This window comes from Hippocampus zosterae, chromosome 6, assembly GCF_025434085.1.
Source record: "Hippocampus zosterae strain Florida chromosome 6, ASM2543408v3, whole genome shotgun sequence".
Taxonomy (NCBI): Eukaryota; Metazoa; Chordata; class Actinopteri; order Syngnathiformes; family Syngnathidae; genus Hippocampus; species Hippocampus zosterae.
This window is the reverse complement of record NC_067456.1, coordinates 14,719,102-14,777,709: the sequence shown is the minus strand read 5'-3', so window position 1 is coordinate 14,777,709 and position 58,608 is coordinate 14,719,102. Positions and strand designations below refer to the sequence as shown.

Here is a 58,608-nt window from a genome sequence, read left to right as displayed (position 1 = left end):
GAGGACCCATTCCACTGGTACTTGTGATACAACACGTTTCATGTATCACAATAACAAAAAATTGAGAACAAGGACCTTTCTTTCTGACAGAGATGATGACTTGCCAATGTGTCAAACTGTAGTATACCGCCAACGACTGCCTAAGAAGGACTTACTCAATATCAGATTTTTACCCCCCTTAAATATCGAAGGTTGGTATCAACGGCCTCCGTGAGTGACCGATACCTTTAAAATAAGGCCGGTATCGGCCCGACACGAATACCTGGTACTCACCCACCCATATAAGTAAAGGGTGAGGACTGATACACTACTGTACTCACAATACAGAACTGTATTGTTGATACACTAGCTTATAGTATAGTCAAAGCTCCTTACAATGCATTTTGAGAGACATCACAAATCTGTATGCTATAACGGTAGTTTGAAGTGAGAGACAATTCAAGCCTTCACAGACAGCGAGATACCAGATCCGTTTACCGAGATCCGTTTACCAGACGTGTTTTTGATGTGCTGAGGACCGCACCATGCCTCCAGAAGTACAACAATGTACCGAGTCGATCAGTCGCGTTGCTCTGCAACAGAGGGGAATTCTCCGCTGTACAGTTTGTTCTTAAGGAAGGTGGCGGCGGCAGTTAGCTTCCCACAGTTCTTTGTAACAAAGGCTTTTTCACTATTATGTGGGGAAAATCTGGTCGTTATAAGAAAATTTACGTTATAAAGGTGAATATACTACTTTGGTACTTCACAATAGTTTCATACCAAAAGTAGTTTCATGAATGACTACAAAAAAACTGCGCTGTAACTATATTACACCTTAGCTGTGCAATATAACACATATATCACTCAACACAGTCAGAAGTGCGAATTATAACTGCGGCAAAGCATGCTGGGAATGGTGCTTCTTTAATGGCTTGTTGTGAGGGCCCCCCTGGCACAAAAACTATTAATCTTGTAGAAAAGGCCAAAACGTGACTATTGAAAAAAAAGATGTTCCTTTTTTTTATGTTTTGAGAATCAAACTAACGTGCATGCATTTATATACATTATATTTATATACTGCATGACTTTAGTTCGCTAATTTGCTCATGCATGTGATGCATTCAGCTTCAGTTTGTTCGAACGGTGTGCGTCATTCATGGGGGGCCGCTTCACCGGGTTTTTCTATAGCCCAATCAGAAACCTGTGTAGCCGTAGATAAAACCCTCCAGAAATTTATATTTACATATTATTTTCTCAGCTCCCCTATGTATCTGTCAAACCTCACTTTAGGCAATGGAGAGAAAAAAAATTAACCAATGTATATTCTCTTTGGAACATTCCACGGAAGTTAAAGGGGAAGTCAAGTTCAAACGTTCTTCCAAATATGTTCTATGCGCCCCCACTAGTCTAAACACGGTATTCTGATAAATGCTGCATTAGTAGAACATGATTTAAACAGAAAATTGCACCCGTTTTCACCCATCTTGTCGACATCACAGTGCCTAACAGTTCAGGTACAGACCAACCATAGCTCATCTGTTTTCTGGGTTTGGTCAAGTGACACTTGCAAGCTGAGCCCTGAGGCACGGTGCTGTCATTTTTAGTCAATGGCAAGTCGCAAAATGAACACCCCGAGGTGAATGAAAACGGTTGGATTTTGCTACTTCATTCATATTCCACAAACACTACATGTATACAAACCAGAATACCATGTTTAGACTAGTGAGGGCACATAGAAAATATCGTGCAGAAAATGTTTGACTCGACTTCCCCCTTAACAGTATCTGATGAATCTGCCTTGATGGCTGTTTGAACGTGCTCTATAAATACTGTTGACTTAACTTGATGAATGTGATGTGTCTCCTCAGTAATCGCATGAGTAAAGTTAGAAATGTGGAAATGCAGACAAACTGTTCTGGAATTGGATTTGTTTTTCAACTTTTTTAAAAACTTTATTGTATTTCTAAACCTCTGCGCGTTTCTTCCACTGTCTAAAAGTGGCCATGGACGTACAATTTGTAGTGGTTCAGAATCAACTGCTAGCACTCTTGTCATGGAACCAAACATTGCCCAGTGTGAGCCGAGGACGAAGAGATGGGTATGTCGTGCCAGGAAAAAGCGTTGAACAAAGAGGAAAAGTTAGCGGTATTTAAGTTAAAAACCTCAGAATAATAATTTGTAAAATGCATAAAAACGTAATAAAAAACATTGTTGATAAAAAATATAAAACCAATCACTGTCAGGTATCAAATCCAACCGTAAATTCCGTGCGGGGGACACCCTGAACCAGTTGCCAGGCAATCGCAGGGCACACACAGATGAGCAACCAAAAAACACATTTTCAATTTGTTCTCATGTACTTTAAATCGGGTCCTCTACCAGAGGCCAGGAAGCTTGAGGGTTCTGCGCAGTATCCTTGCTGTTCCCAGCACTGCACATTTCTGGACTGAGATGTCCGATGTTGTTCCCGGGATCTGTTGCAACCACTCATCTAGTTTGGGGGTCACTGCCCCGAGTGCTCCGACCACCACCTTTACCTTCCAGGCTCTCTCCAGCTCCTCTCTGAGCCCTTGGTATTTCTCGAGTTTCTCATGTTCCTTCTTCCTGATGTTTCCATCACTTGGGACCGCTACATCTACTACAACGGCTTTCCTCTGCCCTTTATCTATGATCACGATATCTGGTTGGTTCGCCATTACCATCTTGTCAGTCTGGATCTGGAAGTCCCACAGGATCTTCGCTCTGTCATTCTCCACCACCTTCGGAGGTGTTTCCCATTTTGACCTTGGGGTTTCCAGTCCATACTCCGCACAGATGTTTCGGTAGATTATGCCAGGCACCTGGTTATAGCGTTCCATGTAGGCTTTCCCTGCCAGCATCTTACACCCTGCAGTTATGTGTTGGATCGTCTCAGATGCCTCTTTGCACAACCTACACCTTGGGTCTTGTCTGGTGTGGTATATCTGGGCCTCGATGGCTCTGGTGCTCAAGGCCTGCTCCTGAGCAGCCAGGATGAGTGCCTCTGTGCTGTCCTTCAGGCCAGCCCTCTCTAGCCACTGATAGGACTTCTTGAGATCGACCACTTCAGTTATGGTCCGGTGGTACATCCCGTGTAGGGGCTTGTCCTCCCATGATGGTCCCTCTTCCAGCACCTCATCTTCTGTTCCCCATTGTCTGAGACATTCTCTGAGTACGTCATTCGTCGGAGCCTTCTCCTTGATGTATTCATGGAGCTTGGATGTTTCATCCTGGACAGTGGCTCTCACACTCACTAGTCCCCGGCCTTCTTCCTTTCGGCTTGCATACAGTCCCAGGGTGCTGGATCTGGGATGGAACCCTCCATGCATGGTTAGGAGCGTTCGGGTCTTAACGTCCGTGGTCTGAATCTCTTCCTTTGGCCACCTTATTATTCCTGCAGGGTATCTGATCACTGGCAGGGCATAGCTGTTTATTGCCCGGGTCTTATTCTTGCCATTGAGCTGGCTTCTTAGGACTTGCCTCACTCGCTGGAGGTATTTGGCTTGTGGTCTACCAAGGTACTTGTAGCTGTCCTCAATGTCTGCTATTGTTCCTTCAGGGAGTGAGACCCCTTCAGTGCGGACTACCTTTCCTCTCTTAGTCACCATCCGACTACATTTCTCAAGCCCGAATGTCGCTGCTGTAGATCCTGGTTGTGTGGATCAGGGAATCTATGTCCCTTTCGCTCTTAGCATACAGCTTTATGTCATCCATGTAGAGGAGGTGACTGATTGTAGCTCCATTTCTGAGGCGGTATCCATAGCCTGTCTTGGTGATTACTTGGCTTAGGGGGTTCAGTCCTACCAATGACCTTCTGCGCTTCGTTCATGTATTGATCCATGTGTCCACTTATTTTAGCCGCAATGATGCCTGACATGAGCTTCCATGTTGTGGAGAGACAGGTTATTGGCCGATAGTTGGATGGGGCTGCACCCTTCGAGGGATCCTTCATGATCAGGATCGTTCGCCCTTCGGTTAGCCATTCTGGGTGAGTCCCATCCCTGAGCAGCTGGTTCATTTGTACTGCTAGGCGCTCATGGAGTGCTGTGAGTTTCTTTAGCCAGTAGGTGTGGACCATGTCCGGGCCTGGTGCTGTCTAGTTCTTCATATCTGAGACTCTTTCCTGTATGTCTGCCACTGTTATGGTAACTGGGTTCTGTTCAGGGAGGTGTCTGTGCTCCTCTCTCAGGGTCACCAGCCATTGTGCACTGCTGTTATGTGCAACCTCCTTCTCCCATATGCCTTTCCAGTACCTTTCAGTTTCCAGTCTTGGTGGGTCAGCTCTGTTGCTAGGACCCTGCCACTGAGCGTACACTTTCGCAGGTTGTGTTGCGAACAGCCTGTTTATTCGTCTGGCCTCATTCTCTTTCGTGTACCGCTTTAGGCGACTGGACAAGGCTTGGAGCCTTTGTTTGGCAGTTTCGAGTGCTTCAGGTATGGTCATCTGGATGTACCTCTTGGGTATCGGCCTTTTCATCACACCTTTCCGGGCCGCCTTGATCTTAGCCTCCAACCGTCTTTTCCATGGTGGGTAACGTATCTCATGGCTTCCATGGTTGCTCTTATAGCCCAGAGTCTCCAGGATCACTGATGCTGAAGCTTATATCAGCTCATTGGTTTCTGTGATCGTTACGGTAGGGATCACCCTCAGTGCTGCATTCACACTTTCTATGAGACTTTCAGATGGTACTTCACATAGCCGTTGTAATCGATTTCTAGGTTGCCCAGCTTTCATTCTCGCCATGATCTTAGCTTTCAGGTCAGTTGCTGCCTCTCTCAGCATTTCATTCATTGGGGCTGGCCACCCAATCTCATCATCTGCATTCATTGGGGCTTGCCTCCCAATCTCTTGTATGACCTCCTCCTCTGATCTGGCAGCCTGGGGCCCTTCACCATGGAACCTGCGTTGTACCTCATCAATCTCAAATTGTGACAGCAGTTGTCGTTTGTGGATGTTGGAACACTGAGCTACTCGTTGTTTCGCGGTCAACCGTGACTGTGGGTTTCGAAGTAACCATTTAGCCCACATTCTCTGCATGTAACCCCTCTGACTCGGGTTGCTTGAGTAGTAGCATTCCAACAGAGCCATGTTATCGCATCTCGCCCATCTCCGCTTTGTTCCAGTAGCCCATTTTTCATCAAGGTGCTCTGGTTCCCCAGCACCTGACGCAGACCTTGTTTGGCCGGGCGACGTCTGAGCCAGCATGCCATTCATTTTATTGTCTCTCATCATTGTATGAGGTAGACATTAGCGTGAAGGATCTTGCCCAAGGACCCACACTGGATGGTGTTATGTGCTCATTTTTGCCCCAAGTGGGATTCGAACCACCATCTCCCGTATGCCAAACCGATGCCTTACCAACTGAGCTATATATATATATATATAAAAGAGAATACTCCATACATGTGTATATATATATATGTGTGTGTGTGTGTGTGTGTGTGTGTAGTAAAAAAAAAGTAATTTAAGACAGAAAAAAAATATTGACATTCATGGCAATTATGTTTGTTAGCACATCAAAGCAAGCAAGTAGTTTGCTGCAAAAGTATTTGTTGAGTAGCTATTCCTTATACAGTATCTTTAAGTTGGAGGGTACCGGGGGAATACAAGGGCCAAATTGCCAAATGCAGAAAAGACCATTTTCACAACACAAAACTTTATGTACTCAGTTGAATTGCCCAATTTACCAAAGTTTGTTGCCTTGAAATTTTAATTTCACCCCACTTTTTTGTCTTCTTGGTACAGTGTTCCTTTTACATTAGTCACTTATGTCCAATTAAAATAATACAGTTCCAAAACCCTAGCTGGAATCAGTGAGGGAATGGCAACAGGAAGTGATGAGCAATTCCACAATATATTTATGTACGCTGCGCTGCCCAAGCTCCTTACATTACTATTGGGACAAAAGGTGGATCAGCTCTGTCCGTGTCATAGTGAGGTAACAGAGCGAGGCCTTGGGACAAAACTGGCAAACGGACCCGAGTGAAAGAAGGCCACTTGAATATTTCGAACCAAGCTAAACTCACTTTTCTCCCCGTTACCTGTCGCTCACTTGCAGGGAGAGATCTAGGGCACAGATCGCCTTGGCCACTGGATGTTCCACCTCCCTGGTGTCAGCCTTTCTGCCATTTGCTTTCACTGCACAGATCCCCCTGTGCTCCACTGTTAACAGCTGCCAATATACAGCCCGGGCCGAGGATCAGACGGCTCTGTTGCAGCCCAATAAAGAGCCCCCGGAGTGGATTGACGAGAAATCTCACACCTTGCGTTCACATTAGCCATGCAGCATGCCCTTTTGATGCCTAAGTGGCCACTATGAGAAGGTGGTCGAGAGAAAAGCTCAAACCTGGCATGGAACAACTCCAAGTGTGTGGCGGATTTTAAAATCAGAACGTTGTCGAATTTAGGACACGGTGGAGAATCCAACATAACGGCAACCTTAGCTGCAGTGTTTTCTTATTTGTTATCAAGTTCAAAGTAAATCCCCCAATACGATAGTGTCCCATGTTGCAAGCGGGGGCCGGCGATGCTCACATTTGGCCATCCACATAAGAAAACAAAGGCCACATCTCACTCGAGCAAAGGGGCAAATGACAACTTCGCAGCACTTCATAAGAAACTGCTTGAAGTTGCTAATGAAGACTAATGACTTCCCTCGTGTCACAGACTTCACACCCGAGGGTACGAGCCCTTTCAGCATCAAAGTGGTACGCAGGGTGGTCTGTTCAAGAAAAACATTTTCACTGCAAAATGTGCTGCTCATTGTGTTTTCAGAAAAATGTCATACCTGGAGAAATAAGAGGACAGACAATTATGCCATAGGATAGGATAGGGTAATTATAGAGGTCCCACACAGAACATATGAGAGTTACTACTTTGTGCAGGTACGCAACACAGGTAGTGTATAACTAACTAAACACAGTGCAGCTCAGACTCTGGCGAGTGGACGTCTTGGCTAGCATACTTCAGGCGGTACGTCATTGTATTTGTTATAGCAGGAGTATCAAACTCATTTTCATCTGGAGTTACATCTTCCGTCGGATTTGAGGGAATTGACATTTCGGTTCAGATTTTGGCAAGGGTCATCCAAGTTGACACACGATTGCTTTCATAGGCCACATAAAATAATGTGGCAGGCTGGATCTGGCCCCCGGGCCTAGAGTTTGACACCTGTGTGTTAGAGCATACTCATTCAGACCAAGGGAGCTGGTGCCCACACTCTCAATGACCCCTTGATTAATTAGCCCTCTTACCCCTCAAATTGTTTATTTTTTCAGGGGGGGGGGGAGTATTATTAACAGGTTTCCTCTACTACAGTTGCCCCTGCTTATACACATGGCTCAGCACCGATGAATCCACTTATTCGTTTTTTTCCCCCCAGTATTTTCATGTATTTATTTTTTTTTTTTTTGTGATAGTCGAAGCTTATCACACAGAGTGTATCATGCAATTTGTGGGTTTTCTTTGGGCGGGGGGGAATTACAGAAAACGAAATCTTATTTTCAAATGAATTTCAACGGGTCTCAATTATGTGCGGATTTTCCCTGTTCGGTAGGCCGACCCAGTCTCTATCCAACGGGTGTCAAACCCAAGGCCCCCCAGCCCCCGAAAGAAAATCATATGTGTCATCTTGCATGATCCTTGCTAAAAAAAAAAGTTCCGAAATGTCAAATTGTCATGTGTAATAAATGTAGTTGGGATTTTAACGTAATGTTGTTACCCTTAGAAGTAATAATGCGATAATGAGATTAAACATCATAACAGCCCTCTGAAGGAAGATGCAATTCAAAAGTGGCCCGCGAAAAACTGAGTTTGACACCCCTGCACTATCCCATGCGAATAGTGAGGATCCACTGTATAGATTTAAGATGTAATATCATTTTTGACCACTACATGGCACACACAGCATAGTTGTACTTGCACTGGGACTTATACTGCCCTATACTGTTAAAAAGTGATTAGGTTTAATTCATTGTGCATTTGGAAAGACTTGGAGGACAAATATTGTACCTGAATAACATTAAAATGTTGATTGTGTTGATATTGTGACAAAATACACTTCACAGTTGGTTTGTGGATTAGTGCCGTTTCTGCACGAGGGCATGTTTTTTTGCATGTATGCAAAAAAATCTAATAAAATCACAGTATGTATTTTTTTTTTTGAACATTCAAATCCTCACGTACATGATCCTACGTAGCCCCCAGTAGCATGAATGAAAAATTGTGGCTACCTCCAGCTTTTAAGTTGCGCATCCATGATTCAGACTATTCAAACTGTTACTCATGCGTTTCTGCATCGATCTACTAAAAAGCAGAAACAAGGTTTTCAGCCCGTTTCATTTTGAATACCACACAAAGTGCAGCTGTAACTGCTTATTTTGGAGTGGCCTTTTATTGTGGGCAGCCTGTGGCACACCTATGCAATATGCATGCCTTCGAACCAGTATCTTAATATGCCACACCTGTGAGGTGAATAGATTGATACTAGCAAAAGAGATGCCCTCTGTGTACACCTGAAAAAGGAAAAATTGCAGCCAAACCAAGAGTTGCATTTAAATTTTTGTTCACGGTATGATGTGCAATGACAAGTTTGACAACTCTGCCCTCACATAACTTCGCTCAAGTATATTGCCACTTGCAGTCATTTCCAGCTCGAATATACCAATTAAACAAAAACCAAATGGACTATCCCATACCGTGATTGAATCAGTTTTATCTTAACTGTTAAATAGGTATGAAAGGTGCTCAAAATTTTTATTTCAGTTATTCAAAAAGTGAAACTTGTGCCATGCTGACAATCGTTTGACACAGACTGATACGTTTCAAGTCTTAATTCATGTTAATTTGGGGGCGGCCCGGTGGTCAACTGGAACGCATCGGCCTCACAGTGCAGAGGTGCAGGGTTCCATTGCAGCTTTCTTGTGTTTGAATGTTCTCCCGTGCCTTCTGATGGTATTCTCCGGGTACTGCGGTTTCCTCCAAGATTCCAAAACATGCATGGCAAGCTTATTGAACACTCTAAATTGCCCCTAGGTGTGAGTGTGAGCGCGGATGGTTGTTTGTCTCTATGTGCCGGGTGATTTGCTGACAACCGGTTCAGGGTGCCCGAAGACAGATGGGATTGGCCCCAGCACACCCCGCGACCTTTTTGAGGATAAGCAGATCAGAAAATGGATGGATATACTCATCTAACTTAAAATGAATGAACACTTGATATGTATCAACTGTGTGGAATGAATACTGCATTACACAAGTTTCACTTTTTGAATAGTATTACTGAAATCAACTTTTTCATGATATTCTACTTTTTTTGACGAGCACCCGTATACGGCATGAATGAACCCAAACAAGACAACATGACAAATCTGATTAAGTAATTTAAGAGAAAGTGTGACTTGTACAGCCGGTGGACCCCAATATGACCACTTGTATTGACGTAAAGATGTAAACAGCCACAAACTATTTGTAGTTGAGGCTTTGTCTTTTATTGAACATGCCTTAAAAAAAGATAATGCTTGATTCATAATTTCTAGGGTTAATGTAATTCAAGTTGAAGTGTAAACACATCCCATTGTAGTTTTGGTCAAATACCTAAATTAGGAGTTAAGAGGTATCTTGGGCTGAACAGTAGCAATTTTTTAATACTGTGGAATGGAAGATTTGTTTCTACATGTGAAAATGTCAAGATACAAAGGAAGTGTTTAGACATGCATTAAGAAGTGATTTAGTTAATTCCATGACAGATCACTATACTTGACAAAGATGTCACACGTCAGCATGCGTTGTTGTGGTGTCGCTGGTGCTCAGCATTGGTCTTCCCAACTCTCCCGCAGACCTCAAACTCACCATAGATATAAACACGGTGTGATTTGCCACATTGCTCCATGTCATGAGACATTGGGATGCATTTAAAATAGCCAATAGCAGAACAAAGTCTTGACATTTTCAAAGATATTTTTGGTTAGCCATCCATGATAGACTGAGGCAAGCTCTCAGCTGGGGTACATTTCCAAAAGCTCAGCAGAAAAAAAACAAAAACAAAAACAGAACAATATCACACACCTTAATGCAACAACCATGTAACGAAATAAAAATATAAAAAGGTTTTGATGTCAAGACTAATCATCTAGTTTTTGCATTTACAGTTTGATTCCACGTTTAAAAAAACAACAACAACAACTCAGTAGATAGCATTATTTTGATAGAAAACAATTACCGGTAGTAAAAAAACATTCTGTTGTCTTCCACTGAGTAACGTGACAAATTGACCAATGAAAAGGCATCGGAATTTCGAGACACCACTTCAGCATGCATGAATTCGAGTGAATTCAGTTATGGGTTTAGAATTAAAGCCAATCTCAATTTCTTGCGTGCGCACCCACACCCACACCCACACACACACACACTACTGCTGCCAAAGACATTTGGATTCCGATATGTACAAAACTTCCTCTTTCAACATCATTCACATCAGTGCTGGTGACGGGCGTCTCCCTGGTGAGAACCTCACAGCTACAGATGCACTACCGAGAAAGAAACAATATATCCTTGCAGGAACACGGTGAGTACAAAAGTTCAGCTGACCCAAGGTTGAGTGTAAACATTTCCCATGTGTGCTACAGGTTACAGCGTTGTGCGGTGACTGTCCTTTTGTCACCTGTACTGTCCGTTGAAATGTACCACAACCGGCATCGGTCCTCATCCCATGTTACAAAGGTGCAGCTCGGGGCAGACCGCAGAAATGGTGAGGCATAAATGGGTGACGGGCTTCTGGGCGTGCCGCTGTAATATGCATAAATGGCACGCTAGAGTCATGCTGAGACTAAAGCTCTGCTAATTCACGCAAGCTGGGCCACACTGTGACATGGCCAGAGCCCATGAGAATACTGCATTCTCTCAGTTGACGGGGAGGGGCAACAATGGCATCAATCAAATCCAAAGCGTAAGCGACGTGTTCTCCAGCAACAAGAACCCCGCAGTGCTTGATAAAGTCAGTCGAGTGCGGTCCGCTAGCACAGGAGTACGGAAAGCTGTTTGAGGATTTATTCGATGTCCTGGACATTCAACTTAAGGTCCATGTACTAGCACACTTTCTGTCCTGAGACAATTCAGCGCACTTGTCGGACAACCATATTTTACTCGTGAGCTTAAAACTCTACACTTGGATCAGTGATTTTCAAAGTACCACTAGAGGTACTCTGGCTCACTCTTGTGGTACTTGAAGGTATACCGCACAAAAACAGGTCAGTTGTTTGGAACTTTTTTGTACAATTTGTCTATACTGTACTCGTAATGTGCATAATGTTTGAGTGACTTGCACGATTATTATTTTAGACGTACTACATCACTGGATTTTAATGTTGGTCATCATGATGACATGTGTGGCACTCTATATTGTTTTTTAGGTGATACTTGGCATAAAAAGTTTGACAACAACTCCGCTGGTTGACATTCACTACTGCAAGTACTCCTCGTGAAGGGCAAGATGATAGCTAGTAGAATTTCATAATGTCACTCGTAAGACGCTCAGCGCTCTGTGATCAATGTGTGCAGTTTTCAACATTAGTAACGTGTAGTTGTCCAACTAGTATGTCAAAGTAGTTCTAATGGTGCGTTTAATAAACCTTACGCAGTTTCCAATGTCGATATGTTTCAAGTAAATGGAACCCCAACTAAGTGAAAAATAACCCCTACGGTAGAACGTGTGTTAACCTGTGGTGGTGTGAAAGGTACACTGAATATTTGTATGCTCGTATTGATTACGATTGAAATGGCATCAGATGTTTGTACTTTTTAAAGATGCGAGCGCTCAAACTAATACAATTCAAATGTGTACTAGTAGTTGAAAACCATGACTAGTCAGACAAAGTTCTACTAGTGTGCTGACTTGACTTGCTAGTGAGGATAAGGAGCATACGGATACGTGAACCTTAAGTTGGTTAGCCGATAAATGCTCAAGCAGCTTTATGGAAAGCCGTTTGAACGTTTATTGGCGATCCTTGATCAGGTTACTAGCGTGTGACAGATGCCTATTAGTCGGGCCAATGGTGTTACTAGTGAAGCACAATAGTTACTAGTAAGGTATAATTGCGGGACACTACTACGCTGAATTGCAGTGAGGACATTGAGAGTGCTAGTAATGGACCTTCGGTTCGATTTGAAGGATTGGGAATAAACGCTCAAAGGTCTTTCCACACAGGAGGCCTGGAGAGTCTCAGATGTCCATGTAATCGTCCTCCTCGTCCGACTCGCTCTCCAGTGAAGACTCCTGGCTGGATGTCTCCTGCACCTCCAGGCAAGGCTGGCTCAGAGTGTCCTTCTTGACCGTGGCGGCAGACTGCGACGATAGGATGACATTCTACGTGGGGAGCAGACAGTAGAGGTCAGCGATGAGCGCTGTGGCATGCGCACAGAATCAAAAGTGCCGTTCGGAATTCCCCACCTTTAGCCTTTGTTTGGTTTCCTCCGAGATACTGCCTTTGGGGGAGAGAAGCGTGGGCGTCGGGGGAGTCACTGTGATTTCCGGGGGGAACTTAGTGACAGTGGAGGGGATGAAGAGCTTTGGCATGTTAGGCGGGACACGGGAGCGGATTCGACTGGGGTCTGGAAGCTTTGACAGATCAGTGCTGGCATAGTGCTGCTGGTCTGGGGAGAAACATGGATACACCGCACGAGTCATTGTTTTTACTTTAATGGCCTCTATACAGTACAGTGGAGCTTCTCAAGGCTAATAACTTGAGTTGTGGTCAATGATTTTCTTTGCTGAAATATGTTTTGTCATGTAAAAGAAGGAGTAGGCTTGATAAGCTGTCGCTTCACCCAACACCTTTTCGATTGGTTATCGTGGAAAAACTGTATTGACTTTGAAATCAGACGTCATGGAAAATAGTGGCATGCAAATATTTTGGTGGAGAACAATAATTCAATTTATGTTCAACCGTGACGTGAAACGGGAACCCTAATGAAGAGTGACGACAATTGCTGTCAAATTAAATTTTTAATGGAATGGGTAAGAGAAATGATTTGGGCATCTCTGATTTCGCCAGCCAGGTGGCAGCATTGAGTCTCTTTTGGATGAGATCGCCATGTCTCAATGGAATGTTAGGTGGATTCTTGAAACCCATGAACATGGCAGATCTTTGCAAATACAGTATGTTACAAGCACTCAGTGTTTATTGAGTTCAATCGACTGCAGAGATTGTCAGAAAAGAGAACTGATGACAGAGATTATTTACATTTACAAGTAGAAGCGATAATGGAATATATGTAAATAGACACACAAACATGCACACACACTAATAAATACTACTGCTAAATAAATAGGTGATAAAGTTCATCAAAAGTCACGTTATTATAAAATTTCATAAATACACTATTTTCCCATCAAAAGCACATTTTAATCGCCGTCGTGGGTATTTTATAGAAAAAAAGGACTGCTCCGATGTTAAAGGCATCACAGAAGCAAAAATTATTAGTATAAAAGTCACTCCTGCTAGAAAATATATCTTCACAAAAAGCTTGTTTTCTGCACCTTTTGGTCCAATGTACTGTAGGTGATTTGGGTGAATCCAACCCATGTTTCACTGCTGATTACTAAAAAAACGGAATAAGGTCGAGATTGTGTTCGATACCACTTTTTTCAGTACTTGACTCCAGTACTCTCCGATACAATACCAAGTAACCGATACCAATAATATTTATGAACCATACAATTTCTATTCCCAAATACAGATCATTTTAAAATACCTTTTGTTTGTTTCATACAAAAGGCAGATGGGTCAATCTGCAATTGAGAATTCAAGTCCCAAATTAAACACATACTAATTACTCTGGATTTTGTAAAAAATAATCAAAAGTGCGAAATAAAATTGACAACTCCATGAGTATTAGTCTTTGTTCAAAATAAATGGAAGTGCAAAATAATACATGTTCAACTGTTAACTGTGAAGCATGACACTACGAAGTTGGCAACTGTATAATGCATACGTGTAAGTAAAAGCTCTATGTTGCCATACACCAAATTCCGTAATGGAAATTGAGAAAGTCATCATACCATCCAAAACATAACTTCTTTTGCAGGTATCATTAAGGTTGAGCACACTTTTTTGAAGCCACCTGCGGTGTTGCTGACCTGTACACTGCTGCGTGCTGCTGCCGCTGCTGCTACATGTGGCCGTTTCCTCCCGGTACCAGCCGGCTGCTGCTGCTGCTTCCCGCGCCTGGGACACGGTGGCCAGTTTCATCTGCTGACAGAGGTGCGATTCCTGCTGTCGGTACAAGAGCCCCTCTGTGAGCTCTTCACGCTCCTCTAGGGTGGGGGTGAGGAACAATAAAAACATGTTACAGTCCATTAGCAGATCAAACAGATCATTTCTGTTTATTTATAATAAATCAAAAGACATAATTAAAAAAACATAATTCTATTCAAATGTCACCCCAGCTGCAACCTTGTGTATCTGTAGCCACAACCTTTGTCTTTGTTCAGACATTTTTAATTGATTGGATCATTGTGCTGATTAGATGCAAGAGACACAGAATGCAATGTTTTCACAGACGCAGAACGTAATGTTTCTTAGTTAGAGCAAGCATTGAAAAGGCAATTTGAAAAAAAAAATCCTTTGCAGCTAAGATGGATCAAATTAGAAAGGAAGGAATATATTTTTAAGCTTCTGCAACAATGGTGTCTAGATGTAGGAGAAAAAATATATACACTATGCTGATGCTTTTAAGTGTTATGGACAGTATTTGCATGCAAAGACTGTATCCCTTATGCAGATTTAAAAAGATATCCAACTGCTCATTCCAAATAGTGAAAATAAAAATAAAAAAAGTTGGGAATTTCCCCATTGTGAGACAAATAAAGATTTTATCTTATCTTATCTTAGTCTCTGTTTGGCCAACAGTTAATTTTATTGTTTCATTGGGGGGAAAAACTCAAGAATCTTGAATTATGAAGTGACGTATGATTAATAGCCATTACCATCACACCCATAGTTGGATTTATTAATGCCGCAAAGTGTAAAATCATTTTAAGGAATAAACTTGCCTTGAGTGCTCTCTACAAGCATTGCCATCTAGTGGCTACTTTCACGGGTGATTTATATCATAAAAACAAAATCCATGTCATGCTTTTATTTCTCAAGATTTTATTTAGGAGCATGATAGACCAGTGGTTCGCATGACTGCTTGACAGTTCAGAGGTTTGAGGTTCAAATTTCTGCTCCGCCCTTCCTGTGTTGAGTTTGCATGTTCTCCCTGTGCTTGCATAAGTTTTCTCTAGGTACTCCGGGTTGGTCCCGTCTTCCAAAAAGACGCATCGGGTAATTGGAGATTTTAAATTGTCCATTGGTGTGAATGGCCCCACGAGTGGTTGTTTGTCTATATGTGCCCTGTGATTGCCTGGTGACCAATCGATTATTGGTCGGTCACCAGGCAATTATCCTTCAGCAGAGGTGTCAAATCAATGCCCAGAGAGTAAAAACACAACAAGCTCCCAAACTGTGGCAGGGGTTTCACTTTCTGGACTTAGATATTTATAATTTCCCATGAAACTGTCCATAAATATAAATGGATAAAACCTATGTCCAATTGGCCCCTCATAGACATGTCAAAAGGCTGTTTGTGACTAAAAACGCAAAACTCTCCAATGAAGCACTTACTGAGACCAGGAGTGACACATTTGTGACACAACGGAAGGGCGAGTGCACTGCTAACTATTACATCAAGCTGACTCACAGATGCTCTGCTGAACATGTACATAAGTGAAATAATTACACCAAAACCTTGTGTCACAGAGTCTAAAATGAACCATGGGCGTAATGCAGCTTGACAGGCTATTATGTAATACAACTACAGAAGTCGACAGGCGCCCTCTGTTGGTCCAGCCGAGGTCTATCTTAGAGCTGCTAAAAGACGCCAACCTTTCATGGACTGTGGCGAAGTGTCTCTCACTCTACCTGTGTGTTGTAAGAAGGACAAAGCTGCTGCTGCTGCCGCAGGGTGGCAAGCCATTCTCCTCTGTGGTTGCTGATCATGGAAGCCCGACGTTTGAGGTCTGGGTAACTTGCTCAGGGGCTCAAACATCACTTTGGCTTGGCCGTCCTGGTTGGACAATGGGTGGCAGGTGGCGTGGCCGAGCAGAATCGGCGTTGGCAGAGAGGCAGGGAAGAAGAGATCTCTGTGCTCCTTGTATTTAGGCGTGGTAGGCGCGTCGCATATGGGCTGCGGGAGACACAGAAAGGGGGAGTTGTTATGAGCAGCTCTCACTGACTGGGGGTGCACTAGCCGAACACAGCTCAGGTAGGTTAAGATTACATCCTCTGATCTTGAGTGACAACCTGATCAAAAACTCTCAGTAGTGAAAGAAGCCAAACGAGCAAAAGTTCTGAGTGCACAAATCTTATCACTTCCCTAAATTGCGGTCTCTGAATCCCTCTTCTGCTGCATTCCTGAATGTCTTTTAGAGGACCACTTACAAAACACAAGAGTTGCACAAACAACCTGTGACAACAGTGGGCTGGCTCCCACAGCTGCTGCCATGGCAACAGTGGAGCACAGTTAGCAGAAATGAATACTTTCTCTCATCCTCCTTTTTGAATGGATGAACATTGAATAAGAGAATGAAAGGACTTTGATGGCCAGGTTCTTCATGGCTGTCTCAAGTTGTTCAAATTCTGGGATACAATGTTGAAGACCCCGCCCCCTGACAACATGCGTTTTTACAAAGGAATCATAAAAGCACAAAATGTTCAGCAATGGTGAAACTCTTGTGCAAAAGCCTTTTCGAATCTCAGCTGGCATGTAAAGTAGGAGCTTGCCAAGGGATCATATTGCAGCGAGGAGGCAAATTGAATGAAGAAGAAAGCAACCTTCCCAATACATAGACAACACTTACACAGTTGTGCCAGCTTTGATGATTCACTTAGTAATGAAACATCGGCACAACAGACACCATTGGGATAGCTCATCTTATGAAAACCCCAATTCCAAAGCAGTTGGAACATTGTGTAAAACAAAAATAACAGAACACAATAATGTGCAAGTGCTTTTCAACAAACAGTATATTCAAATGCTTACACTACAAAGACAAGATATTTCATGTTTAAACTGATCAACTTCATTGCTTTTGTTTTGTGGAAGTATTCACTCATTTTGAATTTGAATGTCTGTAACTCAGTACCAAAAATTTGGAGCAGGGGAAATAAAAGACTGAGAAAGCTGTGGGATACTTAGAGAAAAAAAATTGAACATTCCACAGGTAAACAGGTTAAATGGAAACAGATAATTGCAATGATTGGGTATAAAAGGTGTATCCAAAAAGGCAGCATCTGTAATGGTGTGTGTGTATGTGTGTGTGCGCGTGTGCGTAACCTGCAGATCTTGTGAAGGCACTATGAAAGCTTCTACAATTAGTGTCCACGGTTGCCAAACGCTTGTTGAGTGTTGTTAAAAGTTTATCTGTTTTAACAAGAAATATATTTTCTGTGTACTGAATTCAATTTAGGTTGAAAAGGATTCACTTATTATTATATTCCATTTTTTTTCTTTTGTTTTACGTTTTACACAACATCCCAACTTCTGTAAAAATTGAGTTTCTGTTAGCAAATCTCAGCCTTCGAAACCTGCGACACACCACATGGAACCAGTCTGAGTGTGACAGAAGCCAGATTCTTAGAAATGTGTGTGAATAATCAATTGTTGATTAAGTCAGACTTGATTGAATTAAGGCGGAAGAGATTTTGCTAGTTGGTGGGGCAGCAGTTTCACTTAAATTGGTTGCATTGTAGTTCAATTTTTGCACCGTGATTGGTTGGCAACCAGTCAACGTTGCACTACGCACGCTTCTCACCCGAAATCAGCTGATAAAGGCGTCAGCCCACCCTTGATCCTAATAAAGGCTAAGCCATTTCAAAATGAGGAGATGAATGGGTGGTTTAACTTTTAAATGTGAAGGTGTTTTGCGCTTCAACCGTTTTTTGTTAAACTGTGAAAGGAATTGCTGAAAAATGATTTATTGCACGGCTATTCATTTTATAGGTTAAAGATTTAAAAAAGTAACCCAACACCTCACTAGTTTTACCAATCATTGGGACAGTGGAGTTTAAGAACTGAACAAGGTGCGAGACTGGCCTAAATCAGATGAGCGCAGACGTGGATGTAGTTCCGATGGAGGAAATTTAAAATATATAAAGAAATGCAACCACCCAGCCAATGTTCATTCTCAGTGCCACACAGGCACCTTGGCACTCTGTACTTGTGTGGGCTTGAAAGAATGTGTGGACGTAGAAGCAGGCAGAGAATTTTCACGTTGGGGCCTGGAGCACGGAGGTGTCTCCTCACATTTGCTACTCTGCGATGTGAGCAATGATTCCACATAGCCAGCTGTTAGATTCGGCTGCAGAAATAGGAGGCCGCCAGATGCACCCTCTACTCTTTTATTAGGATGTGATGAAGTCGAGTCACGGGCAATGGGGAGAACAGATAGGGTACTGAATATAATATGGTGGTGATTTTTGTTTTGTTTTGTTTTAATTAGAATGGTCTTGCGCAAATCAATTAGAAACATTCAGTTTGTATGACACTTTTTACGAGAAGACATTCATGTGCCAATTAGAAACATTCAGTTTGTATGACACTTTTTACGAGAAGACATTCATATGCCAGTGTTTCATTTCCATCTTTGACCAAATTGGTTGCATAATGACAGCGCTTCTGTACAGGCGAGTGACAGGCAAACTACAGCTGTGCTGAGATCAATGATATAATGGGAACTAGCGGAAAAGCCACAAGTGCCAATAGGGAGGTTGACTGGGTTATATTTAGCGCTGGCATCGACTTGAATAAGTCTGGGGATCACCAAATTATTCATCAATTTGGCACAATTTACCTCCTGATGAACAAGATGAAATGCACGCTGAATATCGCAAATATTTTTCGTCAATACGCTAAACGTGAAAATGGGAAAAAATTCATGTGCTCGGCACTATTCACTAGTCTGGGAGAACTTTTGACAAGATTTTGGAGTGTGTCTGTGGAGAGTTTTCAATGATTAATGACATGTCAATGTGTTGGACCCCAGCGCCTCACGCACGATTCTGTATTCTCGCTGCTTGGTGCAGTTCAGCCACATCACAAGCACACAAACGTGCCTTGATTGTCCTCACGAAGGTTTGACATTTTCTGATTGGCTTCAAGGAATTATTGTTAAAACCCTTTTCAAAATACACAATTAGGGAAACCCTTTTTGGGGGAGGGAGTAGAAACAGCACCAATGAAAACATGAGTGATATTTTACACTTTTAACTCATTCAGTACCAACCAATTCTGGAACGAGTCTGAAAAGACGTTTGAAAATGTCTCTGGGAGTGAACGAGTTAAGTAGTCTCAATGGCACTAAGCTCTTAAGCGCTGCACTGCCGTCTGTTGCCGTTTGTGGTACATTCGTTGTTCAATCAAATATACAATACTGTTGCTGTAACTCTTCAAAACGTTCAACGTCACTTGTCATCACAGGGTATGATAACTTTTTGGTGTGAATTCGAGTCAGACTGAAGAGAGTGTGACTGTGTGGCTCCGAATGAATGTTCACCCTGCGGGAGTGCGAATACGTGGTGAGTAACAAAGATGAGCTGGATGTACCTGTCGCTGGGCAGAAGTAGCCAACTGTATCTGGCAAAACTTCATAGCCTGGTCCAGAGCCACATCCTCATCAACCTGAAGCAAGAAGAGGAACAATAATCATATAAGAACAGTGTGAGAATCACAGAGGCTTACGCTTCATAAATCTCTTTTGATGTGCTCTTTTGTGCATGTGTCAAATGGATAAAATACAAAACTACGATGGATTCCCAGCTCTGTATCAGAATCACAATAGTGGATCGATCAGCGAACCAGCGGAGTTAAGCACTGTTTGCAGCGGTTGCTATGCTTAGCATGTGAGCGTAGTCGAGCTCGGCTATAGCCAAACATGGTGCAATTAGTGGTAATAGTCATTAAACTGTTGTATTGTTCCTTGCAGCAGGCTGCTGGATGGAGCAAATGAGCCATTCCTCCAAGCGGTGGGATTCTGTACGCTAGTTTGGGGTTGTTTAATGTTGCCAATACTTTCACTGAGGATATAGCTCGTCTTTCAATAGTTTGAAAATGTGTTTAAAATATTAGTGCCAACATTTGTACAATAGTAGTTTGTATCTTACATATAAAAGAACAAATAGCTTCAAACAAATCCGATTTTATTGTGTGGTCAATCACTTCAAAAAGAATTTATACTTTAATTTAAGACCAGTGCCGCACCAACTGGTGTAAATCGGCCATTTCGAAGATGGAGCAACAGTCTGATCACTACGAAGGATAAGCTGTCCAAAGAGGGGAGAAAAAACGAAACACTCAAAATCAGTCCATTAAATAGAGCCACGCAAAGAAGAAAGTCTTTTTGTAGGTGTCGTGATGATGGAGCACTATAGAACTATACGGTAGAATAAAATCAAATGTGGCTTTTGTAAATAGTGGACTCATGTGGAACTACTGTATTGTGGTTCCTGCTGTGCCCACTTGCGTTTGTGAGACATTGAAAATCTTGCTGAAGTTAGTTCTCATCATCGTCTCTCTCCCACTCTCTCCCTTCTGGCTACTGCCTTCCCTCTCCAGTGCTGTGGCAATAATTTCTGTGGGGCCGACATTGATCTGCAGCTCAATAAGCTTGTTCGGGGTTGTTTTGCAGCCAAAGAATTGTACAGTCAGACAAGTGTAACATTCAAACACGATACAGTTCATCCTTGCTGGATGGGTCCAGTTGTGATACGGCAGAATTTATATTTTGTTGTTCTATATTAAACACTTTCTCTCCATGACTTCCATCCATCAATGATGTATGCTGCTTGCCCTCCAGAGTCACAGAACCAACAATACTGTCGATATAAATTAGTCCTCTCCCAAAGTCACAAGCCCGTTGACTGGCAGGAACAACAACAAATGCAAAAGAATTACATTGGGTAAGAGAGAACCAATCAGCATGTTTCATCCAAATCTGTTATATAGCTCAAAAACGTTAAGTTGGAAAGTGTTTTATAGCGGTTGTCTACAAGAAGCGGTGTTTGTGAGGGGTAATTTAATCTAAAAGGAGGGCATAAAAGCTTGCATGCAGAATCAGAAAGAATTATAGTAAATGGCAACACACTATGAATGTGTGCGCAATTGATACATGTTGTGTGGCACAAGCGAAGGACATTTACCTGTTTTATGAGCATGTACGTCTCTGACATGATCTTTTCAATACGACCTAGGTCATAGGTCATAACCTTCTGGCCTTGTTGCCAAACTCTGTAGGCATCAAGTAGGAGGGTTTTTCCAGACTCTACATCCTCTAAAAGTTTCCTTTTTCTGCTGGGCCTTCGAAGTAAAACTTGATCAGGGCTGCTAGCTGTCAAAGTGGCCTTGCTTGCCGAAGACTGAAGCTGTTGCTGCCTGGAACTAATACTTAGCTCTTCAAGAGACAGCTCCGATGTCCGGCTGCTGTCAGAGACTTTTTGCTGGGGCTCTATTGTACCCAGAGAGACCGGTGCCTCTGCTTCCCTGTCTTGAGTATCTGTGGTTGTTGATGGTCTCCTCCAATGGCCAGATTCCAAATCCATTGGCTCCTCTGGCCCTGTTCTGTGCCCTTCACTCGTAACAGGTTCCACCTTTCCAGGTTGATTCTCAAATTTGCCATCTTTATCTGCAGATGGTGCGAGTGGAGGACGTTGTGGTAGGGAGCCTTCCTTGCGTCCAGTGTCAGTGGTACAGGTCCCTTCTGTGAGCACCCCCTTCTTGGGCAGCGCATGTTTGCTGTCCTCTGAACTTGGCCTGCTGGATGCGGCCGCCGTGGTCATCTCCCCCATGGAGGTGGTCGCTGCTTTGGGAAGCTGCACCTGAAAAACAACCAACACAATCAGCAAAATAGTGTGTGGTTTTTAGGAAATGCAGTAAGTAACCCGATCTGTGCTTTCTTACCCCACTGAGACTGTTCAGATTGTCCTCCAGGACTTTTACATTGAGGAAAAATGCCCTCTTGGCCAAAACCTGGCGATCAACATCGCGTAAATATTTTCTTGATGGATTTAAGGAGAGAAGGAAGTGAGTGAGACAGAGCGATGACAGCAAAAATGCATATGCATAAGTCAAAAGCAAACACGGTAGTGCTACAGGAAATTGGCCCTTACTTTCCCTGGTCAGGGGTTCTCTGCAGCATGAAAGACACTTTCAGCAAGGTGTCGTGATCCTTGAGTTGTGATAGCACCTCCAACAAGAGAACAATGGATCGGTTCATATGAGATGCAAAGCTTCCTGGGCGATCAATTTCATCTACTGGAATACGCCAGATGCCCTGGGGGTGGAAAGGAAATTGAAACAAGGAGCAGAAAGAGCAGTCATTTGTGACTGCTCCACAAAAAAAATTAAAAAACCCAAAATATTTTGTATGACAAACTACAGCTTTATTTGAAAACACAATGGACATAAACAAAGAGAAATGGCAATTTGAGGGAGCTTTCTTGGGTGCAACTAGTGGCTTTACAACTCTGAAAAAACAAATAGACTTTGCGTGTCGGAAAACAATTAGCAATGAGGATATTTGAAAGGAAAGACGCAACGGAGCAGAAAGTAACACAATTAAGTGCGAGGGGAAAAACACGGCATTCGAAGAAGCACTAACGAGGGATGGAAAGGCTGCAGCGGAGATCTTACAGACTGCCTGGACATGTAAGAGGCAGGAGGGTGGCACAGAAAGTGTTTTCTCTGGGCACACATGATAGGAAGCCTCATTAGTTCTCAGTTGTGGCCAAGCAGTGCAGCACAGCCTACAGAATGGCGGCCAACAAACATGGGCCATTTTCTGCAGAAGGCGTGATGTGTCCACTGATTGCCAAATGCACCTTTTCAGTAAGCATGTGCCTGCTTGGCTGGCAAAAAAATGGGCCTACTTCTATTTAGCCTACCATGTTTTTAATCAATACAAGTGCAGATGGCGGCCTAGGTTACATTCAGGATGCATGCTGCGCAGAGTGCATATTCTGGCGGCCAAAAATGTGTGTGAGACAAAACAAAGATGATCAGGATGGAACACAACAAATGAGATGGCTCTATCAGCTCATGGAGCACTTTTGGGAGCCTGGTGGTCCTCTGAACAGACAGCTCCAGATGGTCAGATGGCATATTCCAAGGCTCTGGAAGGAAACTAAGCGGGAAAGCACGACGCGGGAAACTGAACAAACGATAATAGATATCTACAGACAAAGTTCCCAACTACTGACAAAGTAACAAAGCCACCACCAAAAAATGCACAACATATGATTGTATTTTGGACCCCAAAATGTAGCAGCTGCCCAGTAGGTATGATTTTTATCCCAAATGTTTTCTTCACATATTCTTTGGTGCATAACCTCATTATAAAATTGAATCTGCAGTGCCAACAATGTTTCCCAAGGCTAAACTCACTCAATGCAGCCTTACATAAGGAAGCAAGATGGCATAGTAAAGTTTTCCCTGCTCAGATTCCATGCACGCAGGGTAAGTATGCTAAAGATATTTTGAACAGCCTCTCATGGACGAGGATTGTTCATAGAACCATCAAACCATCATCAATGTAAATCTGTTTTGGGGAAAGCAAAGCCATGGCTTTACGCAGATTATTCTGGAGCACAACAGCTAAAGCAGATTTGTAAAACTGAAATGGTTTTAAGTATCCTTTTCAGGAGAAAATATAACCAGTTCCAGTGGAGGCGCAGCTCCGTTGTGGTGAATATATCACACAACAACGAAACAGGCAGAGACTTAAGAAAACAAGCACTATGTAGAAATTAAGAAAAGTATACATTAAGAGCAACAGCATTGGTAGCGTGACAAAAGTGAGAAGTACGGCAAGCTGCGCTCAAGCTTTGAACGTGTGAGTCAAAGGCAGGAGTTATGCTTTCACAAACTTTGAACGCCTTGTCACGTCTTGCTGGATACATGTCTCAACACACACAACACTGACTCAAAGCGGTACAACGAGAGAAAAGTTGGGTCACGTAACTAGTAGCAAACAGTGACAATTGCTGCAGTTTAGCAATCATGACATCAGCATTCTGACAGCCAGCTCTGTGTAACTTGAGGAAGGAACTACGTCTTTAAATCAAGCTGGCTGTGACCTGCCATTGTTACAAACAAGTGGCAGGTGCGTGGTACCATTTGTCATCTTGAGCCTTACCAGAAAGAATTACAATCTGCATTTGCTGACACTAATCACAACTCAAAAGTCTCCCCAAAAAAACACAACCAAGACTCGACGTTTCCAAAAGTCTGACAGAAAACAACTCACCATCACCAAAGAAGGCTATTCCTCATTTCCTATGCTGGTATTTTTTGGAAGGATTGCTGCAGGCGGTAGCAGCGACAGCATCCCTGGCAACGCCTCCACTCTAATAGAATCTCATGTTCAGAGAGCAAGGTGTGGGCTGCGTTTGGGTGCGAGGGCAGCAGGAGCTGCAGTGGAGAAAACGCGGGAAGCTCAGCTGCACACGGCAGAAGAAGAAAGGTAGAACGGTAGATGCCTTGGCAAGAGGAGAGTCAGCACTGAAGTCAGGGTCCAAGAGCTCAGGAGACCGCTGACAGAGCAGTAGACTCGCTCCTCCCCTGCCAGCCATCTCAAAACAAAAACACCCACGCACTCCATCTCCACTCTCCCCTGACCCCAGCCTGCCGGATATCCCCCCACCCTCACTCCTTCTCCTGTGCTTTCTCTTGCACTGTACACAGTGCACAGCCAGCCCTTGTAGGCCTGCGCCAGCCAATCACATGCCAGCAGCGCAAAGTCCCACCTATTAATGCACACCCACACAAACAGAGGAGTGAGAGAGTAATGAGGAAGCCGAACAAGAGCAACACAGAGAGGAGATAAGTGGAGTGAATAACAGCCAGGGGGAGGGGTAGAGCATGATCATGCTGAAGTCAGAGCAACAGGAAAAGAACATGAGAACATCAACTGGCTGAAAAAGGAATTGAGTGCTACGAAAGCAATGCACAAGTGCACACGGCAAAGCTTGGCACACCATGAAAGGCAAAGAACAGGTATGTATAAACACATCCCTTATTAACCAAGTGAAACAAAACATGTGGAACCGCCTTGCCTGACGAGGCAGGAATTCACAGCATACATAATATTTCCTCAGCCAACAGCCCTCACCTGCTTCCTTTCAACACTGGCTGTCTCTCTCCAGATGGCCACCGTAAACATACTACACATGCATAACCTTGTTTATCCTGTTTCCTGTGTGAGCAGAGAGAGAAAAAGTGCTGAAAAAGGTCAAGTTGAACTGAAGAAAGCCAAGCGAGGCAGCAGAATCCCGACTGACAGAGGGCAAATCCGCTAGCATGCAAATAAAAACCTTAGAAAAATGTTTTCACTGCTCAATACCGCTCTTACAAACACCCCCCCCCCCTGCCAAAACAAAAAACAAAAAAAACAAGGTTCTCGTGAGTGGAGCTCCACCTACGAACACCACACTGCGCAACTGAACACACAAATGTTTTGAGTCATATGTCAAACTGAGGGAAGTAATTCAAGAGTATGGACCATTTTTATAGTGAGTTTCTCCTCTTAGATGCTATCAGATTGACAGTTGTGTTTGAAACGGGCGCGGAAAGGCACAGTTTAGTTAGTGTTGCCGAAAATGCAAATGCTATTTTCCCCAAATAAACTGAGCTACTTGCAAATGTTCGATGCGGATTAAACACAAAACTAATCACTACTCGCGTCTTTACATAGAGTCTTGTATTCCAATTACAGTGAAACCATACTACAAAATGAAATGGTTCAAAGGCGTGAAATAGAACGCAATCCTGTTGCCAATCCTGCTCATTATAAAATTAATAATTGAATCAGAAATTTCAGACGTGTCTGTGTTTGTTGAGACTGTTAAAAGCATAAATAAAGTGTAGGTTTTAAAAAACAATACCACAGCTCTCCTTTTTCGGACCTGCAACATGTATCTATATCTATTTGAGCTACAGTATATTAGCCTACTATCAAAATCTTTTTCCATTTTCAAACATCTATATATATATTGCGCGTCGTCCCGCACGTGGTCTGTCCTTCCGTCTGTCCCTTTTCAAAACGTACCTACTTCACCGCGCCGCTGCGCGCCGCCACTGTGCCGCCCAGGCAGTGGCTCACTACGATCGCGCGGGCATCTTAGCGAAAAAATGTTGTCTACCCACAAGCATTGCAATGAAATTGTTAGTTATTTAGTAGAGCTAAACATCTCTTTATTTTCACGATAAGCAATGAAGATGAACAAAAAGTTGAACCAAGCAACAACACTTTTGTGGGCCGAAGGCCCACCTTACCAGCCTTCCGCAGGAACTAGCTGATGAGCCGCCCGGAGGGCGGCGAACCAGCTAGTTTTTTATAAAGCTCCAGGAAGCCACTGGTGTCGCTAAAGAGCCGCATGCGGCTCTCGAGCCGCGTGTTGCCGACCCCGGCCTACACTGTAAATACTTGAGTAAATGATTACTGCAGCGATCAAACTTGAATGTCAACAAGTCCAGACAGCAACCACCGCTCATTCTGACACTCTTTGCAACCATCAAATGTTTGTATGAGCGCAAAGAAGTGAGATGGTAATGATGCTTGGCCTCTGCCAGAGATGACGCTCGTTCCTATTGAAGGCAGTGCGCCAAAGCATGTGCATTAAAAATAAGCCGTAATTTGCTCAGTGTGCAAATGCTTCCATGACGCAGATATGTTTTTATTTTTAATTTTTGTCAATGTCAAAACTTTTCCTATCATATACATAGTATACATTTCCTTGACTTTTTTTCTTTGGTTTTGTGATGCCGAGGAACAGAATGCAGGCGTGTCAAATGATCGAGCCACTCAGTTCCCAGAGCGCGTTGCGTGATGCAATACCTTTAATTGATGAAGTTATAAGGACATGAACACTTGTCTTAAATGTGTGCTCCTGTTACGAGCAGCTGAATCTGTCACATTTAAATGGTAACATTTCTCTTTTTTGTTGTTGTTTGTTTTTAAACAAACCGCAAAATTAATCTACGAGTGAAATTGTGACATCCATTTCAACTCCTCAAAATCATTGGCGATGTGTGATAAATGATTGGTAAAAGTAATGGGAAAGTAGTTAGTAACTTGGCTATGCTTAAATTGATAGTAAGATTTCTATTCAATAAACACTTTAAGGAAAAATGTTACTCGGAGACCAGAACGATCACATACCGTACTTAGGGGGATCGTGCACTTTTTGATGAATATCAGCGATAACTATCGACCGCCGATCCATTGGAATATCTGAGGTGGAGATGGGTAAAATCTGTAACACTGAATCAAATGCAAGTAGACAGGGCCGATGGCTCAATATAACCACACAGTGAGCACCAAAAACATTTCAACGATGCCGTTAGAATAAATTCCAAAAACACAACGGGTATGACAAAGCCAGTAACGAGAAGTTAGAGGGCCCACCACCCAGCAATGCACTGTATTTCAAATCCACTTGCCTGTCAAATTTTGATTAATTTGGTAGAAGCCGAGCAACAAACTCTTTGGTGAACATGGTGGGAACTTTTTACAATTACAAACACACCTATGTATATTTCGCCACCAATATACTTTCTAAACAGAACTAGTGCAGCACAGTCATAGCAAATGGCAAAAGTAGGGCATCCAGACCTAAATTGGGAACTCAACAGACATGTCACCTCACCTTGACGACGTTTCGCGTTGTGCACCATGCTGGGTTTGTAAATTTGTGGCAGTTGTGCATTAGCATAACATTTCTGTCACCAGAGAGATGACTATCAAAATGTTGTATTCTTAAAACATCGACGTGAGGACTCGTCCGCATGTCAGTAAACCATCAGGCCATGCTGACTTAAGTATCGATTTAAGAGAAGCTTGGCGCTCCACAATGTTGATGACTCCCATATCAACAAAGCAAAAAGTCAGTGCTGGGGAAGGGCTTGTAATCTTAACACGTGCCAAGATAAAGGTGAGGTTCCTCATACCAGCTCAATTTAGTGACTCAGGAAAAATCTTTGCAATCATTTAGTAAAAGGTTGTCGCATGATCATGCATGATTTGAAATACACCCTAAAGCTTTGACAGTTGGCAGACCAGGACGACAGGTTTCATTCCAAAAGGGGCTCTGTGAGAACCCAATGGGAGCCTGTTCAGCCGTGGCCCACATCGCCTCTGCAATCTGTTACCAGAAGAGGTTTGAGATCTACAGCGCATACTGCAATAACCGGGATTGTATAAACTGCTGAAAAGAGCAGAAACAGCTGATTGGTATGAGACACAGACTTAGGATCTTGCATTCTCGGTTCTATGAGGAACTAAATAAGCAGGAACAAATCAAAACCTAAGTTGCTTCTGCACTTCTTTTAATTCGGTGGAAGAGCTATAAGAACATATAATAGAGGCAAACTCCATGGGAAGCAAATGTCTTGTAAAGACAGATCATTCACCCACTGAGAAATGACATTTATAGAGCTGCTTATGATCCGTTTTCAAGTCAGATTTCCGAGCAGCCAAGTGAATTATGTGAGCCACGGGTGTAAAAAAAGGTAACCCTTATGATATGCCAATATTGTACTCTACTCACAGCAAACAAGTGAGCACATCATGAGCAACAAATCATGAGGACACACATCAGTGCTTCACAAGCTTGTCCCTTGAGATTGTGACTTAGCCGCGAACATGAGGGGTATGTTACACTCATCTGAGGCTGCATTCGACACACTTGCACAATCGAATGAGATCCAATACAAGAGAGCTGAGAAGAAAATTTGACATGCCATCCAGATAACTACAATGGTGTTCAGTCCGCCTGCCTTGTTTGATTGGGAAAAAAAATCTGTTGGGAAAATCATCACAATGCCATCTGCTCGATCTGGTGTGAACCCGCTTGGCTGCAATGCAAGTGCAGTGTAATGGTGAAAATCAATCTCTTGAGTTGAACCTCTTCCAGAACATCCTTTCACAAGGTTTCAAAGAAACAGTCGTGTAGTTTTTTTGTGTGACACTTGCTCATGAACATACAAAACTTCTTAACCAACAAAGATGTGGAAAAATGTGACCAAGATCAAATCAAATAAAATGTTTCCACGTGTAATATGTCCTAAAACCAATGAAATATTTTTTGAGAGGGCAAATAAAAATAAAGAACTGGGATAATGTGGATGCACCATCTTAAAACTGGAGATGTGGCTTTGATCAGAATTAAACAATCAGATTCAAACTCGTGTTAAATAGCAGTCAGGACACAATTTAAAGGTCAAGAGTCAAGTGAACTTGGCCAACTATCTTTTGCGTAATAGTCATTATAATTGCGTAATTGAGTTACAACTATTTCAAGCATAGTTTTGAAAAATTGTTTTGTTCAGCAATCTCCAACGAATGACATTATTGACAGAATGCAGAGTGCCAGGCAGCCGTTGTACTGCATTGTTGATTGTCCCTTTAACTGCTCTTTGACATTGTTAGAGTTATTCGGCGAAACTCCTCGGCGCTGTGTGGTGATGCACTGTTCACGTTCAGGCCAAGAGTTGTTTGAGTGGCCAAAAGAAAAGAATAGGGCATGTACTGTACATATGCACCAGAAATTTGGAATGATAGTTTCATCGTGTATAGGGAATGAATTTCATGTCAGTGTCAACGAGTATTCGTGTTATAGATATTTAAAATTGTGTCTGTAGCTTGTATGAGATTGATAGGCGTTAATAATATTTGTCCACTTTCATGTACCAACATAATGTAACCAAAATAGAAAAAACATGTCTTATGAAGATTCAGTGCACTTAAATCACTCTCACTGTATCCGTGCAAAAGTGTTTATGACCCACATATTATATAAAGCCTGCCATTTGAATATATAGATGAATGTTTAATGATTCAGTGATAACTGGTATCTACAAAAAGCTGATAAGAAATGTGCGGTGATGAAGTGACACAGGAAAAACAACATAAAAGGAACTGTGGACTGAACTTACATTGAACAGGTTTGTCTTGTTTCTTTCACAGAAGAGTCCTTGTGCAGGCATGTGCTTCTGTTGTTGCCATGGGACACTGCTTCCTAGCAACACATCTCGGGCCCACTGTAGGTTCTGTGGTAATAAATAAATTAATAAAAAAACACGTCTACATTTTAATAAACACAACATTAAACTATCATCATGCAGATGGCCTTCTATCATCACAGTAAGTTTGTTTGCATGTTGTGTAAACATCTGCTAAAGTCTAAACGGTGCTCATTGGCAATCAGGAAAACCCTAAGATGCAAAGAGCTAGGTAAAGGTAAGCTAAAATGTATACTTAAAAACATAGTAACAACAAGTACAATAAATAGTAAATAACGAAAAACGTGAATTCATGGAGACATTACAATGGATCAGAAAACTGACAGAAGGATGCCCCCACAGTATAGCTGAGCACAGCATCTCTGTGCCAAACTGGCTGAAAAAGCATGGCTCTCAACCCACACATACCTCAACCCACAGAGTATTGGAACTCACATAGCCTTCGTCAGAAACTAATGTGCAGTGAAAGAAATCGAATGCAAACAAGAGACGTTGGGGGGAAATTGAGGCAGCCATTATAGACGATATTATTTCTAATTCTGATTATACCTGTAGTCTGTAGATAGCGTAGTCATTAGTTTATACTGTGCTGACATTACACAAATGGGTGCCATGTTATTAGTTAAGAAGAGTTGACTGAGGTGGACTGACCTGGTGGGTTTTGCTGTTGGTGTAAAAGAAAGCCAGGCGGTAGAGACTCTTATAATGTTGAGGAAACCGCCCAAGGCAGAGGAAAAGAGAGCGGACGCACATTTCCACCAGCATTTTTTTCTGGTCCGCATGTTCTGCAGGCAGAGCCTTGGGTACCTCAATCACCTCGGCGGGTGGCTCTGGCTTCTTTTTGCCTTCGCTGGCTGGGGTTTGAGAAGCAGGCTGTTGAGAGGTAGCTGCTTTCGGAGGAGTGGCTGGTACAAGCACAGGCGGGAGGCAGACATTTGCAGAGATTTGGGGAATCGAAGCCTCAGGGAGGGTCACCACCACCATTTCCACGATTTCCTCAACCAGGTTTTCCTCTGTCTGTTGGACAGTCTGATCGCCATGCGACTCTAAAGGAGGACGCAGGAGATGCAACACTGAAGACTGGTGAAGTCAAAACTGGGAGAGGTGGTAAAAAAGACAAAGACCTGTTTGGAACACCTCACAAGTGAATAGGCTAACTGGGAACAGATGACTGCCATAATTTGAAAATCATCATATTCCGTTTTTATCCATGTTTAAAACAACATCCCAACTTTATTGGAATTGTGTTTGTGTTGATACATCCATCCACCCATTTTCTGATCCGCTTATGCTCACAAGGGCCACGGGGAGGCTGGAGCCTGTCCCGGCTGTCTTCCGGCAGTAGGCAGGGTACACTCTGAACTGGTTGCCAAACAATCGCAGGGCACACGTAGACAAACAAACATCCGCACTCACAATCACACCTACAGACAATTTCGAGTGCCCAATCAACCTGCCATGCATGTTTTTGGAATGTCGGAGGAAACCGGAGTCAACCCACGCAGACATAAGAGAACATGCAAACTCCACACAGGATGGCGGGGGCCGGAATCGAACCCTGCACTTCTGTATTGCATTGCTGACATGCTAACCAGTTGTCCACCGTGCTGCCCTGTTTGTATTTATGAAACTTTTTTAAAAATGCATGAACGTAATGTATACATACAATACAGGTACATGCATAGTGAGATCGTACTGTAAATGTGCAGACATCTCTTTCAGGCAAAGAATAGTATAGTCTGATGTCAGTATGCGAGTCCTGGTATACCCGTATTGTCGGACGCAGGCTGCCCTTCCTTCACAGGCGTTGTGCTCTCCGATGATGATGATGTACTGACTTTCCCGCAGGCAGGTTTGTGACTACTGTCTTGTGAGCTTGTTGGATCTGTGAAAGCATCCTGGGTGGAGTTGGAGTCAGAAAGCATTACCACCTCGCTGTCCTGACTGCGCTCTGCCAAAACAAGAAACAACACAAAAAGTTATTTCACCAGTTGAATGGCTATAGATCTATTGAAAATCATGAAAATGCATTTCAAATTCATTTTGCCTAAAAAATGTCTATATGTGGGTCTTTCATTCCAGTGTACTTATATTATACATCGTTTTAAGATATTGATGACCTTAAGTCCAAAGTGAGTCACACAGACTTTAAGTAAGAACAATACAAGGAGGTTGTAACACAAAAGGGGTATGGGGGGGAGGTGGGTGTAAGTAGGACGGGCAGGGTTGGACAGTTTGGAAAGCCGACCAAACTATGTCAGTTCCGCTAAATTGTTACTAGAGATATGGAGGATCATTGGCAGAGAACTGTATATAACCAAATGAGGAGTGGAGGAAAGCACACAGGAATTTTCACAGTCATAGTGAACAGCAAACATCTTATGGCACTGGAGATCAGTAATTAAAGTTAAAACTGTGAAAATGTGTGCCTCTGTTAAGAATGCACTTCATTACAGAGGTGTTTTCTGACTGAAGGCAAAGCCTCTGAGAGAGTTTGGTGGGTTTGGAGAGCAGTACCATTCAGGGAAGCCAGCCACATTGAAGACCTGGGCAAGCAGTAATCATGGTCAAACTCTGGTGAGGCTGTTGAAGATATGGGGAGCTGGTTTTACAACAGTATCAAGCAGAACTGTACCTCTGAATGCATTTTATACATTACATTTAAAATGCAGGCTGGTTATAAAAGAAAAGAAAAAGAAATCATATAGTTTTGACGAATGGGGGCATCAAAGCCAACCCCCTTGTGCAACCCAATTCAGACAAAAAAATTAATCCTTTCAATTTTGTTGCAAGAATCATAATAAACACATTCTTATTCTTGGACAATAATGTTTCTCTATTCGACTACATTTAACCTTTTGTCAATGTGAGCAAAGATTAATAGGACAACCAGAATAAAGCTATGATTGTCTATCATTGCGTTAAAACAGAATCAAGAGAAAGTATGTGTGGAAGGACAAAGCACAATCTTCCGATGACTTTATGTCTGAATCAGGCCCTACAGTCTTCTCGCCGAAATGTGTTTTAAGCACAAAAACTGGCTAACACGTGCAGAGTGCCACATTTCCATAACTTGAGTTTCAGTTCTTTGCCAATAACAGACCAACCACTGGTTTAAATGTGCTCATTTGCACTAATCGGATAGAAATTCCAAATATGTCCCATTAGTGCGATGAACACATGAATCACACAGGACAAGGCATCTCCAGGGAGTCAGCATTTTTAGTCAAGTTAAATCCACACTAAAATCTAACAAAGCACAACTATGTGAAGCACCAGACAAAAAGGTGAATTGTGTTAAGGATCTAAATTGTCTCAGTACTGAGGACAGTGACCCCATTGGAACTACATGCATATACAGTAATATACAGGCAAAGCAGGTGGTCAAAGCAAGCAGGCAAAAGAGGTAGCAGGCAGGTAGGTAGGTAGGTAGGGAGGAAGGGAAAAAAATCTGGAAAGCAGGGACAAACCTGGCAACATGGGCAATATGGCTGCATTATAAGCACATTCAAGCCTAAAGTGGAACATTGGATGTATGTTAAGACAGTTTTTTTGTAAAATTATATTCACCCAAACCCCCCAAAAGTTTCCCTGGTGGACAAAATCTTTGCAGATTGAAAATTTAAGGCACATTATCCTATATGTTGCATACCTGCTTAGATTATATACAAATATAAAAATACATTACATTGTAATATCTGGATGTCATATTAAAGTCTATTAATCTTTTTTAAAATTTGCAAGTTTACTGTACGACCGTAAATAAAGTGAAGATCTTATAAGCCTGTCAAGTGTTTTACTTTTCTTTTCTTAGTTTCACAAAAACACATTTGTATGGGACTTATCTGTATAGACTCTTGCACTATGTGCATTAAGTATTATGACACTTAAGCTTTTACTCTTAGAATGCGCTGGAAAGACATTTAACACGATTTTGGACCATGGAAATCTTTGTCAATTCAAGCAGAAGATTATTTTTGTGGTCAGAGAATGTGAATGTCAAAGGAGAGAAGTCCTTTCCCCAAAATGTCAATCAAATGAAGAGTCTGAAGAAATGAAGGGCCCAACCTTAAATTAATTGATTGTTGAGGGGAAGTAAACCCAGAAAATGTTGAAGAATCATTTATGTGTATGAACTAGTAAAAACATAGCACTCTAATAATGCATTTGTGGAAAAAAAATTACAAAATAATCAGTTAAAGAGGAGTGCCATGTTGGAAGAAATCATTATGAGCTGAACAGCGGAAGCGAAGACAAAACCACAGTAGCGCCTTGCTTGTTAATACGGCGGGAAGTTGAAATGTGCCAGCTGACAGACTGCTGCTGAGAGCGATGGATTTAATCATTTGATCTTGTGTACACAATGGCTAAAATACAAAACATGCAGCGGTCATCAGAGGAAGTTTTGGCAAGAGTAAAAGCATTGTACATCCATTTGTCGAGACGAAAGGGATCCAGATCAGGTCACATCACAGTAGGTACTTCGAACGTTTATGAATGTGGTTTATTATGTTGTTTTTGTCCATGTAATGAATATGAAGGTTGTCATTTCAGAGTGTCGACTAACTCTATGGTTTTGTTCAGTATAAGTAAGAAAAACTGGCAGGAATTGGCTCACACGCATGGTATTCCTTGAATTCGCACCTGCAAGAGCAAAAGACCTTCAAATGGCAGTCCCCAGAAGCGAGTAGATGCCATGTTTTAATTTGTATTGTTTTCAAAATAAAAGCTTAGTAGATTTAAGTAAACAGCAGCCAAAAAAAAGTTTCACATTTTAAATACAAAAGGTTTTGACATGCTGGATTTATTTCCTCTTTAGGATTTTTCTGGTTCAGTTGAATGAATGACTTCAATCTTTAGTTTAGTGAATGAATTTGCTACACTGCATAAGAAATTTCTTTGATTTGTCATTTTCTACAGTATTTGATTGATGAAAAACTATCTCCCTCATATTTATTGCCTTTACTAATTTTAGTGGATTCTATGTTCTTATTTCATATCATTAGGTTATATTTATGTATAGTTTTACATTAGATACAGTGCCCTCCATAAGTATTGGCACCCCTGGTTGAGATGTGTTTTTTAGCTTCCAATTATTTTATTTTTTTTCTAAATAATATGGGACCTTAATGGAAAAAAAGAGAAAAATCCAACCTTCAATACAAGTGCATTTATTCAGTGGGGAAAAAATCCCACATAAAGAAATAATTATTTGACATCAAATCACCTGTTCCACAATTATTGGCACCCTTAACAATTCCCAGGAAATAAATATAATTGAAGCATTTCTGTCATTTCTACAGTAGTTTACAAAGTTTACCAGAGTATGTAGGAACATTTAATTAGTAATTCATCACTTCCTGTCTCCCTGGGGTATAAATATGACGTGACACCGAGGCCATTTCTCTTATCCACTCTTAAACATGGGAAAGACAAAGGAACACAGCATACAAGTGAGGCAGATGTGCGTCGACCTTCACAGGTCAGGCAGAGGCTACAAGAAGATTGCCACTCAACTGCAGCTGCCCATATCCACTGTGAGAGGAATAATTAAGAAGTTCAAAACAACTGGAACAGTGGTAAACAAGCCTGGACGAGGAGCCAAGTTTATTTTGCCACCACGCACAGTGAGGAGGATGGTAAGAGAAATCAAAAGATCTCCAAAGCTCACTGTTACAGAATTACAACAAATGGTAGCATCCTGGGGTCACAAAGTCTCCAAATCAACCATCAGGCGCTGTCTACACGCCAACAAGCTGTTTGGGAGGCATGCACGGAGAAAACCTTTCCTCACTCACAATCATAAACGCAAGCGTCTGGAGTTCGCCAAGCGGTATTGGGGCTTCAACTGGGACCGTGTGCTTTGGTCAGATGAGACCAAGATTGAGCTTTTTGGCAACAAACACTCTAAGTGGGTCTGGCGTACCACGAAAGATGCGCATGCTGAAAAGCACCTCATACCCACTGTGAAGTATGGGGGTGGGTCAGTGATGCTGTGGGGCTGTTTCGCTTCCAAAGGCCCTGGGAACCTTGTTAGGGTGCATGGCATCATGAATGCTTTGAAATACCAGGACATTTTAAATCAAAATCTGTTGCCCTCTGCCCGAAAGCTGAAGCTGGGTCGTCACTGGGTCTTTCAGCAAGACAATGACCCTAAACATATGGCCAAATCTACACAGAAATGGTTCACCAGACACAAAATCAAGCTCCTCCCATGGCCATCTCAGTCCCCTGACCTCAACCCCATTGAGAACCTGTGGGGTGAGCTGAAGAGGAGAGTACAGAGGAGAGGACCCAGGTCTCTGGATGATTTAGAGAGATTCTGCAAAGAGGAATGGCTGAAGATCCCTCTTTCTGTCTTTTCCCATCTTGTGAAACATTATAGGAGAAGATTAGGTGCTGTTTTGTTGGCAAAAGGGGGTTGTACAAAATATTAACACCAGGGGTGCTAATAATTGTGACACACATTATTTGATGTCAAATAATTATTTCTTTATGTGGGATTTTTTCCCCACTGAATAAATGCACTTGTATTGAAGGTTGGATTTTTCTCTTTTTTTCCATTAAGGTCCCATATTATTTAGAAAAAAAATAAAATAATTGGAAGCTAAAAAACACATCTCAACCAGGGGTGCCAATACTTATGGAGGGCACTGTATAATATAGATTATATCTCTGTATTTGTCTGTTTCATATCTGTGGGCTCCTTCAACCCAATTGCCTCCAGGATGAAGGAAGTTGTTTAAAGTGAAATGGTGGCAGTCATCAATGACGGAGCAACCATATTAGGAGAAGAAAACCGATCAACTGGGAAGGAAAGCAAAAAGGACAAAGCTGTGACAAGCCACACAGATAGATGCATGCGCACATTACAGCCAGTATGACCTCGCAAACTTTAAATCTACCACTTTTCGGTAATGCAATGTAGTCAAGTAGACTGTAGCCATATTGCCCATTTCACCACATCCCAATCATCCAGTGCAAAGGGTCCATTGAACTCAAACCAAGGCCACACAGCATGGTGATTATCAATCTGAGAACTCCTCAGTGGACTTCCTGCCCCAATGCAAAAAGGGCGAGGGGGCCCAAGCACTGAGACAGTGCTTAGAACTTGGACTGTACCATCAGCCTGCTGTTCCTCATGCCGCTGCTGCTGCCACTGCTGCCGTCGGAGAGTTTTGCGTTTGGCGTAATCGTGGTCAAATGGTGTGGCGACGTAGAGAGGGGATGTCACACCTGGAGTGGCAACTGATGGAAGGGAAGAGCTGAGGACGTTGCCTACGCCTACCGAGGAACTATTAAGGTCTTCATCTATCACAGAGGTAGATTTCTCCCTGAAATGAATGAGTAAACAATTTTTACAATGTAAACTTCAAAATGTAATCATTACTCTTGTGTGACCTTCGATAAGGTTACTGTACTTACTTTTCAGTAGACCTTGGTATGCTAGGCATACTCTTCTCTTCCCCTTTGGCAAAGGGCCCTGTCGCAGCTTCAACCAGTAAACTGAACAAGACTTCATGGTCCAGATTGGGCTCATTAGTCTGCAGCAGCTTTAAAATGGTGGCACTAAGCCGGAAGTGTAACTGGAAGAAATCAAGTTAGCGTGTGCTTTCAAACAACAAAACTGAGTACCTCATAATTCAGCACTCAGGTTGAAATAACAGTATGCTGGATAATCTTGCACAATTTACCTCCAGGGCCTCCATAGCCAGGTCAGGTGGATTGTGATAATGGATTTTACGAGGATACCTGGCAGCCTCTTCATGCAGAAAGTGTGCTGCCTTCAAATTCAAACAGATAACACTCAACAAAGCAGTCAAGTGCGATGTGGTAATATAAATAGATGAAATGACAAGAAGGGTTCTTGTATGGAAGAGGAATGTTAGATTATTGCTGTCATTCGAATGCACTATGCTTGCATAGCAAGCCACCCAATCCCTCCCCAACCTGCTCCTGACCTCTACGACATTGTGTTTCAAATTCCAAAGTTCACCTGCCTCCATCAATTTCATCATAACAACAGAGGTATGACTAATGCTTTATGTTTTTTTATCTCTTGGGAAAACACACACACACATCTTGTGAGGGGAGAGAAACAGTTTTTTTTTTGTGTAGGTGGATTATGAAACAAACAATCTCAAGAGTGGAGCCCCGTTTAGGAAAAAAACAATGTAAACAGATCCATCACATTTACTTTGTTTTTCGATGAATACAATCCCAGCGGTTTTATGATACAAATATTATTATAGAATAGGTATTATTCTTCAAACTGGTGCATATCAAACTGGCACAAGTCCATTTTGGGAAACTCAAAATCCTGTTGTTATAAATACTATTCCCAAATCGGTCAACCCCTGGGCTGGCCTTTGCTGGGACAGGACAGTTGAGATTACCGGTAATGACATTTTTTCGGACATTTTCCTTGATGTGTAGCGAGGGGCACAGGTGCATCGCCGGGACATGAGGATGACACGGTTTGCTTAGCCCAACACTACCAGCAAAAGACAAATAAGATGAATACATGAGTTGTTTTGCTCACATGACATGAGTGAAGTGATCTGCGGCAGCGTAACACTCGGCGAACCAATCGCCATTGTGATATGCCACAATAATATTAAAATGTGAAAATGTTTCTTGATTGCTCACTATTGCTTTGTCAGGAAATTGTGGCAAATGAACTGTTTTATTTTTTTCACCTCGATACTCACGCAAGCGCACAGGAGATGTGCAAGTGGCTTATTGGCGCCAATTGAAATACATTAGGGGGAGGAGATAAATGAATTAATGTCCCCACATCCCTCAAACAAAACGTTCTTCAAAAATACTGTACTGTTAAACATGTCCCCCTCACCCCTAGTTTTTTAGGGACATCTAAGGGGGTCGGGAGAAATAAAAGAAACATTGACCTTTTTTTTCCCCCAAATCTGCAACTATACAAATCCGCGGGTGCCGAAACCCTGAGTATGCATGGGTCGACTGTATCCAAAGGTCCTTGGATATAAGTAGGAAGTGTCAAATGAAAAGTGAGGTTCCCATAGTTGCCTACCTTTTTGTAAAGCTTCAGATATTCCACAGGTGTCAGTTTGCGTTTCTCTGCTATCTTGCCCTGCATGTAATGGATGAGCCACTCTTCTTCATCGCTGTCCCCCTCACACTGGGAAGCTCCTTGGAAACACTGAGATGCAGTCTCTAACATGGATTCTCTCCTGTCCTCCATCTGAAAATATTGACAGAACAGAGCTTTGAAAGGTAATTGAGCTTATTAGCACAGTTCTCCGCAAGGCCTTCATACTTCATAGGAAGAAGCAAAACCAAATGACAAGATGTGACACCTCTGTTGTAAAACTGTAAAAATGATCTTGTTAACATGCGCCTCACCTGTTTTACCACCTCGGGTGGAAGCTCATCACGCCACTGCTTTAGCTGACGTGAAGCAAAGGAGTGCAAAGCATATGATATGGTTCCATACTCGATCCAGAGCGACAGGTTGGAGCCGTCTATCTCTAGGGCCCGCTTAAAGCAGTTGAGCACAGCCTGTGAGTGTTTCCATATGGGTACATCACTTTTTAGCTCATTGGAGTTGAGCTTCTCCTGAATACGACTGGCCCTAGCTAAGGCCATTCCTGCCCAGGAATCAAACCTATCCACAAACAAAACACTGAGCATCAGTGCAAGCAAAGATGGAAAAAAAAGACCAACTACAAGACTCAGCACATTTGGTTGGGAACATTTATCTTAATAGAAGTTATAATAAACATAGTAGTAAACCGACCTACCTGTTCGGACAAACACAGATGTCATGCATGTAAAACTTAATGGCTTTGGACTGCTCCTTGTTCTTGAAGTGATAATCAGCCAGCAAGTAGTAGACCTCATTAATGATTGGAGGGGGTGGAAGACTACCCTCAGGAAGGCTTGGGGTCTTAAAAAGCAACAAATTGCAAATGTGAGAAGAAACTCCACTCATTCTCTGTACTGATTACCCTCCCCTTCCTATGGTCACAAGTGTGCTGGAGCCTAGTCTATCAGACAGGTAGGTAGGTGGTGGACAACCCGAACTGATCGTCAAAACAATCACAGGGCACATGTAGACAAACACCCATCCACACGCACATCCACCTATGGACAATTAGTAGGCTTGAATTACAGTAACCTACCAAGCATGTTTTTGGAATGTGGGTGGAAAACCAAGTACCTGGACAAAACTCACACAGGCAGAGGGGAAGATGCAAATTCCACACAGAAAGGATGGGGCCTGGATTTGAACCCACTACCTCAGACCTGTCTGGCAACTGTGCTAACCAGTAATAAGAGTAAACTCAAAAAATTAAATAGTTTAAATTTTTTCTTCAAATAAATACTTAGACAATTTCATTTAGCCAACATTGCAGCAATTTAAATACACCAACATTTGAAATAAATGTTTCGTATTGGACCATTTTATGTGAAATAAATTGAGTGTGAGATCACAAACTTACCTTTTTTGTCAGGCCCTCAATGTAGGCTGCAACCTCATCCATAGTGAGAGTAGGAGTTTCACTTGGGGGGGCGATTCCTGCAAACCTCCTCAACAGATTAGCTAAATCTGCAGAAACGGTGCTTGTTTTGTAGCTGTCAAACTCCGGCAGTGACTTTGGTTTAAAATAATGGAACATGAAAAGGGCATCACCCCAAAGCAGCTCAACCTGCAACACATTTATTAGTTCCAAGGACCATATTAGTGTATTCAATATTCTAAATCATTTTATTACATCTGACACCGGCAAAGCATATTCACTGTACTGTAATGTAATTGGATTTTCAGGGATAAACCTCTTGCACAGGGGAATAGCCTCTTATGAACAGTTCATTGGAATATTTCAATCAAACGCATTGTGATACTTGATGGCACCTTCCAGTCGCCAGGTACACAAATTACAAAATGACAACTCTCAAAGGGCTCCTCACAAGCCTCACATGTGTGGCTTGATTCCGAAGAACTACTTTAGCTGGGAACGGTGCCTTAAAACTGAAATGCACTGCTATATTGATGTATTTTACTTTTACGGCAGCATTTTTGATTCATTCATTTATTGATGTACAGTATATACTTTTTGCTATTTCAGTCAAAAGGAAAGAAGTCAAGCCAGCCGCCATAGTGACTGTTTAGCCTGCGTATTGTGGTGGACTGCTTCTGGCGCGTTCCCTACTTCTGGATTACAACGTGCAGCCTGACAACTCTTTGCCAAGTTCAAAATCATAGCCTGACAAAGCATTTCTGTCCATGTTTTTTCGGTTGGGCTTTTATTTCGAAGTTGGCACACAGTGAGTTATCGTGGTTCATGTTTTAATCTAGGGGCAGGGAACGCCGGTTCCTCGAGAGCCATATACTGCCTGTTTTAGATCTTTCTGTACTTCAACACTCCTGTTTCAAATTATCAGCTCAGCAACAAGCTCTGTAGAGGCCTGAAATGATAATGAACAATTTATTTTCATATAAATAATTATATAAAAGATAAATGATTTTATGTAAATGAATAATTTAATATTTTCAGGATAATTTCCCTGCGCTGCCTCAAATTGTTTTTACTAAATAATTGGTGCATTTCATTTTCTGTTTAATAAATGTCCCTGGCCACGAAGGTTTGCCAAGGGGAACACAAAGATTGTATTAAATTCTAATCTATTTAATATCAGTGATTTGAGAAGAGTCACATAGTGCTGTCATTAATAGAAGTCCAAAATATTTATAGGTTGTATGAAACTTAACTGTCACAATTGAATATGTAAGCACTTTAATGTTACATTTGACCAAACATTTGCCTGCCGAGGGTTAGGATAAGAATCTGACCTGTGGAGAGGAGTGGTCTTCAAGGAAGCGGGCCTTGCTCTTTTTACTAGGATAGGCATATAGACAGAAGAAGCACTGTTCTAAAGCCATCTCCAACTCCTCTTTGTAGGCATGACAAATATTGTTGGCAGAGTCAGTGGTGGCAAACTCTTTTTCCAAAACTCGAACCTATGGTAAATATCAAATTGCTGTCAAACCCATTTACAGTTATACATTCAAATTAATTCACACAGAATTATATTATGTGAAGTCGACGAGCTGTTTGAAGGTATGCCCAATCTTACGAAAAACTTGAGGAGTGAACCATCTGAACAGCAGCACATGGAGCGACGACCAAGATACTCATGAGCAGTATTCAGAAGCATAAGGGAGGATGGCAGCATCGGAGAGTCTGAGTCATCTAAAAGTCATGTTAACACGATCATTCAGTACAACACCATTGCTAATGAGGCAAAAGCAAGAAATCAAGGACTTCACAAACCTTCCTCATCCCCGACGGACATATGTTGTTGAAGCATTGCATTAAACGCCGCTTCTTCATGTTTGATGATGTGATATAAAATAATCCAAGGCAGCACAGAGAAGAAATAAGGCTCTTTAGGATCGTCGGAAATGGTCATGCTAAGATCGATCAGCTGAAAAGACAAACATAAAAATACATTCACATCCCATTGACCTAATGCACCTGACCATTAGTGGGTCTGTAATGTAATCATGAGTAGTCGGTGCTCTTCTAACCTGAATAAGATTGTTTGCTAGCCGAGCCATACTGGAGAAGTGGGTGAGGTTGCTAAGGAGCTCTGAGTCTTTGGTAAAGCAGACGTCGATGCCCTCCAGCAGCTTCGTAATGGTGCAGACCCATTCTTCCTTCACAGGTGGGGAGCTACTTGCAGAAGAGTTGAACTGCTGCAGAGCTTCATTTAGAGCCATCTCACTTGTCTCTAGACATTGCTGGTAGTCTTGGAGCCTCAACAGTGATCTCTGTGGTAAAATTATACACAGCTGAATGAAAGCACTAACCATCACACATCAAATCTCTGTGAAGAAGATTTTGTTGTTGTTGTTGTTGTTGACGCACGAGTTGCATCATCATCTGACCTGCAGCAGCAGAAGCTGAGCTGGACGTTCTGGTGCTGAGCTAACAAACTCCAAATGTTTACTCCTGCTGCCGTAATTAAGAGTAGGCTGCAACAAGCGCACAACCGACTCAAAGTCTGCAGACTCAAAGAGATGCTGGATTTCCTCCAATGACTGACAGCGCTCCAAAGACTTCAATCTTTTGTCAATCTGGCCATGAAAATAAAAAATAAAAAACAACAACAACATTGGAACGAAAGAAACAAGGATTTTATAAATAAAACAAAAAACTATTTGTCATAAATCAGTGCACTGACCTCCTCAATAGATATTGCTGAATCTACCCTTAAATTAGGCAGTCTTATGGTATAATATCTGCCTTCGGGGGGCTTGGATTTGCTCTGCAACAGTCCTGTACAGACATCATAGCTCTCTAGAGCCAGTTCCATGTCTCCCTGGAAAGAGAGCGAAACTTCTTAGTCGGATTGAGTTAAAAGGGTGTGTTGAAATGATATAGTCCAGAACAACAACATATGTACTTACCTGGAGAGCAAGCGATCTAGCCTTCAGCCAGTAAACACGCACCATGAAGTCTAACCAGTTGTCGTCAAACAAATCTTTTTGGGATGAACCTAAAGCCAGGAGCAAGACGTCCGCCTGGAAATGTTGCCCAGGGAATTCGTTTTCTGCTGTGTCATTGCAGGAACTTGAGCTTCTTCTTGATGTCACTAAAGGAGAAATAAAACAGTAGGTGAAAAAATGCAGTTCCTCACACCTTTCCAAGAAATCACTGAGATACTGTATAATACTGGGAATAAATGCAGACATACTGTATTTGCAGGAAGTATTTTGACAGATCATCAGCAAATCATCAATATAAAAATAAGACATTTTATCATCCTGTATAATTTAATATTTTAAACCCAAAAACTTTTGAAATGTTGTGATGCTCCATACCCACCAGTCTTGCCTTTGTTGTGCAACCATTGCTCCAACTGTAATTCCATACATGCCAAGCTCATTTCCAACATTTCCTGTACATAAAGAAGCAAAATGCTCACTGACTACAATGTATTCATCAGTCAAACATTATGCATTCAAGCATGTTTATGAGTCAGACCAAAGAATTTCGACTGAGCCGTGGGTCAAAATTAGCCTCACAGAGTGTATTTCCATTACAAATTAAAACCAAAGGAAAGCATTCTTCAAATAACTGGGACATGAAAGGAAAGAAAACTACAGAAATGGGAAGTTATACAAAGTAGCTGTATGCACTATAGCTTACGTAATGTTTTCATGAATTGATTGGTCATTTACCCGAATGTGCTGCTTACTGCAGTCTCGAAACAAAGGGTTAGGAAGGCCACAGCTGTGCTTTCTCCAAGCCTGGTAGACCTCCTGCACCACAGCAGTCATACCCGGAGGCCATTCCTCCATGAACTTCTGACCCACTGCTTTCAGATAGCACAACATCAGGTCAAGTATTCCTCCATTGGTCATATTTTGAAGAAGGAAGTTATGAACATCCTGCTGTTCTACAAAAAAACAAAAACAAAAAAAAGTGTTAGAAAGAAAGATGATGTCAAGAACATCACGATCCAAGAAGGATTGAGTGTACCAGATTCCATTAAATTAACTGCATCAACTGGAACGCAGCTCCCAAGTCGAGGCTGCATGTCATCCTTCCCATTGCACTGTGGCTCAAGATTACTCAGACTTTCATCTTCATTATCAGGATCAAACTTTCTTAACCTGCAAGAAGGGGAATGATTTCAGACATCCGTACAACAAAAGCAAGCCATCGGCCTATCTACTGTCTATACCGCTTATCCTCACGAGGGTTACAGGTGTGCTGGAGCCTATCCCAGCTGACTTTGGGCAAGAGGCAGGGGTAACCCCTGGACTGGTGGACAGCCATATAAACAAATTCACATCAATAAAACTACCGGTACATGAAATACAACAGCAGCACACACACACACACACACACACACGAGTTGTATGAACAATGACAAAACAACTTGTGGTTACCTTGAAGGAAGGTACTTAAACAGCAATTCCTGAAAATCAATCTTCTCTTCTTTTTTGCATTTAGTGTTCCGAACCCGTGCTGAACGTCTCTTAGCGGTCTCAACATTATCTTCTACTGCACGTTTTCTTTTTGGTGCTTTCTTTGCCTTGTCTATCAGAGAAATGTCCATGGCTGCAACTGTGGTAGATGAGGAAATAATTCAAGATGATTTGACACCATGAAAAAAACTATAACTTGCTTTTCCAACTGACCGACAGAAGGAGAAGCTGTGAGTGTTTCCACAATCGTGATTTGTGGTTGGATGGCAGGTTGTGAAAGCGCTGATGGCTCAGGAAGGACAGTCGGTGGCAGAGATGAGCTGGGGCTGCTGCTCAACACCGTCGTCTGGACTGTGCTGATGGGACTTGTGGGTTCAGGCAGGTTTTGGAAGAAGCTTCGTTCACGGTATACAGACAAGTCAATCCTGCGCCCGAGACTTAGCCGTGGCGGCCCACATGTGGTTTGATAGCTATACATTGCAATAAGGCTTTCACCCACATGCTTCCACCTGTGTTAAGAAAGTAGTCGCATGTCAAATGAAATTATCCAACCATGTATAAGAGGTCAAATCTTTGATATAACCCAATACACTAAATCGACAAAAGTATGCAGTCACACCTCACGAATCAATTTAATGTTAATGAGAGTTTGCTATTGTCAATTGCCTCTATATCAGGGGTCACCAACCTTTTTGAAACTAATAGCTGCTTCTTGGCAACTAATTAAAGTGGATACTCTACCAGTTTGATAGTATGCACGTTTGAAATACATTTGCGCAAACTACCTTCATATGTAGTAATGAATGATTAATTATATTGATTTCTGAGAAGACACTGATCACATTAGCGATTTCTCACAATGTGTATGAAACAGAAAAATATCAAATGGCCACACTTTATTAGAAATATCTGCCAGAATTTACATTTTTGAATTATCTACAATACTCCAGGAGAGTCACAGTGTCTAATCACTGGTGAGGTATTTGTGGAATAGGCCCGCGGGCTACTCAAGTCATCTTTGAGAGCTCCCCGGTGTCCGCGGGCACCATGTTGATAACCCCGGCTCTATATATTAAATTGTTGTACGCACTCATTAACCTGGTTGAGTGTGTGTGTGCGTGTGTGTGTGTGTGCGAGAGAGACACGCACACACACACACACACACACGGAGTCAGTTTCAATGAACACTGAAATTTGAAATAATTCACAAACACTTTTAAGAGTACTCACGTCAGACATCGGATAGGCTTGATCAAGACAAGGTCAGGGGTTGGTTCCGTGTAAGAGAGAGCCTGTCTGCGTTTTCGTAAATCCAGAGCCTCTTCCACAATGGATTTGCTCCCCTCTTCTTCCACTTCGACGTAGTGGACAGACATGTCGCTGCAAACGCCCCACAGCACAAAAACATTTGAAGTTGGTGGCAAGGCTTCCTGAAGAAATATATATATATATATATATATATATATATATATATATATATATATATATATATATATATTATATATATATATATGGCTGGATAGCTCAGTTGGTAAGGCATCGGTTTGGCATACGGGAGACGGTGGTTCGAATCCCGCTTGGGGCAAAAATGAGCACATAACACCATCCAGTGTGGGTCCTTGGGCAAGATCCTTCACGCTAATGCCTACCTCATACAATGATGAGAGACAATAAAACGAATGACATGCCGGCTCAGACGTCGCCCGGCCAAACAAGGTCTGCGTCAGGTGCTGGGGAACCAGAGCACCTTGATGAAAAATGGGCTACTGGAACAAAGCGGACATGGGCGAGATGCGATAACATGGTTCTGTTGGAATGCTACTACTCAAGCAACCCTAGTCAGAGGGGTTACATGCAGAGAATGTGGGCTAAATGGTTACTTCGAAACCCACAGTCACGGTTGACCGCGAAACAACTAGTAGCTCAGTGTTCCAACATCCACAAACGGCAACTGCTGTCACAACTTGAGATTGATGAGGTACAACGCAGGTTCCATGGTGAAGGGCCCCAGGCTGCCAGATCAGAGGAGGAGGTCTTACAAGAGATTGGGAGGCAAGCCCCAATGAACGCAGATGATGAGATTGGGTGGCCAGCCCCAATGAATGAAATGCTGAGCGAGGCAGCAACTGACCTGAAAGCTAAGATCATGGCGAGAATGAAAGCTGGGCAACCTAGAAACCGATTACAACGGCTATGTGAAGTACCATCTGAAAGTCTCATAGAAAGTGTGAATGCAGCACTGAGGGCGATCCCTACCGTAACGATCACAGAAACCAATGAGCTGATATACGCTTCAGCATCAGTGATCCTGGAGACTCTGGGCTATAAGAGCAACCATGGAAGCCATGAGATACGTTACCCACCATGGAAAAGACGGTTGGAGGCTAAGATCAAGGCGGCCCGGAAAGATGTGAGTCAATTAACGGAGGCCCAGAGAGGTGTGATGAAAAGGCCGATACCCGAGAGGTACATCCAGATGACCATACCTGAAGCACTCGAAACTGCCAAACAAAGGCTCCAAGCCTTGTCCAGTCGCCTAAAGCGGTACACGAAAGAGAATGAGGCCAGACGAATAAACAGGCTGTTCGCAACACAACCTGCGAAAGTGTACGCTCAGTGGCAGGGTCCTAACAACAGAGCTGACCCACCAAGACTGGAAACTGAAAGGTACTGGAAAGGCATATGGGAGAAGGAGGTTGCACATAACAGCAGTGCACATTGGCTGGTGACCCTGAGAGAGGAGCACAGCAACCTCCCTGAACAGAACACGGTTACCATAACAGTGGCAGACATACAGGAAAGAGTCTCAGATATGAAGAACTGGACAGCACCAGGCCCGGACATGGTCCACACCTACTGGCTAAAGAAACTCACAGCACTCCATGAGCGCCTAGCAGTACAAATGAACCAGCTGCTGAGGGATGGGACTCACCCAGAATGGCTAACCGAAGGGCGAACCATCCTGATCATGAAGGATCCCTCAAAGGGTGCAGCCCCATCCAACTATCGGCCAATAACCTGTCTCTCCACAACATGGAAGCTCATGTCAGGCATCATTGCGGCTAAGATAAGTGGACACATGGATCAATACATGAGCGAAGCACAGAAGGGCATTGGTAGAGATAGCAGAGGAGCCAAACATCAGCTCCTGGTTGACAGAACAGTCACACAAGACTGCAGGTCCCGACGTACCAACCTGTGCACAGCCTGGATTGATTACAAGAAAGCCTATGACTCGATGCCACATACATGGATCACTGAATGCTTGGAGTTGTATAAAGTGAACAGGACCCTCAGAGCCTTCGTTGCGAACTCGATGAGGATGTGGAAAACCACACTTGAAGCCAATGGAAAGCCACTTACCCAAGTGTCCATCAAATGTGGCATATATCAAGGTGATGCACTATCCCCACTGCTGTTCTGCATAGGACTGAACCCCCTAAGCCAAGTAATCACCAAGACAGGCTATGGATACCGCCTCAGAAATGGAGCTACAATCAGTCACCTCCTCTACATGGATGACATAAAGCTGTATGCTAAGAGCGAAAGGGACATAGATTCCCTGATCCACACAACCAGGATCTACAGCAGCGACATCGGGATGTCATTCGGGCTTGAGAAATGCAGTCGGATGGTGACTAAGAGAGGAAAGGTAGTCCGCACTGAAGGGGTCTCACTCCCTGAAGGAACAATAGCAGACATTGAGGACAGCTACAAGTACCTTGGTATACCACAAGCCAATGGCAACCTCGAACTGGCAACAAGGAAAGCGGCTACGGCCAAATACCTCCAGCGAGTGAGGCAAGTCCTAAGAAGCCAGCTCAATGGCAAGAATAAGACCCGGGCAATAAACAGCTATGCCCTGCCAGTGATCAGATACCCTGCAGGAATAATAAGGTGGCCAAAGGAAGAGATTCAGACCACGGATGTTAAGACACGAAAGCTCCTAACCATGCATGGAGGGTTCCATCCCAAATCCAGCACCCTGAGACTGTACGCAAGCCGAAAGGATGGAGGCCGGGGACTAGTGAGTGTGAGAGCCACTGTCCAGGATGAAACATCCAAGCTCCATGAATACATCAAGGAGAAGGCTCCAACGGATGACATACTCAGAGAATGTCTCAGACAATGGGGAACAGAAGATGAGCCGCTGGAAGAGGGACCATCATGGGAGGACAAGCCCCTACACGGGATGTACCACCGGACCATAACTGAAGTGGCTGATCTCAAGAAGTCCTATCAGTGGCTAGAGAGGGCTGGCCTGAAGGACAGCACAGAGGCACTCATCCTGGCTGCTCAGGAGCAGGCCTTGAGCACCAGAGCCATCGAGGCCCAGATATACCACACCAGACAAGACCCAAGGTGTAGGTTGTGCAAAGAGGCACCTGAGACGATCCAACACATAACTGCAGGGTGTAAGATGCTGGCAGGGAAAGCCTACATGGAACGCCATAACCAGGTGGCTGGCATAGTCTACCGAAACATCTGTGCGGAGTATGGACTGGAAACCCCAAGGTCAAAATGGGAAACACCTCCGAAGGTGGTGGAGAATGACAGAGCGAAGATCCTGTGGGACTTCCAGATCCAGACTGACAAGATGGTAATGGCGAACCAACCAGATATCGTGATCATAGATAAAGGGCAGAGGAAAGCCGTTGTAGTGGATGTAGCAGTCCCAAGTGATGGAAACATCAGGAAGAAGGAACATGAGAAACTCGAGAAATACCAAGGGCTCAGAGAGGAGCTGGAGAGAGCCTGGAAGGTAAAGGTGACAGTCGTGCCTGTGGTGGTCGGAGCACTCGGGGCAGTGACCCCCAAACTAGATGAGTGGTTGCAACAGATCCCGGGAACAACATCGGACATCTCAGTCCAGAAATGTGCAGTGCTGGGAACAGCAAGGATACTGCGCAGAACCCTCAAGCTTCCTGGCCTCTGGTAGAGGACCCGAGCTGAATGAGGGACGGACACCACCCGAAGGGTGAGATGAGGATTTTTATATATATATATATATATATATATATATATATATATATATATATATATATGTGTGTGTGTGTGTGTGTGTGGTCAAGGACTGAAAAATAAGTGCAGTCACCATCGCTTGAACATTTGCATCGTTTCCCTTTTGAGACTGGCCTGCTCCTCAAAGATTTTCTCCTTCAACACCAGGCCTTTTGTGTAACAATGATCCTTTTCAAGGGCTTTACTGATGAAGTACAAGCACCCTGGAAATATTCATAAAGATGATCGTTAGTTTATGGTGTGTATTGTGAAACGAGTGACAACAAATCGCTCTTGGCAATGTTTAACATACAGGTATAATCATAGAGTGCGTAGAGAACAGTGATCAGGTTGTCCAGGCAGGGCCAGTGGTCTGGGTTGCACTGCAATCCCTCCTCAAAGGCATGCCGGGCCAAAGGAATACGCAGGAGTCGGACAGCCACTTGTCCAATTTTGTACCACATATTCACATCAGTGGAATCCAGCAAAACGGCCTACAGAAAGAATGGACACAAACATAAACAGGATTCTTATCCTTTTTGTATAAAGACTTTTTTTTGCTCCACTAAGTAATGTGTAGCATTGTTTTATTGTTTGACCTCTAAGTAAAACTCCATCGCTGTCTCCAGGTCTTCTCGTGATGCAGCCATACTAGCCAGGTTTTTAAATGTGGAATACTTCAACATCAATCCGGGATGCTTGAGACCCAAGCTCTGATCCTCCGAGGGCATAGCCTTCAATAAAACACGCAGAATTAAGTTAGTTCATACTGAGGATTTGTTTTGCCCATGGCAAATTAAAATCTCATAAAAATCTTACTTATGACCACCTGATGCTTACCTTGTTTCTCACGTTATAGCAGGCATTTTCATAATTATAGATTTATAAATTATGGCAGCACCAAAGCAGCTCCTTAAGTTTTATGTAGACTGAATTGGAAATATTACTGCGGTTTTGTGAAAGCATACATTACGGCCATACACTGTCAGGATTTTGACATCATCAAGTTAAATTCAAGACTCTATTAATTTCATTTGGAATGTAAATTTTAGACCAACTTCACAACGTATACTTTGCGCCGTTGAGTCAATGAGAGCAATTGAAAATAAAATGACTGGCCAATTATATATCATTGTCACTGCTGTTATGAACAAAAACACAATATTGTGCCTGTTTTCTTACTATATTTCGAGTTTTTAAACGGTATTGTGAACATTTTTTATATCGACAACTTCCCCACAATGTCGTGATAATTATTGTATTCTGAGGTTCATAACATGATATATTGTGACGTTTGGATTACATTACATCCATAATAATTTTACTAATAATAATGACATGCATTTTCTCTGTAGCGTCCTGACCAAACCTACATCACTGGTTTGTTAGTTCCACTCCGTGATTGCATCATGTTACCCCAAAACCCAAAAATCATTTCATGTTATGTTTTTAAGAATGTGTATTTATTTTCAGGCTTGACTATTTACAGTCATTAAATTGTACTTCATGTGTTAGCAATCCTTTTTAATACTTATGTAAGATTGATTTAAGAATTTTTAATGCCAACAAAGGCCTTTTTAGATGGATTCAATGCTTAAGAGGGTTTTCAAGGTTACAGGGGAAACTTGACTGTGTAATAACAAAATCCACTTATGTATGCTAGTTTACCTCTTTGAGGAGTGGCGTTTTAAGCAACTCATGATATGCCACGGCGGATTCCTCAAACTTGTCATGTTTCTGTAGATCTAAAGCTTTATGATACAAGGCAAAAGCCTCTGCCTCCTACACAGAAAAACAAAAAACAAAACGTCAGCATGGGAATGTCAGCAGTTGATAAAAAGCAACACACAGATTCACTGGACCTGAGCCTCTTTTGTTCGACTTTTTTTACTTCTCAACGGGTCTTGAGACTCATCTGCAGCTGTCGACGCGGCATTCAATGCCGCGATTCGAATCTACAAAAAAATAAAATAAACAAACCAGAAAACAGGAGAAGCTGACACATAGTTAACTCGTTGATAAAGCATATTGTTTGGGTGTAACAGTTACATTAGATCACCTTACCATTTTTATGTATCACAGATGATGTACTATTTGGTAACAGACCATCCAGCTTTTGAGTTCGGCAGCTTCCGATCGGATTCATGTAAAAATTTAACAGCAGAGAAAGAGAAAACAAGGTCAAATGGCATGAGAGTATTGAAAGTACCGTTATAAATAATGTGCGTTGACAGGAGTATGTTACAGTCTTTGGGGCGGGTTTGATCAAATATTATATCACTTAGCAGATTGCAAAACGTCAATTCAAGTATAGCATAGTTAGCTTAGCTTTGCCACAGGACACAGTTGGATGAAAGAAAACCCTCAACTGTAAATATATCAAGTAGAAAAGCGATTCTAAAACGTTATGAGCTGTTAAATGTCCAACGTAAGGAAAGTGACAAATGTCCGTTACGTACCTGAGTTGAATATGCTACTAGGTTCATTTACCAGATGAGCCGATCGAGGCAAAGCAACTGAAACTTGACTTCATTTCCCTCTCGACGGGAACTATAACATTAACGTTACTGAACCAGGGGCATTATACATGAAAACTCTATGCGAGAGCAAATACGGCGTACTATTTCAGTTTTGAACTTCATCAATTCATCAGCCTTTGTTGTTGTTCGCGTCGGAAGCGCCACAGCTTGACATGGTCCACTCACCAGTAAACTCAACGCCCATTGACTAATAACGTATTCGACTGGCCAATCACATATTTTCATATTAAACAACGGAGTTGTCCCAAATTCTCCGATACAATCGGGTGTCATTTTACGTAAAGAAATGTAATTAACGATTTGTTAACGACTCTTACTGAATTAACCCTTTCATGCACCAATAATGATAACTTGGAACTGATAACCTGATAAGCTGTCCACTGTAGTAACCGCTGTTCCTGAAAGGGTTAATTCGAGTCCTAATTCGAGCTATCAACTTAACTCCTGGTTTTGATTCTGTTGCGGAATCCGTTGCGTAAAGTTCATGATTTAATAAAGATCTGATTGAAAAAAAGAATCATCATACCGAGTCTTTCACCAACGGGATCAAACCTGCATAGTAAACAAACATCCACTAGAGGGCAAACAGCGACTATAATACAGTATTTCAAAGGGACAGAAAATATAGTACAGTGCACATTTGGAATGTACAGTTGATCCGCTTTCAGTGTTAAATTTTGAAGCTTCAACTGCATCCATCATCAGTGCACTTAGTTGCTTTTCATGAAGACACACAATGCCATTTGCAATGTATTTATGTGTTACTTTCACCTTACCACTTTTTTGCCTCATAACATGACAAACATTGAAATGGTATGTTAAAACATACAGGTTTAGGAGTACCATGTGGTGGGATGGGATGGGATGGGATGCATGAAATTCCACTCAGTGACCGTGCTTCTCAAAGTGCCCCTGCCACTCCACATATTGAACATCCTCACCCCACCTCTCGCTCTTGGCTGAGACTGGCTTGCTGGCTCCATTATCAATTCCTTTTGTCAGCATGCCTGCAAAAAGCAGCTTACGTCACGGTCATTACAGGCTCTATAAAAGCCAGTGTAATGCAGAATCACTGCGCAGTTGACACAGCTACATCACAAGACTCAGAGCAGATTATCTTAAATGATGACTTCTACCGGCTTTGACTTTTATTTTCCTTGTACTTACAAGAGGAGAACCGTTGTACGTAGTGCAGGATATGGATCTAATGGAGGCATAGAATCAAGGGCTGCATATTCGAGCCGCTCTGCCCCAACATCTTATACATCATCATACAGAAGTTTTCCTACCTACAGTCGAGCTAGCTCCAGCTCTTTCCTGCTTTCCGCTCCAGGGTATACAGCTGCCACTGAGCTACGCCTTGACCAAGCAGCACAGGTCACCACTGAATTCAAACGATTAAGGACCCAGGAAAAGGCTGAGCTACAAGACCTAAATGACCGCTTCGCAAGCTTCATAGATAGGGTTCATGAACTGGAGCAACAAAACAAATTGCTGGAGACTGAACGCTTGTTGCTCAGGCAGCGCCAAACAGAGCCATCAACCCTCCGGGCTCAATATGAGCATGAGATCCGCCAGCTAAACGCTGCAGTGGAGGAGGCCCGTTTTGAGAGACAAGCTGCCCAGCACCACAGGGATGAGATAGAAGGCATGCTGAAGAACTTGCAAAAACGCTACGAGGATGAAGTGCTCGGTAGGGAGGGGGCGGAGGGCAGACTCATGGATGCTAGAAAGGAGGCAGATGAGGCAGCAATGGAGAGAAGTGAGCTTGAGAAAAGGGTTGAAATTCTGTTGGATGAGCTGGCCTTCCTGAAGCGTCTCTGCGAGAGTGAAATTGCAGAACTTCAGGCCCAAATCCAGTACAGCACGGAGGTGTCTGTGGAGATGAATGTAGTTAAACCTGACCTATCAGTTGCTTTACGTGACATTCGAGCCCAGTATGAGACGATGGCACAACGCAATCGCCAGTCGGCTGAGGAGTGGTTCTGCAATAAGATGAATGTTATGTCGGTAGGCACCGCTCGCAATACAGAGCGTGTACGTAATGTCAAAGATGAGGCTGTTGAATACCGCAGGCAGCTCAAAACTAGGACGTTGGAGATTGACGCCTGTAGAGAGATAAACCAAGCATTGGAAAACCAATTGCAGGAAGTGGAGGAGAAACAGAGTGCTGAAATTTCTACACTGCAGGTGAGCAACTCAAAGACATTGATGTTTGTCCTCATTTTAGGACAAAAATATCTGCAAATACTGGAGTGTATTAAATGATTTATGCTGTTGCTTGGTAGATCTGCCGCAACGTACCTTTCCTAAGTTGTTTTGGCATAGGAAAGGTTGTGTATGGAGTCGATTTCTGTGAATTATGTGTTTTTATTTTTCACCACAGGATGCCATAAATCATCTGGAGGAAGAACTGAGAACAAATAAGAATGAAATGGCTCGTTACCTGAAAGATTATCAAGATCTCCTGAATGTGAAAATGGCCTTGGATATTGAAATTGCAGCCTACAGGTTTTACCCCTTTGCACATCGTCCATGTATTTTGCGTGATATTTCGCAGACAAATTCCACAAATATGTTTCCTTGTTGTCCGTGTTTAATACAATTTCAGAAAGCTACTTGAAGGAGAAGAAACCCGCTTAGACCGGTGTGGCCAGATGTCTTCTGTTCTTCACTCCCAAGCTGCATTCGCTGGACCAACTCATGGAAGAACTGTGTTCTCCATGCAATCTCAGCTGCATTCGACTGTTCCGTACTCATTGACCCCTCGCTTGTACAGATCAACAATCTCCACTGAGGAGACACTATCTGCAAGTGAAGCACAGCAAGCGGAGACCAGCCCCCCTCAGAAAGAGGTGGAGGAGAAGAAGGGAGAAGAAGAGGAGGACGAGCAGGAGGAAGAGCAAGAGGAAAAGGAGGAAATAGATGACAAGGATGAAGGAGAGGAGGACGAGGAGGGTGAAGATGAAGCTAATGGAGAAGGTAAGTGTGTATATATACACATTTTGTGTGTGTGTATGTGAGTGTATATGTATATATGTATGTATGTGTGTGTGTGCATATATATATATATATATATATATATATATATATAGAGAGAGAGAGAGAGAGAGAGAGAGAGAGAGGGAGCGATCTATACTGTATATATACAACAATGACTGGTGCATGTATAGCAATCAATTACTAATTCCTCTTGTTTCTCCCTAAAGAGGTTGAGGCAGAAGAAGCTCGTGAGGAATCTGATCAGAAAGAAGACGGGGAGGACTGTGATGATGAGAAAGAAGGAGTACAGAAAGCTGCGGAAACAGAGGCTGATGAGAAAAATGGAAAAGCCTAGTACCGTTTATGTATGTTTCGGCAACTTGCAGCTAAAGCAACTTCTCTCCCGTGAATCTCGGATACATCATCCGTTCAATTGTAATGATGAATGTCTTAACTTGTTGCATGGATGTTATATTAGAACAATATTCAAAGATATGAGAACGTCACAAGTATCAAAACTATCATTGTGGTTTGTGTATGTACCGGTATGTAACATATTTATGCCTTCTGTATGCTTAAGTGTCACCAGAATATGCTAGTAAGATGATCTGTACTCAACCGGCTAATTTCCTCACAGTGGTCACTGTCCATAACATGCTGAAATAATAAGCCTTTGAAGCCTTATTAACTGAAAACTCATGCAGTGGTTTTCATTTATGGTTTTACGAACAGTTGTAGCATCAAAGAAAAGGGATTTTTAATGAACATTTATTTCATAAATATATATTTTGCTGTGACTTTTACATGTTTTAACCAACAAGTCCTTTTTCTCTCCCAAGGAGAAATTAAAAGGTTACCTTCATTACGGTCATACAATTTATGATAGACATGAGCAGCAAAAAAGGTGCTGGTTCTCCTGCATCACTAAAGCACGAATTAGAACCACTTAATGGCATATAGAGTACTGTCCAGGACGACATTATTTAATTATTTATTGTTATTTCCCCTTAATTGCAAGTTATGCACTTTGTAATTTAGCATGCTTAGAAGGGTAAAACAATAAAGTTACAACAGTGACTTTGTGTCTACTTTGAGCGATCATGTCATTGGCCTAATAAAATCTGCAGTCGGTGTTGATCACTGAAGCTAATGGCGATGTTTTTCTAGTATGCCACACCCTTATCAATGTCCCTGTCTATGGACCAGAGCACAGTGAAACCTTTATGATTCAGCTAGTGTGCTGCGCCAATGAATCTGGCCAAGTGTCAGCTCTTGCAAGACAGCCAGGGAAGGGAAATTTCATTATTTTACTCGGGAGTGGTGAGAGAGAGAGATGGTTGGGATAGAGGAGGAATGACTAAGGGAGGAGTGCAGAGACATATCTCATTGCATTAAACCTTGACAGAGGACAGGCTGTTTTATATCCAGTAAAGAGATGCCAGATCTTCCTTTAGACATCTGCAGCAGCTCAGTCCACAGTATGCCATTTAAATGAACAGCACACTCAATATCTTGTCTTATTACACTCAGATACTCCGTAGCGAATGGAGACATTGAGACTTCCAATTCATTTGGTGCAGCACACACTAACAACATGTATGACACCACATTTTACCCATCTATAATAAATATGAATACTGTCTCCGCATTCTCTTCATCCACCTTGTCCTTGGCTTACTATACCCTAAGTGAGACTACATTATCAGTCTCCTTCTGTTGCTACAATACAGCTTGAGTGGGTCCAAAAATGCACTCAGTTTAATCATCAAAAATAATGCCTTCAGTGAGATTGGGTACACCCACACTTTTCACGACTCAAAGCAGTAGCAATATGGTAAATGTTTTCTTATTGATTAAAACACTCAAGCAGACTAATGATTTTCTCTTGGCTGGACCCACATACGCCAACCATCCAGCAGACATAGTGCTGAAACATGGGGCCCAAGCTCTCCGTGCAGATGGAAGTACGAAAACAATAATATAAAGTCATTATGTGAATAATAAACAAAAGTATTGAAACACAACTATGAATGAAGTAATATGGACCAACTTTATCAAATTTAATCTTCATATATTGAGTTTCAAGTTGCAGTCCAAATGTCATAGGTATGTTTCGAACAGACTAGCTTAAATAATTGATTACATTTTCAGCTATGTGTGCACATGTGCAATGTCATCATTGCTCAGCTGTACAGTACTTGAGAATAAACAAAGAGGTGAAGATGCTGCACAAAGCATGAAATGACAATTACAGGTTCTGTGACCTGCAAGTATAGTTGGCAGCTGATGTTAACAGCCTTTAAATGTTACCTTCATCAGCTATTCATGGAAATCATGGAAAGTACAGTTCGAGTAAATTTGGACGCCAGAAATACAATGTGTTGAACTGAAATTGGAAACACAATCTCTTTAAGGTGATCCTGAGCTGAAATTGCATGACTTTTGTATCCTGGAAATGCAGGCCAGCTATAATGACAATGGCGCAAACACGATCACATTGCATTGCTCATGACAAAAGCAAAAATAACACAAATACTGTCATTCAATCAGCTTTCTCAGCCTTCTTTTTTTTAAATACTTTTAGCAGTTGTGTTCTTTTGACTGCTGTTAGCTGTAACCAGTCCTAAAAGTGGCATGCTGCTCCAGACAAAGTCCAGACACTCATGGTGGCACTGCTGCATGGTTTCACACAGCCTTGCTTTGTTTCCACAAAGAAAAAGAGTCTTTGATAAGCGTTTTGGCTCCCTCTGTTGAGCTTAGAGAATCTCCTAATTAAATTGTTCTGCTGACGAGCCTCCTGAAAGACAGAGGACTGAGAATGTTGATGTTGAAATACAATTACATTATGAAAGAGGTTTTGCTTTGCATGGTGCACACATTTTAACAGGTTTGAAGTGGCCTCATGTGCCACTTGAATGTGAAGTGTAACATTTCTCGTTGATTCAGATGGAGACATTGAGGGAGTCTCTTGAAAGTTGTGAAATTGTTTTAGAGAGGTGTAG

The 58,608-nt window shown here is 42.5% G+C and overlaps 2 protein-coding genes and 1 long non-coding RNA gene across 7 annotated transcripts; 2 read left to right on the top strand and 1 right to left on the bottom strand.

Moving 5' to 3' along the window:
- Window positions 1–8,145: 8,145 nt before the first annotated feature.
- On the bottom strand, window positions 8,146–52,824 carry cabin1 (calcineurin binding protein 1). 5 transcript variants are annotated; one of them, XM_052067543.1, is made up of 40 exons: window positions 52,706–52,824; window positions 52,544–52,634; window positions 52,149–52,213; window positions 51,947–52,039; window positions 51,753–51,866; window positions 50,684–50,818; window positions 50,398–50,578; window positions 50,179–50,308; window positions 46,314–46,463; window positions 45,297–45,592; window positions 45,045–45,222; window positions 44,632–44,765; window positions 44,331–44,548; window positions 43,975–44,047; window positions 43,557–43,741; window positions 43,331–43,468; window positions 43,035–43,223; window positions 42,675–42,917; window positions 42,418–42,571; window positions 42,221–42,336; window positions 41,937–42,104; window positions 40,585–40,791; window positions 39,883–40,028; window positions 39,485–39,746; window positions 39,153–39,323; window positions 37,798–37,887; window positions 37,529–37,689; window positions 37,226–37,437; window positions 32,621–32,686; window positions 31,872–32,054; window positions 30,755–31,149; window positions 30,017–30,130; window positions 22,195–22,358; window positions 21,986–22,082; window positions 21,229–21,903; window positions 19,637–19,711; window positions 15,955–16,219; window positions 14,130–14,306; window positions 12,441–12,643; window positions 8,146–12,356 (listed from the first exon to the last, which is right to left on the bottom strand). In XM_052067543.1, exons 3-40 carry the CDS (start codon window positions 52,149–52,151, stop codon window positions 12,213–12,215), a joined length of 6,705 nt encoding a protein of 2,234 aa, XP_051923503.1. In that variant the 5' UTR covers window positions 52,152–52,213; window positions 52,544–52,634; window positions 52,706–52,824; the 3' UTR covers window positions 8,146–12,212. The 5 variants fall into 5 exon arrangements, with proteins under 5 accessions (XP_051923503.1, XP_051923506.1, XP_051923504.1 ...); XM_052067546.1 differs by having other exon boundaries at window positions 37,340–37,437; window positions 52,544–52,807; XM_052067544.1 differs by having other exon boundaries at window positions 45,045–45,195; window positions 52,544–52,807.
- Window positions 24,862–29,128, top strand: LOC127601913 (uncharacterized). Its single transcript, XR_007962669.1, has 2 exons — window positions 24,862–25,593; window positions 28,632–29,128. It is a non-coding gene; the product is annotated as an uncharacterized LOC127601913 (long non-coding RNA).
- Window positions 52,825–53,559: 735 nt separating the features above from the next.
- neflb (neurofilament light chain b) lies at window positions 53,560–56,301 on the top strand. Its single transcript, XM_052067568.1, has 4 exons — window positions 53,560–54,814; window positions 55,011–55,135; window positions 55,236–55,606; window positions 55,834–56,301. The coding sequence occupies exons 1-4, from the start codon at window positions 53,747–53,749 to the stop codon at window positions 55,959–55,961; spliced, it is 1,692 nt and encodes a 563-aa protein (XP_051923528.1). The 5' UTR covers window positions 53,560–53,746; the 3' UTR covers window positions 55,962–56,301.
- The last annotated feature ends 2,307 nt before the right edge of the window (window positions 56,302–58,608 follow it).

Bases quoted from the DNA above. Each gene is read 5' to 3' on its own strand.
- cabin1 (XM_052067543.1), bottom strand. The intron at 50,579-50,683 runs GTCAAACAATAA...TTCTTTCTGTAG, and splicing joins CGATGGAGTTTTACTTAGAG to GCCGTTTTGCTGGATTCCAC. The intron at 37,438-37,528 runs GTAAGTACAGTA...CATTCATTTCAG, and splicing joins ATACCAAGGTCTACTGAAAA to GGAGAAATCTACCTCTGTGA.
- neflb (XM_052067568.1), top strand. From the start codon at position 53,747: ATGATGACTTCTACCGGCTTTGACTTTTATTTTCCTTGTACTTACAAG. The intron at 54,815-55,010 runs GTGAGCAACTCA...TTTTCACCACAG, and splicing joins CTGAAATTTCTACACTGCAG to GATGCCATAAATCATCTGGA. The intron at 55,607-55,833 runs GTAAGTGTGTAT...TTCTCCCTAAAG, and splicing joins AGATGAAGCTAATGGAGAAG to AGGTTGAGGCAGAAGAAGCT.